Raw genomic sequence first — 72,089 nt, 5'->3', positions numbered from 1 at the left:
GAAGCTGTTCCACCACAGTGCCTCACGCTGACAGTTAAAGCACTCTTGGTGAGGATACACGCTGCAGACTCAAGAAGTATATTGTGGACACTTAAAAGCAATTTAATTACTGTGATAGCTGTATGTTGTCGTGACTTACGTCAACATAATTTGGTAGTGTAGACATACTCTTATTCACTTTAGGCCATTAGGTTTGCAACAAATAGAAGGAAGTTCTTCACACAGCGCACAATCAACCCGTGGAACTCCTTGCCCCAGGAGGTTGTGAAGGCTAGCACTATAACAGGGTTTAAAGGTGAACTAGATAAATTCATGGAGGTTAAGTCCATTAATGGCTATTGGGCAGCATAGGTAAGGAATGGTGTCCCTAGCCTCTGTTTGCCAGAAGCTGGGAATGGGCGACAGGTGAAGGATCACTTGATTATTACCTGTAAGGTTCACTCCCTCTGTAGCACCTGGCATTGGCCACTGTCGGAAGACAGGATACTGGGCTGGATGGACCTTTGGTTTGACCCAGTTCGGCCGTTCTTATGTTCTTACATTCTTAGTTAATTCAGCTTAACTTTCTTGTGTGTCCCTATGTAGACAAGAACTTGTTAGAAGGCCCACAAGCTATGCTTGCGCAATGGTTCTGCATCGCCTAACGTCTCACTTTTGTGATGTCTCAGCGTCCGTGTAATCTATTTTCACATCTGAAATGCTGACAGCTGGCCATAAAATCCAGACAGTGTATTTTATTAGGGCTTGATAAACCCGGTAGATGTGCATGACAGCAAGTATTTGACAAAGCAGCCTTAAGGGTCCTCCGTGCTCATTACAGGGTCGTTTTGTTGGGCTCTCTTTGAAATATGGCTGTTGCTAGCAACAAAAATGATCCGGAGGCTCAAAGAATTCATTTATTGGAAAAGTTAACAGAGATCAAAACACATAGCTCAGCTAATCCTCTATAATAGGGGACATAATGATCTACAAATATTTTAAGGCTGAAAATCCAAAGGGTGACATATTCTGCAGCTTTTAGTCATTACTGAGGAACATTTACTCACAGTAGCTATTTCTCTGAAGCCAATATTATTAATTGCTGGTGAAATTCATCCCATGTAGAGGACCACCATAGGTCCGGTGATACCATTTAATTCGCGTGTAAGCCCTCCATGACCACCAACCATTCCAGAGGTGGCACCCAGAGTCACCATGGAAAGAATGGGGGGGAGGCGAAATGAACAGAAGGTCCGAATTTTTAAACATTTTTTGAAACTATAAAACATTTTTATTTTTTTTTCCATTTTTTGTTTCAATTTGTTTTTTTAGACCAACAAAACAAATGGTCAAAAATGATTTTTTTTCACAGGAAATTTAGGGTTTTTTATTCAATTTTCTTTTTTCGATTGAAAAAATGTGTCGTGGAAGAAATGTCAGCTAGCTCTAGCATGGAGTTTGTGGTTAATTGATATTTGTTCATTGGCTGGTGTTTTCCCTGTGTTTCTTGCCTAACTTTCCCATCCTTTTGATTATTTTGGGCTCTCGTGTGGCTTTTAAGGACAGAACCAGGCTGCAGGGGAGGGGCAGGGACGGGGGTCCCTAACAGACAAGCTTCAGATGTACAGAGGCTGTATTACCCCACCATGTCCACTCCTCTTTAGGGGACAGCTACATAAAATAACATTTCATTCTACATATATTTCTTCTTCCATAAAATTCCCCAGCGGGAACCTCGGGCAGCTTTGGGTTCACTTTGCACCACATAAGTGTAAATGTGCAAAGTGAATTTGCTGGACCAGAGAATCCAACCCTTCTTGTTTTAAATACTTCAAGAGTGGGTTTGTATGTGTAGCTTTGTATGACAGTTTAAAAACCTCTGAAGACATCAGACGCAAAAGAAGAAAGTCTGAGTTGTATAGAATGTCAGTATTTCCTGGCACAAGAAACTGACTTGCTTTTCCTGGTGTAGAAAGAACTTCAGAATCACCTCCAATCTGTCTTGTCACAGGGTTTTTCGCATCACCTTAAGGCAAGTGGAAGTGTTTGTAAGATGACAGATGGGAGATGCAAACAGCCCAACGAAGCTAGAATGCTTGAAAGATTTTTCCCTGACTCGTCCTTCACTTCTTTCTCTGGAGGCTTGAGATGGGAAGAACGATGATTTTTCATTCTCGCAGGCATTTGCTTGGCCGTTTCCTGCTTTTCTTTCTCTGCAGCTGCTCGTTGGAGATAAGTCACTGGGCAGTGTGTCCTCAAAATAAATAAATTAATTAACTAATTCTGGTGAATAAAACCTAAGTGGAATGCAAAACAAAATAACTGTGAGCTAAAAGGCTGCTTTTTGCTTTGGCTCTGTTTGAAATCCCTGTGCAAACATCACCTTGGATGGATTTCACGGGCTTTGTTTGAACATGGTTATCAATCCCTATGGCTGGAAGTGTTTTCTCATAAGGAAATCCAGAAGAGGAATCAGTCAAACTGCCTGAAGAGTAGAATATGCAGGTGGCTACACAGCCAAAGAAACAATTCGAAGGGAAATATCAAAGTCCTCTGGTGCATACAGGAATTTCTTCTTATTATTATTGATTTTTCTACTCTTTGGAAGGAGAAAACATGATTTTTTGCTGGATTGGTCTCCAGGAATACTTGAGGCTGGCCTGAGGGATGCTCTAGGTAGGGTCCATAGCCTGCTAATGATCCCAAAGGGCTGAAGCAGCAGCTGGGGATTGGTGAGTATAAGGTAGCCCATTTCCCCTTTGCTCCCACCAGTGGTGTAGGCACTGCAACCCAACTATGCGTGCTGTTCAGTGATCACTTGATCCCAGATCCATGAAGATTGCTTGACAGATTGAACCATCAATTAAGTTCAATGGGACTTAAATGCCTAAAGACATTTGGGGATCTGGGTCTTGGTGCTTAAGGAGCTTACAAGAGATCTGTTTTATTCTGTGTCCAGCTCCAACCACCTGTGCATAACAACAAGAGCTCCACAGCACCCCAGACAGACTCCCTGGGAAACTCAGGCCTTGAGGGCACAATCCCAGATACCATGCTGTGCCTTTGGAAGACAGGGTGATCCTCCTGTAGCTGGTTAGACTGTTTTTTGGCCGGAATCTGCTGGCAGTGTGGTGCAAAGCAGCTGTCCTGCACCCTAGGATTTGGCCCTTAGAGATTCCTCCCTAAAATTTTGTATTTAAATTCCAATTAATGTGGAGGCTTCTCTCCTATTTCCTTCTAACGAGGACTCCTTCCCCCCCACCCCTCTTTTCAGTTGCAAAATGGAGAAAGAAGAAAATAGAGAAGGCAGGGAGGGAGAAATAAAAATAAGTCTTTAGATGCCGTCAAAAAACTGAATATTTTCAGTAAAGAAATTTCACAATATTTTTCAAACAATCATTCCCCTTCCAAAACCTGTGGAGTGAGAATTCATTGAAAATATTCAGAATGTTTTGCAAATATCATCAGCAGGATTTTCCCTGCCCTGTCTCTTGGACCGAGAGATACCAAGAAGTGAGGATAAACCACAGCGTTCCTGAGTCATGGAGTGACCTTAAGCAAATCAATTAATCTACACCATGTCTCAGTTCCCCACCTGCAAGGTGGAGATAACACTTTGCTGACTCCTATGAGTATTGTGAGGATAAAAGGCATTAATGATTGTGAGGTGCTCAGATCCAACAATACTGAGGGTCATATATGGACCCAGATAGAGTACGTGGGAAAACTGATAACATATTGTGTCCTGGCTCTTGAAAATAAATAAGGAGCCAATGCCTGAGAGCAGGTTAAATGCAAAGTCTAGGGGAAAATATGAAAGTTAATACACTGACTCACTCATCTTCTGAGCCCTAAGTAATAGAAAGTGGTTATTTATAAAAGTGACAGCACATGGTGTGTTTCAGCATCACAGCATGTTCTCAAATGAAGCTGGCAAAGATTATTGTCATAAAAGCAAAGTTGTCATGTTGTGGAAGCAAAATTACTACAGTAACTCCCCCATTATCACAGGGGCTGCAGATTGCATCTGCTGCTGCAGTATTCAAAAGAAGCTGATGACAAGAACTGTTGTTGCCTTGACTGTGTGAGAATCTTGTTTGGAAATCTGCATCATATTGTGTGTGTGTATGCAGAGTTGTTGGAGCTGTGTCCGTCCCAGGATATTAGAAAGATAGGGTGGGTGAGGTGACATCTTTGGCTGAGCTCTGCTTCAGGTCTGGGAATAGTACTTGTATGGGACATTTATTCTGACAGAAGAAAAAAATAAAGTTAAAAACGCAGGGAGATAAACACTGGGGAAATTACACACTTTGGACTGTTCAGCAATTACCACTGAACCAAAAAAACCCAAACCTTGGATGAAAGAAGACTATTTAGAGAGAGTTATGGACCTCAGAGTGCTTATATAGCATGTTATAGCTTCTGAGTGAACCTATTGGGAAATCCTCTCTGGCAAGCAACAGTCCTTTTCATAAAGAAAAAGTTCACTTTCCTACCCGGATTTCCAAACCAGGGGGAAGTTTCATTGGAGTAAATAAAGTTAAAGGCAAGAATAGGACAATAGTTTACCACAAAAAATAATGTGGGCCAGATTTGCAGATACTCTCCAACTGTTTTGTACACTCAAGTGACTTAAGGCCGCCATAAACCCACTATAACTGGGTCACCCGAGTGTCTGGAGCATACCAATGAGTTGGACTCAAAATCTTCATTATCCTAAGGATTTTAGCATGGATTGTCCTTTCAAGCCATTTTTATTAAAGTCAGTGGCATGTTCTGTAAATGCACTGGAATGTGGCGCACACACTCAGGGGAGCACATCTAGCACCCGGGCCTGTAATATTGTCCTCGTCACTTAGCCATGAAGCTCCCTCAGCATTCCCCCCATGTAAAGGGCATAGGAATTGGGACCCTGGGTCAGTACCCAAAGGCCCTCTATTTTAGTATTTCTGTCTCCTACATTGGCCATCACCAAGTGCTTCACAGGAAGGCATTAGAACCCTACAGTAGACAGATGTGGGATGATCTGCACCCAGCTTTAGGTCTCAGCCTCGTCTTTGAGGGTGTGTCTACACAGCCAGGAGCAGCAAGAAGCAGAAACCAGGTCTATAGACTCCGGCTCCTGCTATGGTGCTTAAAATAGTTGTGTAGGCATTTTAACTTGGGCCCTGAAGCCAAGGGGGAGGGCTAGGCTTCACAGTCCAAGCCCAAATGTCCACACAGCTATTTTTAGCACCGTAGTGTGAGCCTGATTCTGGTGACTAGGCTCTGAGATGCCCAGCTGCACGTTGCTGCTTGCTGTGCAGATGCACTCTACTAGCTCTAAATAGGGTTAAGGCCTGATGCACAAGGTTTAACATCCCTTGCAAAACATTAATTATGCTAAAGGTGGATATTCTTGCTATCCTTAGAAGTGACCAGTTCCTTTCTGAATCTTGCTAATTTCTTGGCCTCAATGACCTCCACATTACGCAAAAAAGTATTTCTGTTTATCAGGAAAAAAGGCAGACAATGTTCTAAATGTACTGATACAACTTCAGGACTTCATTCAGCTCCCATTGACTTCGGAAGGACCATGATTGGGCCCTAGCACGGTAACCATCCTGAGAGCCTGACTCACTATGAAAGCCAAAAATGCTGCCCTCCTCCCCTCCAAACACCCTACAAAGTCCAACACACTCTTCTATTGGGTTCCCTCCACCCCTTGTACATAACTGGAGATTCTAGGGAGACTATATTTTGGACAAGAATCAGTTGGTTCCACATGTTGAAAATATTCTGGTTTTTGCTGCCTGGGCAACCAAATTTCTCTGCTAACCATTGTCCACTGTGGGAGAAGAGAAGAATGATCATGAACTCTTAGAGATGTTCAGTATTACAGCTGGGGAAAAAAAATTCACACAAAAGCTCTTTTTTGGGTGAAAAATGCAGATTCAGTAACTCTGAAACATGTCACACATTTGTGTCAATTTCACCAAATTGTTCATTTGTTTTAGGGAAAAAAACTAAAAAAATTCTGAAAAATGAAAATGTTTCCTTTGGATTTTTCTTTTAAATCAAAACGACCTTTGATTTCAAAATTTCCTTTAATTTTATTTTATTTTTAATTCAAAAGCCTTTTAACATGCTTGAAATCAAAACAAAAGATTGTGTTTTGGGTCGAACTGAATACTTCATTTTGATTTTGGGGGAATATTTTATGTCTTTTGATCCAAAACAATTTTCCCAACTTCCCAATTCACTGAACAATTTGAAAATTTTCACTTCCAGTCCAATTCTTAACATTTTTTTTTAATTCTTGAAATTGCCAAGGAACTGAAAAATACATGTTTTACCAAGCTCTAGTCAGTACTATCAATGCTGGTTTCCTGCACGTAATATACACTGACACATCACATGAAATGTTCTATATGGCAGTGAGCTAATATGAGATCTTCATTGCACCAAAAAGCCTGGGACATATTAGGTGGATCAAATTAAGTGAAAGTTCTAAGCATCACATTTCATTGTCACTAATTCCACATGATCTTTGTTAGAAATCAGCAGTAAGCGTTTCTTTTATTTACTTTTCTGTACCCTTTTTCCCTCTACCCCTCAGGAAGCTGAAACACCATATTCCTCTTTGTCTGCAGTATTTTCTCCTTCAGTGCCTGATAGAAAGAGGTGTCGTTTCAGAGATTTATCCAGGGTTGTAGCCACCTGACTCAGTAGATGTTGCCTGGCTTAAAACCCAAGCAATTCACACAAGCGTACCCAGTAGCATCTGAGACACAATACAAACCCAACCCACAAAAGGAGCAAACCACTGTTCAAAATAGCATTGAGGTCTCACAGAAGTGTCAAGATGGGTAGCCGTCTGGCAATGGCTTGTTCATTCTTTGCCAGTGAAGCAACAATAGCGACACTCATGTTCGGAATTAGCTCATGCCTGAGGAATCTCTCTGTGAATGTTACCCCTCTAGTGCAGGTGCTTAGCTGATTTGGTTCCATGTCATGGCTTTTCATGTTTGTACTGTGACTCTCTCTTCAAGGCAAGGGCAATAGGAGTGATGGTTTACATTTGTATAATGGATTTCATAAACGAAGACCAATGCTCCATAAAACTCATACAAAAAAAAAAGGGTAGCGAAGAGATATATGCAGTGTTATCATTACAGTTAGCTAGTTAGATTAGATTATTCATTGCAAATGAGTTACCTAATGGTGTGGTTCTCAGTCAGAGGCATGTGTACCCCTGGGGGTACTCAGAGGTCTTCCAGGGGGTACTTAACTCATCTAGATCAGTGTTTCTCAATCTGGGGTTTGCAGCCCCCCAAAGGGGTCACAGGACAGGTTTGAGGGGGATGCAAGTGCAGGGCTGGCATTAGGGGGTGATGAGCAGGGCAATTGCCCGGGGCCCCATGCCACAGGGAGCCCTGCAAAGCTAAGTTACATACTTCAGCCCCACTGCCTGGGGCTCGGGCTTCAGACAAGGTTCACAAGTGAAAAACAGGCTCTAGTGTCACACTGAAATGTAAGTACAATATTTGTATTTCAATCAATGTATTTTATAATTCGATGGTAAAAATGAGAAAGTCAGCAATTGTTTTCAGTAATGGTGCTGTGACACTTTTGTATTTCTATGTATGATTTTGGAAGCAAGTTGTTTTTAAGTGAGGTGAAACTTGAGGTACAGAAGACAAATCAGACTCCTGAAAGGGGTACAGTAGTCTGGAAAGGTTGAGAACCGCTGATATAATGAACCATTCATGACCAAATCCAGCTAACACAATCCTAATTTGTATATATGTGGCAAAGGCAAATCATTTCGGTGAACAGCTCGCAGTAGCTCAGTTTATTGCAACTGTTTGGAATGGTGGTGTGCAACAGGTAGCCTGACAGATGTTGTGTGACAGATCACATGCTATTCTTTCTGCCTCCTGATTGGGGACCTGCTCCAAAGCCCATGGAAGCCAATGGGAGTCTTTCCATTGTCTTCAAAGAAACTTTGATTCATAGGTTCCATGGCCAGATGGGACCACGGTGGTCATCTAGCCTGACCTCCTGTATAACACAAGCCACAGAAGTTCCCTCAAATAATTCCTAGAGCAGAGTTTTCAGAAAAACATCAGATCTTGATTTTAAAATGGTTAGTGATGGAGAATCCACTGCGACCCTCGGCAAGCTGTTCCAACAATTAATTACTTCCAATGTTAAAAATGTAGCCTTATTTCCGGTCTGAATTTGTCTAATTTCAACTTCCAGCCACTGGATCCAGTTTTGGATCAGGCTCTGGATGAGTGCAGCATTTTAAGCATGAAAATAATGAAGAGCAGATGATGCATAGTGAGCAAAGGGGTGTGTGTGTGTGTGAGTGTGAGACAGAGAGAGCTGGTGGTGAGCAGAGACCACTACTTATCATACTGACCAATATTGTGTTACCATTTTCTTGTGCCTCTCCCATCTGTCTGTATCCATCTGTTGTCTCTTATCTTGTGCTCAGATTGGAAGCTCTTTGGGGCAAGGACCATCTCTTTGTTTGGTGTTTGTGCAGCATCTGGCACAATGGGGTCCTGGTCCAGGACTAGGTGTTACAATAATAATAATAATGGCTCTATCATATGCACTGGCTAGCACAGCTAGCTGGGGTGGTGCCAGCCCAGCTAACTGGCAGGGATACAGGGAGTAAGCTGCCTCCTTTTGCAGGCTGGGGCATCAGGGATATCAGTGCATACTTCTCAGGAGATCCTAGGATGAATTCTGGCTCAGTTAGTCCTTATTCCTCCTGAAGACTTCATCTCAGCCTGTCCTCTTGCCCACCCCCTTTAGAGCATCTGGTGGAACCAACAGAAAAATCTAGCCCTGAGTAGGTAAACCCTCCGGCAGTGCCAGAAGACTTTCATGAATACAACTGTACAGAGCTCTCCAGATCTGCCACAACACTGGGGAAATAAATATCCTTCACTTCCCCTGCTTGTTGCTTTGCAGCCGGAAGCCTAAAATCAGGGAGTCAGCCAGGAAATGGCTCAGCCTTTACAAATTAGGCCTTGTCTACACTTGAAACACGACCACGGCACAGCTACTGTGTCACTGTAGCGAGTCAGTGTAGCCCTACACCCACTTGAGGGGTTCTCCCATCTGTATAGTTAATCCACCTCTCCGAAAGGCAGGACCTTGGTCAATGGAAGAATTCTTCCATTGATGTAACACTGTCCACATGGGGCATTAGGTCAGCTTAAGTCTTCATGGGGTGTTAGGTCAGCATAATCTCCATGGGGTATTGGGCAGATTTTCCACACCCCTGAATGATGTCACTGAGTCAACCTAACTTTTTAGTGTAGACCGGCCCTGAGTCCCTGTGTAGACAGCACTAGGTCAGTGGCAGAATTCTTCATTCGACCTAGCTACCACCTCTTCGGGAGGTGGTGTAACAACGGCGATGGGAGAACCCCTCCCACCATGGCAGTCAGTCTCTTCACTGAAGCGCGACAGCAGCCCCCCTGAGCAGCTGTAGCATTTGAAGTGTAGACACAGCCTGAGAGTCAGGACTTTGGGAATAATTTGTTTGCTTTGCTCCTGATTCACCACGGCTACATCCACACAGGTCAGGCTCACAGAGCTCATGCTAAAAGTAGCTGAGAGATTTTAAGCTACAGTTGGTGCGGGAGCTCGAGCTCTGAAGCTCCCACCCATCCCGAGGTTTCACAGCCCGAGTGCTGGCTCCTGCCGCAACATCTGCATAATGTTTTTCATGCTGTGGTGTGAGTCCGACTCCATGCCCCTGAGCTCTGAGAGATGCTCCCAAGGGCTGTGTACAAGTACTGCCAGGATATACCTACACTGCAGTAAAAAAAACCCTGGCTAGTCCAGGTCAGCTAACTGAGCTAACTATAAGATTGCAGTATAAACTGGCTACACTGCAACCAAACAGCTTGGAGCCCAAGCCCCACAAGGCCGAGTCAGCTGATCTGGACATTTTATTACAGAGCGGACACACTCTAAGTGGCACTGGGTGAGTCGCATTCTTTATGCTTCAGTTTACCCATCTTTCAGAGAAGCATCATAAGCCTCAGTGACTTTAATTAATCCATATTGGTCAAGCCCTTTGAGATGCCTGGATGAAAGGTTTAAGTGCAAATCATCACAGTTGTCCAAAAAAAAAAATCATGAATTAAAAAGGAATAAAAGGTAAAACAACATGTTTAAAAACAATACGTCTGCTCTTCCCAAAGGAAGAAATATGAAATGCCAGTAATGATACAAGAAAATATATTCCACTGATTAGATAATCATTCTAGCTCTGAATAGATCACCTGCTAATGAGACAGGCTCACTCTAGTGTGCGAGCAAATTTGACTGTATGATTTCATAATGTTGCTATGATATTCCACAAACATCACAAGCATTTACGGTTTGCTTTTAAAATGTCATTTTTTGCATCTGCTTGTCATTAAATGCAAAGCTATAAAACTCCATGAGTTTGTCAGCTGCCTTAATTTTTAATAAGCACAGACACAGGGCAAAGTATTTCACATTAGCACATTGTTAACTGTCGATTAGTTAACGCCATGTAAAGGAATAAGTGTAGAAAATGCTACTCGCCTCCAGGGGTGGGAGCATCAGGAAGCACTCTCTGCAGGCACGTAAGAGAATAAGACCTAGATCCTCAAAGGTATTTAGACTCCTAAATCCCATGGATTTCAGTGGATGTTATGAGCCTAAATGCCCTTCATGATCTGTTTGCAGGGTGGTTGTAGCCATGTTGGTCCCCGGATATTAGAGAGATGAGGTGGGTGAGGTCATATCTTTTATTGGACCAACTTCTGTTGGTGAAAGAGACAAGCTTTTGAGCTCCACAAAGCTCTTCTTCTGGTCTTTTTATTTTTTATTTTTGGAGGATCTGGGCCTTTACGAGTCTACTACAGTTACTAGCTAATGGAGACACTTCTATAGCTCAAGCAGCTAAGTCTCATTCCTCTTGCTTTGTAGGTCTGGAGCTAAAGTCCCCCAGTGAGGTAGGTTATACTTCCTCACCATGTCCCCAGTCGGTACTGTGCACCTGAGTAAGGGCAAAGCAGAATCTAGCCCCATCTCAGAAGCATAGCATCTGAGGGGGGGAGAACAAGAGACCAGCCGCTGGCCCAATGAACTATGTTTTTCTAACATGTGAGAACTATGATGCCAGCACAAACCTGCCTTTCCTGCCACCTTTGAAAAATGAGATCAGGGTTTTCTCAGAGGAGCTCATCCTTAAAAATCAAACTGTCACACCAACAAAACAATCAGTTCAGATTTCTTATGCTGATCTCTGGGGAGCTGCGTACAGGCTAGGTGATGCCAGAAACACCTGCTCTGCTAGCACCTCAGCTGATCCCCATCCACTGTTGGAAGGGTTGTAATTATTATTATTGTTAATTGTTGAGCAGGGACTGTGTTCTTGACACTGCAAAAAGCATAAGAGTCTCTGACAACCTTATTTCGGCATTACAATACAGTCTGTCATTATATGAACACGTACTAGTTTCTTCACAAGACCCCTGCCTCATTCTGCCCAAATGGTTAAAGTGTGGCAAAGTTATAAGCAACTGAAAACAGGATCTTATAATGGGGTGCATGGGGCAATCTTAATAAAAGGTGGAGTTACCAGCCATGCCTATAATAATCTATATTTATAGTGCACTTTACACACGGATATGAAAATATCTAGAGGGAAAAATGGAGCAGCTTTTAAACAGCATGCAGCAATATCAGGTGGGCCAAGACACCAGGGTGAATTCTCTTGCTCATGCAAACAGGTCCTGGGACTTTTAATTATCACAAGTGGTCAGGATCTCACTTCTACATCTCATTCAAAACCAACAATGTCTCATAGAACCATGCTGGGGCACCGGCTCGGACTCTGATTCAGCAAAGTACTTAAGTACCTACTTAAGTCTCTCCCTATTCAGCAAAGCGGTTAAGTACGTGTTGACTAGCTTTAATGAACTGGGGCCTCAGTGAGGACCCAGAGAAAAGAGACAATCTCCTATTGAATCACTAGCACCTCTTCATTCAGCACCAGGGTTTCCCTACAAATCTCCCACCGAAGCACTGTCCCCAGTTACCTTATGAGAGCTGACAAGATCACAGCTTGTGTTGGTCTCCTTGTAGACATAATCATGTATTTTTAATTTAGTTCCATGTAGCATAGCAAAGTTCTCTAACACTATTCTGAGGCATAAAAGAATTTAAGGCAGCTTTCTATTTGCTTGGGATTTTGTAATTATTGTTGCATGCAGTGCTGTTACAGCTATGTTGGTCCCAGGACATGAGAGAGAGATATTAGATAGACCTGAAGAAAAGCTGTGTCTTGCTCAAAAGCTTGTCTTTCTCACCAACAGAAGTTGGTTCAATAAAAGCTATTACCTCATCCACCTTGTCCCTTGTAAATATCCTTGACAGCTACCAAGCTACTCTATGTCATTGTGACTAGCCTGTGACCTCTTTTCCTTTGAGATGTATTTATGATCTACTCAAGGCAGGAGTGGTGACATTTCCAAGAGTATGGAATTTCCCCTTGTGAAAAAAAAAGATCTGAAAACACCCTGAAAGGCAATCTCAGTTCTTTGCTTGGAATTATTTCTCTGGATTATGCATCATTTTTGAAGTCATTGATGAAACACCAGTTTAGTGTTTTCAAAAGTTAGGTTAAAAGTAGATCTAGATGCTGTGGTTTAGCTCAGATCTAAATCAAATGCTTCAAAGTTATCGAGTGTTTTGGCAAAATTCTGCTCCAGTCAATCGGGATTAAGTCCTTGCACTTCAGTGGATCTTTGCAGTGGACCCACATCTTGATTTAGGTAAGCATTATGGTGTGACACTCTGTACTTTGGGGGAACACCTGCACCCCCATGTTCATCCTTATAATATGATGGTGTGGTATCCAGTGCAAAGTTTGTCATGCCGGATGTCTTCGGAAGGCTCATGGTGCACTGAGCATTGTTATAGTAATGTTATAGGCTGTAATTTCATGTCTATAATTATGAAGCTGAAAATGTGTCCTCATGGCTTAAAACAAGCTCAGGCAAAACTTTCCAGGAGCAGAGGGGCAGTTCATACCTCATCAGGGCATTTACGGGACAAGCCCAGCCCAGCCTCACAGAAACAAAGGACACTGGCCTAGGCAGCAACAAAGGATCTGTTGGACTCTTGAGTGAGTCATCCGCCTTCCCTTGCTCAGTTTGGGACTGCGATGAGGTAATGCTCACCTGACTCTGAAGGGTGGGGCAAAGACAAGAGTGAAGAAGGAACATGATAAAAGGGAGGGACATTTGCCAAGCTCTCTCTCTTCCACCTCCATTTACAGACACCCCCATAAAGTGATTCAAGCACTGATCAAAGGAGAGAGCCTGGCGGAAGGGCAACCAGCCAGCTGTGGTGAGAAGCATCTAAGTTTGTAAGGGCACTGAAAGTGTTAAGATCAGCTTAGAATGCGTTTTGCCATTATTTCATTTGACCAAATCCGACTTGTTATGCTTTGACTTATAATCACTTAAAACCTATCTTTTGTAGTTAATAAATTTGTTTGTTTATTCTACCTGAAGCAGTGGTGCATTTGGTTTGAAGTGCGTCAGAGACTCCTCTTGAGATAACAAGCCTGGTACATATCAATTTCTTTGTTAGATTGACAAATTCATAAGCTTGCAGTGTCCAGCAGGCATAACTGGACTCTGCAAGACAGAGGTTCCTAGGGTTGTGTCTGGGATCAGAGATATTGGCTAGCGTCATTTGGTTGCACAAACCAACCAGCGTCTGGCCAAAAGTGCTCACTTGCATAGCTGGGAGCAGCTTACATGCTAGATGCTGAGCGTGAACAGCTCGGCAGTGGGGGTTCTCACAGCGGAGCAGGGTAAGACTGGTCCCCAGAGTCAAAGATTGGAGTGACCTAGCAGATCACCGGTCCAAATAACACCAGGGGAATGTCACATATGGGTTAGGGTTCGGATTAGGACCAAGAGTTTAAAAAGTGACTAATAATTTACAGTGCCTCTATTTTTGGATGCTTAGCTTGAGACATCGTCAAGAGCAAGATTTTTCAGGGTGTGAGTATTCATTACTTTCTAAAAACCAGGCTGCCGTGGGCAACCAAATATTGAGGTTCCCAAAATCATTAATCACTTAAAAATCATGGCCTTGGGCTTGATTCTTCTCACAGTTACACTAGTGTAAATCAGACATAAGTCCCATCAAGTTATCCATCCCCAGTTTCTGGCAAACAGAGGCTAGGAACACCATCCCTGCCCATCCTGGCTAATAGCCATTGATGGACCTATCCTCCATGAACTTATCTAGTTCTTTTTTGAACTCTGTTATGGTCTTGGCCTTCAAAATATCCTCTGGCAAGGAGTTCCACAGGTTGACTGTGCATTATGTGAAGAAATGCTTCCTTTTGTTTGTTTTAAACCTGCTGCCTATTAATTTCATTTGGTGACCCCTAGTTCTTGTGTTATGAGAAGTAGTAAACAACACTTCCTTATCTACTTGCTCTATACCAGACATGATTTTATAGACCTTAATCATATCTCCTCTTAGCTGTCTCTCTTCCAAGCTGAAAAGTCCCAGTTTTATTAATCTCTCCTCATACAGAAGCCATTCCATACCCCTAATTATTTTTGTTGCCCTTTTCTAAACCTTTTCCAATTCCAATATATCTTTTTTGAGATGGGGTGACCACATCTGCACACAGTATTCAGGATGTGGGCTTGCCATGGATTTATACAGAGTCAACATGATATTTTCTGTCCTATTTTCTATCCCTTTCCTAGTGATTCCCAACATTCTGTTGGCTTTTTTGACTGCTGCTGCACATTGAGTGGATGTTTTTAGAGAACTATCCACAATGACTCCAAGATCTTTTTTTTGAGTGGTAACAGTTAATTTAGACCCCATCATGTTATATGTATGGTTGGGATTATGCTTTCCAATGTACATTACTTTGCATTTATCAATATTAAATTTCATCTGCCATTCTGTTGCCCAGACACTCAGTTTTGAGAGATCCTTTTTTAGCTCTTTGCAGTCTGCCTGGGACTTAACTATCTCTAGCTAACAGAGTTACACTACTGAAGGACTGTCTGGATATGTGGACTCTCTACTCAGACCCTATGCCACCAGCACTCCCAGCTATCTCCATGACACCACTGATTTCCTGAGAAAACTACAGTGCATTGGTGATCTTCCAGAAAACATCAACCTAGCCACGATGGATGTGGAGGCTCTCTACACAAACATCCCACACACAGATGGAATACAAACTGTCAGGAACAGTATCCCTGATGATGCCACAGCTCAACTGGTTGCTAAGCTCTGTGACTTTATCCTCACACACAGTTATTTCAAATTTGGTGACAATATATACCTCCAGATCAGTGGCACTGCTATGGGTACCCGCATGCCCCCACAATATGCCAACATTTTTATGGCTGACCTGGAATACTTCCTCAGCTCTCATCCACTCATGCCCCTTCTCTACTTATGCTACATTGATGACATCTTCATCATCTGGACCCATGGGAAGGAGACTCTGGAAGAATTCCACCACGATTTCAACAGCTTCCACCCCACCATCAACCTCAGCCTGGACCAATCTACACAGGAGATCCACGTCCTAGATACCATACTACAAATAAGTGATGGTCACATTAACACCATCCTATACTGAAAACCCACCAAATGCTATTCCTACCTTCATGCCTCCAGCTTCCATCCTGGAGACATCACATGATCCATCGTCTACAGCCAAGTGCTGAGGTACAACCGCATTTGCTCCAACCCCTCAGACAGAGACCAGTACCTACAAGGTCTTCACCAAGCATTTTCAAAACTACGATACCCACACAAGGAAATAAGGAAACAAATCAACAGAGCCAGACGTGTACCCAGAAGCCTCCTGCTGCAAGATAATCCCAAGAAAGAAACCAGCAGGACTCCACTGGCCATCACCTACAGTCCTCTGCCAAAACCTCTCCAATGCAACAGTGATCTACAACCCATCCTGGACAATGGTCCCTCGCTTTCACACACCTTGGGAAGCAGGCCAGTCCTTGCCCACAGACAACCTGCCAACATTAAGCCTTAAGCATATTCTCACCAACAACCACACACAGCACCATAGTAACTCTAACTCAGGAACCAATCCATGCAACAAACCTCGATGCCAACTCTGCCCACATATTTACACCAGCGACACCATCACAGGACCTAACCAGATCAGCCACAACATCACTGATTCATTCACCTGCACGTCCACCAATGTAATATACACTGTCATGTGCCAGCAATGCCCCTCTGCTATGTACATTGGCCAAACTGGACAGTCCCTGCGTAAAAGGATAAATGGACACAAGTCAGATATTAGGAATGGCAATATACAAAAACCTGTAGGAGAACAGCTGGACACACAATAGCAGAAGACACACCAAATATAGTATCAGAGGGGTAGCCGTGTTAGTCTGGATCTGTAAAAGCAGCAAAGAATCCTGTGGCATCTTATAGACTAACAGACGTTTTGGAGCATGAGCTTTCGTGGGTGAATACCCACTTCTTCAGATGCATGTCATGCACCCACGAAAGCTCATGCTCCAAAACGTCTGTTAGTCTATAAGGTGCCACAGGATTCTTTGCTGCTTTTACACCAAATATAAACAGAATAATTAGTACAAAGTCTTGGTGACCTTCACCATAATTAAAAACTGGAAAAGCTGCTAGGAATGATTGGTGCAGGTGCTGTACATAACTGGGATCAGTATCATTGTATCCTGAAAAAACAAGAGGTACAAGATAGATAAAGAAAACAATGGTGTGTGCTAAGTGGAAAATTTTCCATTTTGTTGTAGCATGTGTGTGTGTGTGTGTGTGTGTGTGTCCTGAATATAGGAGCAGTGAAAATGTAAAGCTGCAGGCCTGGTCCCTGGATTGGGTAATGGTATTAACTCTTTCTGTATAGTGCTGATTTATCTTTGACTGATAAACACTGATTGAACTGAGCTATCGACATCTTATAAACAAAATAATCAAACCCATGGTTAACAAGTATGAACGTGAGTTAGATCTTTTTCAAGCCTATACCCTTTTGGAGCCATTGAGATGCCCAGTTCTGCACATTTCAGTGCCCTAATTAAAGAAACTAGATGAAATAACTCACAAGTGATTTAATATCACCACTGATGGTAACCACCAGGGGAGTTGGTTAAAAAGACTATATCATTTAACTCTGTCACGTGATGGCAGCTGTTGTGTTAAAGAAGTTAGTTATCTCAGTCTAGATCCTAACAGATGGATGTCCACATCCCATCCTGCAGGAACTGACACCTAATTGGGCTGAATGGCCAAGGACTGAGTGGATTAAAGAGAAGGAGTCTCAAGAAGGCAAACAGGGTAGTATTGTCCATTCACACATATGGGATCCAACAGCCTATTATATAAGCACCTGTGCTGGCATCTGCCCCACCTCTTGTGAGCACCCCCCTTCTGGTCAGGTGCATCTTTAGTCCTTCCATTTATGGTGACCCCTCTCAGTGGTTTCTCAGGTGTTTTTTCAGTGACTTGGCCCTCCTGCACATTCACACACACTGTCTGTATGTGAATCACAACAGATCCCTCCCTGGGTATACAGTCCACCAGGGACCTATCTCAGTACACCTCAGTTGGTGTCTCTCTAGCCTTCCCTGGACTCAGTCTTTAGGTAGTCCCAGCCCTGGTATGGGGGTCTACCACCCAGGCTTCCTGCCTGGAGACACTATCTTCCTGCAGCCCTCCCTGGGCTCAGTTCTTACCCTGTCTCAGAAAGCAGCCAGGAGCTCCTTCTTAGCTCCACCCACCCCCAGTGAGCTGTCCATGGTTCTGCTGCTCTGCCATCCAGTCAGCCAGCCAGCAACATACTACTATCTTCTCCAACTCCAGGCAGTAACTGACTGCTGCTCTGTTCTGCAGCATCTTTTATATGGCCCTGCTGGGCCCTGATTGGCTGCTCGGAGGACATCTCTTCTGCTCCTTCCTGGGACGGAGTGTGGCAGAACCCTGAGGCCTTCAACAGAGGGCCTCAGAGTCTAGTCCACCCTGTCATAGCACCTCACAAATATTAATGGATTTATCCTCTCTGTGAGATAGGGAAGTGCTATTAACACATTTTACACCTGGGCAACCAAGTCAAAGCCAGATGAATGACTTCCCTGTGTTCATACAGTGTGTCTGTGTCCAGACTAGGAATTAGATGAGATTAAAAAACCTGCTGAGTCACAGTCCAGCAACAGGAGCATACTTCCTTCTGTGAACAAAACAGTTTACACTAAAGAAAAATCTTTTCAAGGATGTCTTATATTCAATGGAGTAATATGATAGCCACCCAGTGTGTCTGGCTAACGCTTGTACAGGCCATTTGACCTCATAACTTTCCCAGTGGAGATAGCAGAACTTCTGCTACTAAATGATGCCTCCTTATTTTTCAAAACTCTTCATTTGATGCCAGTGTCCCTGACAATTCTGCTAAAAGGCTTCAAGTCTATAAATATTTGGCATCAGAGCTTTGAAACTTCCAATTTAATAAAGCCACTCTCTTCATTTAATACAGACTGTTCTGTTAAATGGTTTGCACGTGTTTACATGTGCATAATGAGGAATCTGGCAGAAAACCAACGAAGGCTGGAGACTGGGAATGCTAAACTGCTGCTCACATCAGTAGTTACAAAATGAACAATGAATCACTTCACTCCACTCAACTCAACTCCAGCAATTACAATGCAACAAAAAGTCACCCCAGGAGGTCTCAGAGAGGCTGTTGACAAGTCGTGGGCAATCTGCAACCTGTGGATGATATTCTCTCTCTGTGCAGTGAGCCTGCACAAGTAACATTAACCATTTAAATCCCTCTAAATCTTATTTGGGGGCTTATGTGACACATCTGCCACTTGCTAACCTTTTGCTCAGGAGTGAATTTTACCCTGTATGAGAATCTCAGAGGCACTCTGAAGCACCTGCTTCAGCTTTCTATAGAGTAATCTCAAAAGAGTTAAGCATTTCCCACCAACTCATTCATAATAGCTCTCTCTTCACTGTAGAGCTAACAGGGACGCACATATGATTCAGGGTTGTCTATACTACAGGTTAGGTCAGTATAACTTATGCCACTCTGGGGTGTGAATAAGCCACCTCCCCCAGAGCGTTATAAGTCACACTGACCTAGGCACCAGTCTGAACAGTGCTCTGTTGGCAAGAGAGTTACTGCTTTTTGCAGAAGTGGTTTTATTATGCAGCTCTGTCTAGTCTGCATGCACTTACTTGGTGTAGAACTATGGCTCAAGTCTGACACTATTGCCTGTAAATTCATAAAGTAACAGTACACCCATTTTACAGCTGAGCAAACTGAGCCACAGATAAGTCATGTGTTTTACCTGACATGACAGATTCAGTCAGTGGCCTGGACCAGGATTCCTGCCTCTTACTCCCTTGTGCTAACCAGCTGGAAATGCTGCCAATGAAAAATTATGTGATTCTGACAGTTTCATATAGCTATAGTACTATCCTGATGCAACTGTATAGTACTACCCCTCTGCAACAGCTAATTTTTAAAATATCAGCTCTCATACTTCCCCTATTAGTGGTAGTCACAAGGTTAGTCAGATAAAAGTACAGTGTGAAAACAATATACTGCTTGGAAGTTCTGTCTCAAAACCCAAAGACTTTTAATAACTGAAAATGCCGACAATTATATTGTATTATATCCTGTAAGAAGAAACCTAGTCAGCCATTTCTGAATGCAATGAAGGGAGGTATGTTGATTTGAAACAAGAGCAAAGTGATATATTAACATTCTGCCTAGTAAATATTCTGTAATTGACAATTGATCATCTCACACACATTCATTTCATCCCTTCAGGCTTGATCCAATGGAGTGTTAGTAATCTGCATGTCAATTTAGAGAACAAAGAGCTCTGTGTAAGCTAGAAAATTGGTCTCGCTCACCAACAGAAATTAGGCCAATAAAAGATATTATCTCCCCCACCTTGTCTCTCTAATATCCTAGGACCAACATGGCAGCAACTATACTGCAAAGAAGAAAATTCTGGGCTTCTCTCTTGATTTTACTAAGATGGTGAAATTCTCCATGACAGAGTTAGGAGTCTAGTCAATTGACTTCTATAAAATGCAAAATAGAAGTGAGAGAGAAGTAGGGGGTGGGAAATGAAAGAATTGTTTTCTTAAATGATAGTGGTGGACTTTTTTAAAAAACACACTGGATCACCAGGTATCACAGACTCTGCACTCAGTGGCTGCTACTGAGTTACCAGAAAGGGGGGAAGAAGGAGGAGGAAAGGGAAGAGGGAGGGAAATATGGAACTGTGTCTTCACCCTCTCCTTGTGCTGGTCATTTGTGTTGCTCTTGGAGCTGAAAGGAGCCTTAAGTGGCGGAAACCACTTGAATGTGAACAGCTAGTAACCAGTAGTTAAAGGAGGATGGAAGCTCACCAATGATGGTGGCTATTGACACAAGTAGAGCTGGTAAAAAACTCTTTTTTGATGGAAAACTTTCATCAAAAAACTCTGTGCCCCAAAATCAACATACTTCAGCTGAAGACAGAAGTATTGTAGCCAAACCCTAAAATATTTCACTTTTTCAATATTGCAACAGAAGATCAGAATTTTCCAGGGAAAATTTAGACAAAATTTGGTTTAAAAAAATTGTCCAAATTTTCCATCGAAGCAAAACTCTATTTTCTGACCAACTCCAGTCAAAGCACTGAAGGGCATGGATTGTCATGGATTGTGTCGTCTATGTTTGGAAAGTGGCTAGTGCATTTTGAACACAGTGGCAATTAAAGAATAGGAATAATACTGTACTCATTTACCAACAGAAAAACAAATCCCCAAGATTTATCTTGATACAGGACTACCTCAAGGGAAACAAATTTCTAACAAGAGGATGGGTGGGGAACTGCATATGCTTAGTCCCTTGACAGGCTAGGTACTGAACCTAATATTAGTAAAAGAGGTTTCTCTTCTCTATCCACTGAAGGCAGTTGATTTGAAACACTCTTTTTTGTTTCCACAGGATTTTCTTTTCAAGTCAATTGCTAATAACCCAACAACCTGCATCCAGGGTGGTATTGCATCATAAATCTAAGCAGCTGTTTGAACTCTGCATTATTATTATTCTTTTAAAGAGGGGTTTGAGCTCAGGGACCTCTATGGATCATTGAGCGCATTGAAACAGTGCATAGTAACTGGATACTAAGGTAATGAACAACTAAGCAGAACTTTAGACTCTTTTGCCATAGGCACTACTCAGCAGGTGATCCAGCAATTCAGCAACAGATGGGCCTATTAATGTTGATTGGAGGGGTCCCTAATGGACTAATTTGAAAGCCATTGATTTTTCTGCCCGCATCAGTAAAGCCACAAAGAAAATCCAAAAAGTATTCATGCATCCTGCTGCTCCACTCTTCACAGTACACTTCTTGAAAGCATTTCAACAAAGACAACCGGTCAATGTGGGAGTGGGATCAGATAAAATAATCACCCCGCTTTAAATTTTCACACAGAATATGAACTGAACCAGATCTTCTCTGAGGTTCAAAAAAGTTTAGTTAACTTCTTGTGAGTCATTATTTTTTAATTCCCGTCTGCCTCTGAATTTCCTGGTAGAAGCATGGGAAGGGGCCCAAACCAACTCCTGTTGACTACTTCAGCAGGTGTTGCATTGGGCTCTAGAACTGGAAGAGGTAGAAGATTCTTGAATTGTTAAAGCTAGTTTAATCTGATTTGCTGTATGATACAGAGCAAAAATTTACCCGCTAATTTCTACAGCAAAATCCAACAACATGTAGCTAAATCAGAGCATATATTTTAGAAAAAATAACATCCATTCTTCATTTAAAGGATACATCTACACTACAGCCAGAGGTGTAATTTGCAGCTCATGTAGATGTATCTGCACTAGCTGTAATCTAGTTAGCACTCTAAAAATAGCAGTGACAATGCAGTGGGGTGGGCTTTAGTGAAGGATGCACAAATGAATATGGACACAGGGGAGTCATAATTATTGGGCCTACAAATTTACCCTTGTTGAAAGTGGATAAAAGTTCCCCAAAGGTGCAAAAATGAGTCAGGAAAACTGAATTAGTCCAAACAAAAAACCTTCCTGATACAATTCAAGGTCTGTGTTAAAATCTTGTCTGGTAAACAAGAGAATTGTGGGATCAATGGACTGAAACTGGTGTGTCAGAAACTAGGCCTAATTGGGGAACAAAATTAGGAGCAGGTGAACTATCCCACCCATCACTCCTTTTGGGGGTTCTTGAAAAAGGAGAGACTTTAGTGGAAAATTAGCAGATTGGGATGCTGGTTGACTGAAAGACAGAATAACAGGAAGTAGTGTGCTATGCCATCATGGCTGCCATCCTCACCATCTCCTGGGACCCCACTGGGAAATCACTGGGCCTTTGTTGTCCTGATCCTGGGAGATGTCCTGACCAAATGGAGCTGATTGACCCAGATGACATTAACACCTCCACCAGCTCTGGCTGAATACCAAATTCCACCTGGGATGAGGGACTTTGTCCCAGACACTCATTCTCTCCCTTGTGTGTCCTTTTCCTTTCCCACCTTATTTCTTCTCTTTCTTATCCCATTCCTTTCCCCGCTCTATCTAATAAGAGTCAGGCTTAACTAGCCAAAACTATATTTTGCAACACTCCTGTAAGCCTGTGACTGGAAAGGCAGATAAAAGCAATGCCCTAAACAGCCTGAAGCTGGGACAAATTTGCCAGCTTTCCGAGCGGCTGCTCAGATTGTGGACCTGTGTTTCTCCAGCCATGAGGTTGCAAGTGAGTCAACACCAGAGACAGAAGCTGCACTTTCTAATGCTTTTGGGGTGTGTTCCTCTTGTTTGGTCCTCTTGGCAATGGGACTGGGCTTTAACAACAACAGTAATAACAGCAGCTTTGGCCCATCTCAGCTGACTTCTCCCCCTCACCCCCCTCCAAAAGGAACAACTGTCAAATGGGTGGGGGAGGGGGGAATGTTCCTCCTAAAAGTGCTCTCCAGCGAAAGGGACAGAGAATGCCACATGCTCTTCAGGTAAAAGTCTTAATACTTTACATTTTAAATGCCATCATTGTTTTTCCTTCCTTTGTTTATAGCTTTAATAAATGGTTAAAAGGCTGTTGGATGGTGGGTTTGCCATGGCTATAAACAACCTGAGGTCTCCGTATTCCAAACCCTGAACCTTGTTGAACCCTGTTTACTGTTGGACAGTTTCAGGGTCAAGTTAACGCTTTAACTCTTAGGGCCCATATGTCCCATCTGAATTAATACAGCAGGAGTCAGGCAAGCTTGTGCAGCCACAGACATGGTGTCCTTTCTTCCAGTTTTAGCTAGATTAACCCGAGTGTGAGTATGTCTACAGGAGCTGCCATTCCGCCCCAGTCAATGGCTCCAGCTGATGGAGAATTCATGATTGGGACTCTATCCCTGGCATTAATTGCCCTCAATGTTAAAAGTTGTGTCTGAGTTCAATTTTCATGATTTCTGACTCCATCTTCCATTTGTTGGATCTTGTTATACCTTTGTCTGCTAGACTAAAGAGTCTTCCGGTAGCAGACTTTTCGGTATCTACCCCTGAATAGAAATGTACAGACCATGATCAAGAAGCCCTCTAACCTTCTAGTCAACAAGCTGTCATGAAAAGTCTGTTCTGGACAGATTTCAAATGAATTGTACAGACCTAGAAAGTTGAGATTACTCAGACTAGGTTCAAATGAGCATCCAAACATTTCTTAGGTTTGTCAAGTATTTGTAGACAAAATCAAATATGTTTTGTCACATGGACATGTTTTCTCATTTCAGTGAGATGCTTTCTTGTTTTACAGTACTTAGCATTTTCTTCCCTCAGATATAAGGCAGGATTTGAACACACAGGAGGCTCACAGCTTCCACAGCCCCCAAGTATCAGATCTAATACTAGGAGCTTCAGACCAGTGGAGTTCGCCGTGTTTCAAGGCCAGAAGGTCTGGTACAACAAGGCAACATGGTTGAATGAATAAGGCCCTAGACTGGGAGTCAGGAGCCTGCCTTCATTTCCCAGCTCTGATTGGCTACATGATCTTGGGCAAGCCACTTACCCACCCTGTGCCTCAGGTTCCCATTTTTGTAAACGAATGCTGCTCACCCGCTTTTATGAAGCACTTTAAGAGCTATGGATTATGGCTCCCTTTCATCACATTCAGCATGTGTCTAATTTTAAGCAAATTATTAATTCCATTGACTTCAGTGACTGGCTCTATTGAGACTACTCATGTCCTTAAATAACAAAGTGAATTGTGGTTTAAAAGCACTAAATATTGTTCTCATGGTGGCTGTGGCGGCAACTGGCTCAGAGGGGCACAAATGTGTCCTGTGTTTCCTACTGGTCTGCACACCCCTCTGAGGTGTATTTGGGTCGAGCTAAACCCACTTAGCCGTTCTAATTACAGAGTCCCAGCCCCAAGCCCCTGATCACAACACTTCCAAAATGTATAAACTCAGGAGCTGGATCCGAATCAGAATCCCCAGCTTTAAAATAGGCTGAACCAAAACAAAAAACTTATCCTCATTATTCTGGAATAATATTTCTTTCCCATTCAAGCAGCCAGTCTTTGTTCTTTCCTCTGACGCTCATCAATTAATTCAACAGGGAAAAACAGCTGACACAGGTTTCCTGAGCATTTTTCTTTTAAAGCGATCCCAAAACAGCCTCTATTTTTCAGCTGCGTTTTGACAAGTCAATTTCTAAAGCACAAAAGGTGCTTCACCTGCAACCTGTTTTTATAGCTCCCTCATAGCAGCCACATTTACCCCCCACTACACTTAAATTTTATTGCTAACCAATATAATTATCACCACTGTCATCATCATTCAAGATTTTGGTAGGAAATGCATTGTTAACAGGCCATATCATGACACTACATTTCTGTGTGAGCAATGGCAAAATGAAAAGCAACACCTCTCAGAATTATGTCTCCTGGTGGGTAGTCACATTTAAAAAAAAAATCACAAAACTGCTATATGGTAGCCTGATCTTTATCAGCACAGCACTGAACAAAAACACACTAAAAAAACACTCTAGGTTATAACGATGTCAAATACCATAAATATTGTCGGCAAAAGAGATGAGCCCATTAGAGTAAAAAATCATGGTCATGAATATGAGACTTCTCTTATTTAAAAATGTGCTTGTTTTACTGGTACCCATCAACGCATACAGACACACACCAGCTACATCATCCATCCACCTGCTACATAATGTTCCACATTTGATAAGATCAGATGTTTTTTCGAAAGGGTGTGCTGTAGGCATAGGCACTAGAACTAGCAGTACCACACCCTCGGGCTAGAAGTGGTTTCCATTACATACAGGCTTCACAATTTGGTTCAAGGGTCAGCACCCCCACCATATAAATTGTTCCAGCATCCTTGGTGCTAGGAATTATTTTGGGGACATTCTCTGGCCTGTGTTATACAGGTCAGACTAGATGATCACCTTGGTCCTTTCTGGCCTTGGAATTTAGGAGACTTGATCCTTCAAGCTCCTTCTCATGGCCAGATGCCTGCATTCATAGACTGCCCTGTGGATTTCAGTGAGGTCCCTGGCACAAAATGGCTTGCAGAATTGGGCTAGTAGATGATAACTTTTGTGAGGCAGGAATAGTCTTTTTCCCCATTTATAACAGTCAGCCCCTGGTCTCTCACTGGCCTAACTCCACTCCCATTGGGAGTTTGACCATTGAAGTCAATGGGAGCAGAATTAGACCAATATTAGGTGCTTTTGAAAATCCCACATAGGTGCTGGAGCTGTGGGTGCAGCAGCTTGAAGTGGATTATACTATATCCAGGGTTTACAGTTTGGTTCAACGGCTCTCAGCACCGCCACTATACAAATTGTTCCAGCACCCCTGAAATCCCACCCAATAATAATAACAAGTATTTGCAAGATCTAACTCTTTATTCAGAATACATGTCATTAATGAATTCAGTGTATTTTCAGCAGCTCTCTTTTTTTTTAGAGTAAATTAGCCTATGAGAAAAGTTCACTTGAAATGAATCCTATTTTTATTCCTGTTGATATTCACAACGTGGCAAGTGTATCACATTTTAATTGACATGTTTTCAAAGAGGGCAATCAAAACCTCTGCTTCCTTTCTGGTTATCAACTCCACGCTATTGTTATCAAATGATTGCCCCCTTGTCATGGCCAGAGCGAGCTGGAGTCTTAGTTTAATTTAGCGATAACACGATCATAAATACATCAGTAGAATCCATTAGAAAGAGACATGCTGAAAACAGCCTTTTTCTCCTTTATGTTTTGCATTTATGCATCTGACTCAATGGCAGCTGTCTAATTGAAAAGCCGTGGCAGGGGATTAAGATCATATAAGTTGTTACGAAGAAGGACATTCCGTGCATGTTGATGAATAAGGGAGTGCCTGGAGGGGCCAGTCTAGCTCTGAACAGGGATAACAGCGCAGTGTTCTCCCGTATCACACAGGCTAATGCATGTCAACATTCTCAGCTTCCTCTCGGCACAAGGTCATATCTGCAGCATGCAGTGGCATCGTGAAGAGGGACGTGTGAGCAACGTGAATGCGCAGGACTGCAGCGGATGGGTGATTTCGGTATCTCAGTGGGCAAGGATGGTGTAGGACAGGGGTAGACCACAGACTGTGGGCCAAATCCGGACCCCCAGATATTTTTGAATGGATCATGACATCTTTTTATTTATTTCTTCTTATCAGTACAGTGGTTGCTTTATTATTATGTTCTCTGGGGCCTATCCTTGATTATACCTTGACCAAGAAATCTGGACCTCGACAAAAAATAATTGACTACCCCTGGTGTAGGGGCGGGACTGGTGTGGGGGAGAAGGGTGCAGGGAGGAAATGGGAGAGAAGACGTATGTGTCATATTTGTTCCCGTGCTGCACTCAAAGAGCCAAATACTTCAGTCACGTAATACCTACTGCAAACCCTGGGGAAGTCAATGGGATGGCAACAGGGGAACAAATCTGTGCAAAATATGGCTCTATAGTCTAATTTTTTTTAGATATTCTGTATTACTGGAGAGTGGGGAGAAGGGATAGCTCAGTGGTTTGAGCACTGGCCTATTAAACCCCCAGTTGTGAGTTCAGTCCTTGAGGCGGCACCTAGAGATCTGGGGCAAAACCAGTATTTGGTCCTGCTAGTGAAGGCAGAAGGCTGGACTTGATGACCTTTCAGGATCCCTTCCAGTTCTAGGAGACAGTTATAACTCCATATACATATTTTGTGGGGAGGGATAGCTCAGTGGTTTGAGCATTAGCCTGCTAAACCCAGAGTTGTGAGTTCAATCCTTGAGGGGGTCATTTAGGGATCTGGGGTAAAAATCTGTCTGGGGACTGGCCCTGCTTTGAGCAGGGGGTTGGACTAGATAACCATCTGAGGTCCCTCCCAACCCTGACATTCTATGATTAGGGGCCTGATCCACAACCCATTGAAGTCAGTAGAAAGACTCCTCAAGGAATCAATCCTTAGAGACTTTCCTGACCTTGTAGGGAGATGGACTCTGATTAGCTAATGGATTCTCTTCACCCAGGTCTTCAAAATGATCTGCTCGTTTATCCAGGAGGAAAAGAGAAAGATGCACTGGCTGAAGGCTATTAAGCTGTGACAGGTGCCATGGTGATGAATTGGGCTGGGGGGGTGTATGTGTGTGAAAGAAGGATCTCCTGGAAACAGACACAGCATCATGAAGGAGAGAGGGGGAATCTATTAAAAAGCCTCCCTTAAGATCCCTACACACTGAGCGACCCACCGGACTTGGGCTGGAGGTGCAAAGACCAGAGGCTGCTGCTCTCTCTGTATCTGCAGGAAGAGCTTTGCCTAGTTACCGAGAGGGCTGGGGAGAGCAGGGCTTGGAGAAGGGAGGAGAGATCCCCCTGTGGAGGGCTCTGAGAGAGGCGGCGGGGGGAGCATTTACCCTGACCAGCCTGCAAGCCCCAGAAGGAAACCAGAGAAAGGGAGGCATTTCTGAAGCAGCAGGCGCAGGACACCCGGCTGCCGTGGGGATCCCAGAAGCAGCCGCCAGCCCAGCCAACCCCTCTCCCCACCCCCAGATCTTTAAAAGCGGGGGTGGGAGGTTAAAGACAAAGAAGCAAAGGGATCCAGAGCAAAGGGAGTGCAGGTAAGAGCCGCTCCTTCACCCATTCCTCTGCTCCCCCGTGCCCGGGGGATCCCCGCCACTAAGCGAGCGAGCCCCCCTTACTCGGGAAGGAGCCGGGCTTTCCCGATCCCATACTGGGGGGGTTCGCTCTCTGCTCGGACAACTTTGCAGCCAGCTCCATCTCGCACCTGTAACTTCCTCCCCTTAGCACGGAGCACCCGGAGCCTGGGAGACTCCAGCTGATGGCTGGGGGCCGTGGACACTGGGCTGTCACCCCCTGCCCCCTTTTGCTGAGTATTCCTCTCCCGGGTGTTCCCAGCCCCCAAGCCCCCGGGAGGGACCAGGCGACCAGCGCTTTGCAGCGATCTCCCGTTCACACAGGACTTTTCCCACGCGGATCCTGGCACAGCTCAGAGTCGTCGTCGTCTTTTCTTTCTGTTTTTGCAGCGTGTTACCCACCTCCATCCCCGCCGCTCCAGCAGGTAGGCAGCTGCTCCCCCTGGCCTGCCCCCTGTCCCCTGGCCTGCCCCCTGTCTGCGTGGATTGCCGTGGGGCGGTAGGGGGCTAAGCTTCCAGCTGCTTCCCTTCCACACCCGTTTTAAAGCCTGTAAAAAGGGGTGGGGAGAAGGGAGGCGAAGATCTGGTCCCCGTTTAGCTGGCTTCGGAGGGAGAAGAGGCGGCTGGATCAGCTGGGAAGCGGGGCCGGTTTATTTCAGACCTGGATCTTACCAAGAAGAATCCACGGAAATGCAGGTAACCCTGCCCCCTTTGCTTTCCCTTTGCCCAAGGAAGCGGGGACTGGAAGAGAGGCACGTAGAGAGATGTATAGGGCTGGGGCTTGTGGCGGTGGCTAGTGTCTATTGCCAGGTCAGTCCTGGGGCACAAGGGCTGGGCACTGGAATGATCTTTCTTCTTTTGTTGTCCCTTTTCCTCTCCAGTTTGTCATAAGGGAGCCTGCCTTTGTCTCCTAAAAGAGTTAGGCACCTATTCCAGCTGAGCTGGGTGTCTAACTCCCTTAGGCTCCTTTGAAATCCTAGCAGATTCACGGCCAAATTTGCATAGACTTTCCCTCTGCTTCTCGCAACCTACTAGTAAGAGAAAAGACTTTAATAACTGATCAGGGAGGGGGTGGCAAAGTGCATCGGAACTGACTTTGCCTGAAGGGTAAAGGAAATAGGAGGCTGAGATCCCGGTGGTGTCAAGTTTGTATTAATAATGCAAATATTTGAACCATACCTAATCCGGAGTTCCCATTTCCTTAACACTTTCCTTTTTAGGGAAGATTTGAAATAAGGGAAGAATTGTTTGCAAAGCCAGGTGAAAAGGGCCTTCTTGGTGAAGGACAAATACAATGTTGCTTCTCTCTCTTTTTTTTTTTAATTTTCCAAAAGGGGATTTATGCATTTGTCTCTTTGTGGGGTCCTTGATCAGGGCTGTGATGATCATTTTTATAGGACATTTATATTAAAGGCATGGAAATTCAAGCAGACAATGTCACTAGCGTTCTTGAGTCCCCACTAGAGCTGCTGATCAAACCTACTGAGAGTGTATGTGCTTAAAATAGTTGGAAAGTTTATCTTCCCTAAAGGACAATGTGTAGTGTGTGTGTTCGTGTGTGATAAATAGCTATGAATGGCTAAAAGTTGCCCTCAAATACAGCAGTGACTGCAGAGGAGTTACATCAAGGAATCTGAGCCTATCTGGACATGTACATTGCATATGTGTTCACGCCCATATACATATACACGCATACATGCATATATAATACAGTGACAAGTGACCCATGCAGTCCTAAGCAATCACCTTGAAAACACCAAAAAATGGAGTGTTTGCCTAATAGAGGTTAGTTTTTAAAGGCAGCACAGAATTGTTTAGGGATGCTTTAAAATGGTCACTTAGAGGTGAGGAGAGTTGCCTGTAGAGGTGGTTGTTGAAGATGTGTATGTAGATCTTCTCATAGCAAACAAGCACTACCTTGTTTGGTCTTTGTCATGAGCAATGATCTGGAAAAGTTACAGCAACAGAAGCTGTACAAGTGGAGCATAATGCTAGAGTCACCAGTAGATAGGCAGGGATTGCATGAAGTGCATTTGTTTACTGGGAAACAAATGCATAGAATTTTGTTTAGTTAGGGTTACAATCCAGCCTGAAAATATTTACTCTCTGTATGTGAGATCTAGTCAAATATTATTCATACAGTGCCCGCAAGTATATGTGTGAATGCCAAACCATCACTGCTCATTCTAATGTGATTGTACCATTTAACATGAACCTTTTCATGGATATTTGCATGAAAGCACTTTCATTTGTATGAATTATTGAATCACTGAATCATAGAAATGTAGGGCTGCTGGAATGACTCTCACATGAACAAGTGTATTTGTGTACAGAGAAAAGTATTCACTGTTCATTCATCACTATTCTTCTGTTTAAAACATTTTAGATAACCAGTCAGGGAGCAGAAATAATGCCAGTGACTTATGTGGCCACTCACACACCATGAACCATTAGTCAAAAGGACTAATTTATGAACATGCCAAAGTCTGAAAATTTTTGTATGAATTATTCTGCAAAGACTTGCAAATTGCAAATATGCATTTAAGAACATTTTATAAACGGAAAAGGGCACCGTTCATGGGATAATTTATCACAATTAATTATTTGTCCTGCTTTAATATGTATATAAAAGAAATAATTGCTGGGCATGAGGGTAATAACAGTAAAATTGTCAGCAGAAAAATATAATTCCTAAAAATGTGATACATTACCCAAAGCCAAAATGGTAACACATTGTATATTTGCCCTCAGAGTCAGTCAGTATTTGTGTTATCAACAGATCAGGTGAAAAAAGCTCAATTTTTTTTTTTAAGAAGAAGAAGCAGAAGAAAAGGCTTTATTTTGTGAAAAATGTAGTATGGATCTATTTATGTTTCATTAAAACTTTTCACAATTTTTTCATTTTAAAAAAAATTTGTCAGAGTTTTACAAATGATGGTTTCATTTCCACTGAGGAAAAAATATTTCTCTTGTTTTTTAAAATGTTTTTTCCAATGGGAAAAAAGGGATTTTTAAAAAGTGAAAAAAAAAATTACTCTCTCTCATTTTTCCCCAACTTTTCCATCTTTTTTTCCCATGGGGGGGGGATAAGCAAAAACTGTGAAAATTGAATTTTAAAAAATTGAAATTTGCTAAAAATAATTTCAATTGAAAATTGAAAAATTTCCACAAAAATGGAAATTTCCATTTAGTTAAAAAAAAAAGGTTTTATTGCAAAACCTTTGACCAGCTCTGTTTATTAAGAGAGAGACAAGGTAGGGGTGGTATCGTCTTTTATTGGACCAACTCTGGCAGAATGTGGAATCTTTCGAGCTCCTCAGGTCTGGGAAGGAAGCAGAGTGTCTGAATTAAATACAAGGTGGGACAGATTGTTAAGCAGAAGGGGTAACATGTGGGGGGGTCACTTGAAATGCAGTGGGAGACTAGGGGTTAGATTGTTATGTATAAAGAGTTTGAAGGTTGCTGACAGTGCTCCGGGCTTGTCTACACTTAAAATGCTATAGTGTAGACTCTACCTCCGCCAAAAGAAGGGTTCACCCATTGCCCTAGGTAACCCACCTCCCAGGAAGCAGTAGCTAGGTCAACGGAAGAATTCTGCTGTCTACCTAGCACAGGCTCTGGGACTTAGATCAGTGTAGCTACATCTCTCAGGGGTTTTTCACATTCCTGAGAGACATAGGTATACAGATGTAAAATCAGGCAGCTAAAAACAAGCAACAATGGGCTTGAAATGTTAAAAGCTCAGTGATTTTTTGGGGCATGGCTTACCCCCTCATCCAGTGTGATGTGGTTTACTAAGCCCTCTCCCTGGCCAGGTAGTTGTAATGAACCAGTGTCCCTGTTAAGTCTCTGGCTTTTGGTGTCTGCAGAGTTACACATTCATTATATTGTTTTACCTCCCTGCCTACCTCAACACCCACTCCTCCTAAGGCCAGATCCTCAGTACTGTGTATTGGCACAGTTTCTTTGACTTCCATGGAGCCGGCTGAGGGTCCGCTCCTTCATTTCAAGCCCCTCCTCTTGCTTCACCTGTTAAATGAAGAGCTGGGTCTCCCTCTCTGCAGTCTTTGGTGGAGATGTAGTGTCCTCACCTGCCTCCCCATTCTCTTGTATGTGAGGAAGGGGGCAATATCCTTGCTTCACAAAATAACTAATCTTAGGAGGTGGTAGTGTAGCCATTTTTCTCCCCATCAAAACCTGTAGCTCCGCTGGCACATTGTAGGAAACTTTGAGAAACAATCAGAATTGAGGTACAATTCTACGATGTATCCTGGCTATTTGCCCATGTGGTTTTTCTATTACTATTACCATCATTTGCTTTAAAACAGGATCTATCTGGCAGGTTCATATTTCATCTGCTTTTGCTATTTTTTCTTCACTGCAAAGCCATAACCTAACTTTCTGTTATCTTAATTCTCTTCACACCAAGTAAATTTCATGCTGTACAGAGAAGATTATGATTCCAGTTGGCGAATAAGCCGTAGGAGTCAATGAAATCCTCACCCACAAAGATTCTGGTTTTTATGCAACTTCTTCCTGATCTCTGTTGTTGACAAGTTTATGTCCTGAAGTGTTAGGCATGTTAAGCCTTAGCTTTGCTATTGTCACTGTGGTACTGTATATAGCCCAATTTGGAGCAAGTACACCGAATTGCAAGCTTCATTTATGAATGAAGTTACCGACACTGCAAATTCAAACCGTGCCATTGAATCTGCAGATAGACTCATAGACTCTAGGACTGGAAGGGACCTCGAGAGGTCATCGAGTCCAGTCCCCTGCCCTCATGGCAGGACCAAATACTGTCTAGACCATCCCTAAAAGACATTTATCTAACCTACTCTTAAATATCTCCAGAGATGGAGATTCCACAACTTCCCTAGGCAATCTATTCCAGTGTTTAACTACCCTGACAGTTAGGAACTTTTTCCTAATATCCAACCTAAATCTCCCTTGCTGCAGTTTAAGCCCATTGCTTCTTGTTCTACCATTGGAGGCTAAGGTGAACAAGTTTTCTCCCTCCTCCTGATGACAACTTTTTAGATACCTGAAAAATGCTATCATGTCCCCTCTCAGTCTTCTCTTTTCCAAACTAAACAAACTCAATTCCTTCAGCTTTCCTTCATAGGTCATGTTCTCTAGACCTTTAATCATTCTTGTTGCTCTTCTCTGGGCCCTCTCCAATTTCTCCACATCTTTCTTGAAATGCGGTGCCCAGAACTGGACACAATACTTCAGTTGAGGCCTAACCAGCGCAGAGTAAAGCGAAAGAATGACTTCTCGTGTCTTGTTTACAACACACCTGTTAATGCATCTCAGAATCACGTTTGCTTTTTTTGCAACAGTATCACACTGTTGACTCATATTAAGCTGATGACCAATTATGTGTCTGAATGACCATTTGCACACACAAATATCTGATTTCATGCATGCAATAAAGGTAATTATACATCCAGATCATGTACACAATTGGACATGTAAAGTTTGGAGAATTGAGCCCTAGCTTATTAAAATTGAAAGAATTTTTAAAATCCTATTTACGGCTCTTCTCTTTAAGTTGTTTATTTACCTTCTACATTTCTCTCAGCTTGGAGTATGAAAAGCAATAAAACCAGTTTTGCCTTGCTTATAGTCATTTTCATCCTCAGGTCCTCAGGGCAGCAATGGTTGGGTTTAAAATACATATAACAACCCCACATATATTGTCTCAGATGTTGAAACCAAGATCTTCAGCACTGAAACCATAGGAGTCTAATGGTGCAGCTCCAGGTGTAACTCCATTAGCTGGCAGCAGTAGTAGGTTCTTAGTAATGGAAACATGTCTCTAAATCTGAAATGTGGGTTGTACCAGCCTATGGTCTGAGAGAAACCCTTGGAGGCAGCTTTCTTGAATCCTTAAAAAACATAGCCTGAAGATGGGTGGTGAAATGGAAGTGAGAGTACAGCAGAGAAGTAGCTGCTGCTGGCGAGGATGAGGTGTTTGTCTCACATGAGAGGAAGACCCAGGAGCAGGAGGAAGAGAAGAACCCTGTCTATGCAGGAAAGAAGGTGGGAGAGAAGATCCATCAATTCTGGAGTGTAGAGATGAGGGAAGAAAAATCAGTTAAACTATAACATTTACTCAAAATGTCAGAGTAAATATTGGGCCACATTCATCTTTGGTGTAACTCCACTGAAATCAATCCTCATGCTTTTATGTCTGTGCGTTTTAAGCACTGGACACATTTAGGTGAAATATCCCAGCATGATGTCAGAAATAGAGAAAGGCCAAGAAACTAAAGCAAAAACCAAAGTAATCTGGAAGAGAGACACTCCCCAGGAGCTGTGCATAATTTCCAGTGAACATGTTCCATTAATTTTGTTTAAAAGAAAACAACAACCAAAACACCCAAGTAAAAAACAAATCAGTCAGAATCCCTTAATTACCTATTGCCAGCCCATGCTCAAGCTTGATCAGTAATTAATTACTGCAGCAACAATATAAGAGAAGGGGCCTTAGCCCCTTCAGTACAATTTCATCAGCAAGATGTAGAGGAAAATGATCTGTGCTTGCCATACATCACTAGCTGGCCTCGCCAAAGCTGCCAAGTTTTTTTGTCATGCTGTTTGAAGCCCAAATTGTCAGTTGTTACATGGTGAGACAAAGTGATTCTTTATTTGGCTCCGTGGATAGGGTATTAGAGTGGGACACAGGAGACCTGGGTGTAATTCCTGCCTCTGCCATTGGCCTGCTGGGTTACTTTGGGCAAATCACGCCTGCCTCCTGTGCCTCAGTTTTCCCATCTTTAAAATGGGGATAATGATACTGATCTCCAGTCTAAGGTGCTTTGAGCTCTATGGGGGACAAGTGCTATATAATAGCTAAGTATTATTATTGTTGATTCATTAATGATGCTGAAATAGCAGATGGAAAGAGTGGAGCTACTGGAGTCTACAACAGCAAAACTCTTCTTTCTGTATAAAGGTATGCACTCAAGATCCATGCTTCCCTCCATGCTCCTGCTTTCTTCCCCAAAGAAGAAAACATCCTTCCCCGGTTCTCTACCCTATGCCCCACTGGGTTATGCCTGTCTCATAACAAACCGATAACCTCATGTTCCCTGCCCATTTCCTCATGGCTGCCAACTCAGCACATCTCTGTGTGGTGCCATTCTGGACTGCATGTCTATATTCCCCATCCCCAACTTGCATTCCTGATGTGTTTGATACCAAGCGGCGTGCCCCAAGTGTAGGTCCTGGGACCAGTTTTGTTCAATAGCTTCATTAATGATCTGGAGGATGGTGAGGACTGCACTCTCAGCAAGTCTGCAGATGACACTAAACTGGGAGGAGTGGTACATACACTGGAGGGTAGGGAAAGGATACAGAGGGACAAATTACAGGATTGGGCCAAAAGAAATCTGATGAGGTTTAAGAAGGACAAGTGCAGAGTCCTGCACTTAGGACGGAAGAATCCCATGCACTGCTAGAGAATAGGGAGTGAGTGGCTAGGCAGCAGTTCTGCAGAAAAGGACCTAGGGGTCACAGTGGACAAGAAGCTGGATATGAGTCAACAGTGTGCCAAGAAGGCTAACAACATTTTGGGCTGTATAAGTAGGAGCATTGCCAGCAGATTGAGGGATGTGATCATTCCTCTCTATTTGGCACTAGTGAGGCCTCATCTGCAATACTGTGTCCAGTTTTGGGCCCCACACTACAAGAAGGATGTGGAAAAATTGGAAAGAGTCCAGCGGAGGACAACAAAAATGATTAGGGGGCTGGAGCACATGACTTATAAGGAGAAGCCAAGGGAACTGGGATTATTTAGTCTTTAGAAGAGAAGAATGAGGGGGGATTTGATAGCTGCTTTCATCTGCCTGAAATGGGGTTCCAAAGATGATGGATCTAGACTGTTCTCAGTGGTACCAGGTGACAGAACAAGGAGCAATGGTCTCAAGTTGCAGGGGGGGAGGCCTAGGTTGGATATTAGGAAACACTATTTCACTAGGAGAGTGGTGAAGCACTGGAATGGGTTACCTAGGAAGTCTTTAGAGGTTCTTAAGGCCCAGCTTGACAAAGCCCTGGCTGGGATGATTTAGTTGGGGTTGGTTCTACTTTGGGTAGGGGGTTGGACTAGATCAGCGGTTCTCAAAGCTGTCCCGCTGCTTGTTCAGGGAAAGCCCCTGGTGGGCTGGGATGGTTTATTTACCTGCCGTGTCCACAGGCTCAGCCGATTGTGGCTCCCACTGGCTGTGATTCGCTGCTCCAGGCCAATGGGAGCTGCGGGAAGGGCGACCAGCACATCCCATGACCTGCGCTGCTTCCTGCAGCCCTCATTGGCCTGGAGCAGCCAGTGGGAGCCTCGATCTGCCAAATCTGCAGATGTGGCAGGTAAACAAACTGGCCTGGCCCGCCAGGGGCTTTCCCTGAACAAGTGGCAGACTGGCTTTGAGAACCACTGGACTAGATGACCTCCTGAGGTCCCTTCCAACCCTGATATTCTATGATTCTATGTGGCCTACTTCTTCCTCCCCTAGAAAGTTCTCAGACAGAGTGAGCAATTTGGATCCAATAAAGAAGGGAGGCTGGTCACATCAGAACAAGCCAGGGCAGGAGAACTGCTCCTGGCAAAGTGTAGATGTATCAGCTCAAGCCTTTCTCCACCCTTCTCTCTTGCCTTGATATCAGAAAGCAGAGAACCTCAGAACTTGTGCTAAGACCCGAGATAGCCTTCTTTGTACTGCTCCCCCAGTAAGGCATCCAGACCTGTGATTTTAGCCAGCGCTCAGGGTATCATGGATTGATGGAAATCTGTGAAAGATTTTGTGATTAAAAAGTGCAACATGATGAGTTTAGCAGTAGCATTTTATCATTTAAGCAATAGTTACGTGGTTTCCCTGGAACCAAAAATACAAAATGCATCAGATGGAATTTTATAAGAGTGCCAGGGCTAAAACTCCTGCTTTTACAAAATAAAATAAAATAAAAATCTGTTGAGGAATCTCTAAAGAAAAACGGTATTAGGACCTTGTTTTTTCCTCTCCACTGAGAGACCTTCCTTCCAGCAATACAAGTTCTTTTCCCAACCATGCTGGGACACAGTCAGAACTGGCATACTGCAGGGAAGAGTACCATTCACAGAAGCATCAACTCTACTTTCTGCAGAAGGTGGGTAATGTATTTGGAGGTTCCTCAGCTAAATATTAACCTATCCCACTCCTCTTTAGTTTGTGAGCTAAACAATCTCAGAAGCTACTTACCTACTGTATCTATCAAGGCTCTTCTATCAGGCCCATCCCTGCACTGTCAAAAACACATGGTAGTAGGGCAGTTCATCAGTTACAGAACCTGCAAATTCCCCTCCAATTTCTTTTCTCCCATATTTGCTATAGTTTCATAGAGTTTAATGGCAGATGGGACCATTAGATCATTTAGTCTGACCTGTAAATCATAGGCCCTTAAATTTCACCCATTTACTCCTGTATGGAGCCCAGTAACTTGTATTTGGCTAAAGTATATCTTCCTAAAAGAACATCCAGTCTTGACTGGAAGACATCAAAGGTTGAAGACAACTACAGCATGTGCTTATGCTCTTCAACCACAGTCTTCTTAGGTTTTCTGTCCTAATCTTTGTGCATTTTTTGTCTTCGCTGGCACATCTTCCCCAATTGCAAATTATAAAGCAGACTGTTTTCTTCAGACATTGACTCCCCACCTGCGAATTTCAAAATCAGAACAAACTATTTCCTACTATTACTGAGAGCAGAAGGAACTTACACTATGGCCCACTGTGAATGTAGTGGATGAAAGAGAAATAACCCGCTGAGTTGACCGCAAGGTTCGTAATGTAAATTCTTCTGCATTTCTACACTGTCTGCGTTGCACCTCATTACCCTTGTAGTGGCTGCTTCACAAACTAGCAAGAGATAGAGTAATAAAAAACATCAATATGAGTCAGGCACAGTGGAGGCAGAAGCTTGGAAAAGTTCCCCCTACTCATCTTGACTAATAAACCATAACTCCTACTCAAGTGTGTGTGGACTAGTAGATAGTGCATGGGACAGAGACACAGGAGACCTGGGTTTTGCTCCTAGCTCAACTGCTGGGTGACCTCGGGCAAGTGGTTTTACCTCTGGGCTGTGGTTTCCCCACCTGCAAAAGGTTTGATAATGATGCCGGACGGGCGGCGGGGGCGCAGTCAAGGGCAGGGGTTCTGGGGGCAATCAGGGGACAGGGAGAAGGGGTGGTTGAATGGGGCAGGAGTCCCGGGGGGCCAGTCAGGACTGAGGAGGGGTTGGATGGGACAGCAGGGGACAGTCAGGGGTGGGGCTTCCAGGGATGGTCAGGGGACAGGGAGCAGGGGGGGATGGTGGGTGGGACAGGGGTTCTGGGGATACTGTCAGGGAACGGGGGGAGGGAGAGTTCGATGGGGCAGGAGTCCCAAGGGGAGGCCCTAGGGGGTGAGAAATTGAAGGGGGCGGATAGGGGCTCGGGGCTGGGCCACGCCTAGCTGTTTGAGGTGGCACAGCTTCCCCTAACTGGCCCTCCATACAATTTCTGAGCCCCGATGCTGCTCTCAGGCCAAAAAGTTTGCCCATTCCTGCTATAAGAGCTGGGAATTATTACTACTGACTGTCAAGACATGCATAGAATTCAAGGCTCACGAAAGGCATTTCCTTGACACAAAGCTCAAATCATAATTTGGGGTCATGCAGAAAGGGCGTATGGGAAAAGTTAATGGACTTAGAATTTAGAGCTGGAAATGAGCTGATCTGTTCCTTTCTAATGCAGTTTTCTTTGCATTCGTGAGTGCTATATCTAGTGCTTTGTCTATTCTCAAATGTTCCAAAATGTAGGACTTTCCATCATAGATATCAGTGAATTTATACTCAGGCTTTGTTTGCTGTAATGGAAGGTTTTATTTTTCCACACCTACACAGATGTTGATGTTTCCCGTGGGTTTTCAATTGATTCAGCCAGACTGTAAGTGGCATCTGAATCTATTAGCTCAGATTGCTTCTATGTGAGCAGGCAGATCTGGGAAATATTGCAGGGGAATCAGCCTCGGTTGCAAATATGAGACGCAGGTTTTGGTCTGGATTTTAAAAACACCCTTCTCCCCTCAGGCATTTAGATTTGGAATTTTGGTTCACACCTGTTGCTACTCACAAGGATTACTGCAAAGCCATTGTGGACCAGATTATAGCAAAAGAGGGGTAGATTTTAAACCAATCAGCAGCTATAGCTGAGTCCAGATTTTCAGAAGGCCTCATCCCAGAAGTTTCTATTGTGACACTTTGGCTGCAAAAAACCCTTTGAAAATCTGGCCCTAAATTAATAGCTAATCTCTTTCCGTAGGAACTCAGGTGGTTTTTCCACACTGGAAAGCAGGATATTTCACCTTTTTGGGGGGCCCTGGAAAGAGATGAGGCATAAGGCAGATGAGTTGTAGAATCATTCAGATAACACATTGTCTTCGAGGTGTCATGATAAAATGAACAGAAATTAACAATTGTGATCGGTCGTGCTTTCTTGGGAAAAGATTGCTCATGCTACCCACCTGCCAGCACAATGTTATGACCAATGACGGGCAAAACAACAATATATAAAACTCACTTTTTGGTTTCAAAGTCATGATGGGCTTGACCTAAAACTCTGGATCCAAATGCCCCTGAACTTTGGAGTGTTCAAAATCTGCATCTGTATTTGAATGTTCCATCTCTGCTTTTCAGACGTATTCCTTTCCAAACAGCTCCTGAGGATGCAACCTATTATGATGAGCTATTGGTCTGTTCCAGGTTGGTGATTAATCATAGACTAGAATCATAGATTCTTATATTATTATTTATTGTGGATGCTGTATAGCAGAGCAACACCTGCTTGATACCGAAACGATTGTTGATTTCACTTGTAATTACATTTATGGTACACTGAGCAATGCCTACAACAGATGCTTAATGTGAAATCCAGTTCTGGAAGTTGCCCATCAAATGCATGGCTTTTAAAAATTCTTTTTTCTTCTCTTTCTTCTTTCCTTTTCTTATTTCAGGAACAAGATGTTTGTGAATGTTAATCTATCTCAACCTTAAAAAAATTGGAAAAGGAAAAATGGATCCTTTATATTTTTCCAGTGCTTTTGGCATGGAGGTCAGTGCCCAAGATGTAAATTCCTCCTCACTGATGAACATGACAAACAATGGGACTATGACAGGACTTCCTGTGTCCAAAGATGTTCACACAGTTCTTATCTCTATCATATACTTCCTTGTATGTGCAATCGGACTCAGTGGGAACACCTTGGTCATTTATGTGGTTTTGCGTCATGCCAAGATGAAAACAGTCACCAACATTTACATCTTGAATTTAGCCGTAGCCGATGTACTCTTCATGCTTGGCTTGCCATTCCTGGCTACTCAGAACACCATCTCTTACTGGCCCTTTGGCTTCTTTTGGTGTCGGCTTGTTATGACCTTAGACGGCATTAATCAATTCACCAGTATATTTTCCTTGACTGTCATGAGTATGGATCGCTACCTTGCAGTAGTTCATCCCATCAAGTCCACCAAATGGCGGCGTCCAAGGGTGGCCAAACTGATCAGTATAACAGTCTGGACTTTCTCATTCTTGATGGTTCTTCCAGTCATTATATTTGCAGATGTTCAGGAACACCTTCACACCTGCAACATGAACTGGCCAGAGCCAGTAAACATATGGTCAGCAGTCTTCATCATTTACACATCGGTCTTGGGATTTTTTGGACCCCTGCTGGTGATCTGCCTCTGCTACCTGCTGATCGTGATTAAGGTCAAGTCTTCTGGGGTCCGAGTTGGGTCCACAAGGCGCAGGCGGTCAGAGAGGAAAGTGACCAGGATGGTGGTCATCATTGTGGTGGTCTTTGTGTTTTGCTGGCTCCCGTTCTATATACTGAACATTGTCAATTTGATATCCACCTTGCCGGAAGAGCCTGGGTTACTCGGTGTTTACTTCTTTGTGGTGGTTCTGTCCTATGCAAACAGCTGTGCCAACCCCATACTTTATGGATTTCTCTCTGACAACTTCAAGCAGAGTTTTCAGAAAGTTTTATGTCTCCGGAAGGGGAATGGTGTTGAAGACGGAGATCCGACCAAGCACAGGCAGGAGAACAGCAGTCGCTTGCAAGAAGCAATGCTAACCCAGAGAAACATGGAATTCAATGGACATATGCAAACGAGTAAGGTGTGAGGTCCTGGCTTGAAAAACTGTAAATAAACTGCAGAGCTGAAAAACTGGTGGGGGATGTGTGTGTGCAAATCAGAGATAAAACTGAAATCCTGAGACCCACAAGCTCAAACAAATGTACATAGATTCCCTCTCCCCATGAATTAGGGATTATATTGAATTCTGTGGAATGCCTAAGGCACGTAGCTAAAGCAATCGGACACGTTATCACTTTCTCTTTCTATATGCAGGGGACAGATTTAGTGGTACATTCTGGCTGCTGGCTGCCATTCTGGTGATGCAAAGCAGCTGTGAATCTGTTTTAACCATCCTATTTGTTTTGCATTGCCGGATCAGCAAAAAGCAGAGAGTGTATTGGTTCATTTGCCCCAAAGTATTCTAAAAAGTTTGTTAAGTGAATGTTTTATATTAAAAAAGGAAAAAGCACTATTTCTTAAGTGGCAGTTTTCAAAGTAACATAGCTCACAGCACTAATTTACTGATCTTGGAAGTATGCATATGCCATAGTTTTGAAATGCTGCTTAACCATTTGCATTGTTTTACTGTAATTATCCCACATAAGAGACTCCAAATGCCCAGAAGTGTTTCAAGTCAATTGAACCTCCCCCACTACAAATAAAAATACCTTGAAAAAGAATTATTAAATGAATGTGAAATGGAAAATTCATTCATAGTGCGCATAACATTCTAATCCAAGCTGCTTATGAAATGTAACGCCGTCACTTTATTACTATGTAAATGACAGTGATTGTGAAGTCCTGAAAAGCTGTTCTGTGTCTATTTATTGGTTCTGAATGTAAGTATGGATCTGAATTTAAATTGTATTTTCAGAAATTAAAACAAGTTGAATTCCCTCTTGGCTAGCAGGCTCGTGTCTTTTCCTACCATTGTAAGTCACCGCATGCTGAAACTGACACAGCTTTGTCCTTGATGCTTAACTTATCATAGATCCAACTATTGTTATTATTTCTTGTTTGTATGACAGTAGGGCCTATGTGCTACAGCCAAGATCAGAGGCCCATTGTGCTAGGCACTGTACTAACACCTAATGAGAGACGTTATGCCTTGATGAGCTTATAGCTGAAGTAGACAAGACAGACAGGAAAAGAGAGGTCAGTGACAGATCCAGGAAGAGCACCTCCATCTCCTGAGTCCCAGCCCAGTACCCTATCCAATGGACCAATCTGCTCCTCAACCGAAAACGAGAAAGGAATACTGGTATGCTGTTTTCCTCTTTCCAAACTAGCACCTTGGTATTTTAATCCTGAAACAAGCTTTTTATTTTCCTTAGAGATTGCTTCTTGGCACTACTGCTGTTCAAATAACTGTAGCCCTCCCATAAGTATGTTTATTTGTATGAAATAAAGGACATGGAAGCATGGAAGTAAGAGATAGAAAAGACCTATTCCAGCAGGCCTTCTAAGCCAGCCCTTCAACCTTTACTGGATTGCTCCCTGCATTACATGGGCCTTTTACAGCTTATCTTGGGAAGCTTTGCTGAGCCCTAATACACCAAATAAATGTCAGCGTGATATTTGTACAAGCAACGAGACAGTCTATTCAAATAGCTGTAAACAGAACATGATGATAACTTGGTCATATTTATATTGCAAGGAAAAATATTAGAAGAGTTATTGTAGAGTAGGAGCACTTATTTGGTGGTTCTTGTTAAGTTTTACACACACTAAGTACGATTTTGAAAAAATACATTGGCAGCTTGAGATGCAAATGTTTTTCCTTACTAAAATGTAAACACCAGGTTGTTATTGTAGGATTTTCCAGGGTTTTAACCATTGGGAGAAAAACTAAGTCCATATGCAAAACTATGATTTTTTGTACCAAGCTAAGAGAGCTCTTGAGAAAAATGAGCCAATGGACCAGATTTCCTGCTGGCATAAAGAGGCATCGCTCCATTGACATGAAATGAACAATCTTGAGTCATGTCAGCTGAATGTGCATCCCACGATTATTTTCAGAGTCTTTCACTTTAGGATGCTAACCTTTTAATGGAGCGAAGACGATGCCGCTTTTATATGGAATGAATCGGTAGGTGTCAGTCCAGTTCCAAGTGGACCCATGTCCAGGGCCAGCTCCAGGGTTTTTGCTGCCCGAAGCAGTGGGGAAAAAAAAAGTTGCGATCCGAGAGGGACCGAGGGACCCGCCGCTGAATTGCCACTGAAGAGCCCGATGTGCTGCCCCTTCCCCTTGGCCGCCCCAAGCTTCTGCTTGCTGAGCTGGTGCCTGGAGCCGGCCCTGCCCGTGTCACTCAAAGATTGCCTGTTCTGTTAATTCCTTCTGAAGCATCTGGCATTGCCCGCTGTCAGAAGACAGGATATTAGGCTAGCTGGACCATTGGTTTGATCCAGTGTGGCCATTCTTATGTCCTTATATATTTAGGGCACATATAAAACCATGACCACATCTAACAGTAAAGATCTGATCCAACGCCACTGAAGTCAATTGATTTTAGGAGACTTTGGGTCAGGCCCTTATTGAAAAGCTTCTTATTTCAGCAGAGAGAAGCAAAGATTGAATGGGCTTGAAGCAGCATTATCCACTGATCCCTGGATGTACTGAGTAAAATCCAGGCTGCAGTGAAGTCAATGGGTGTTTTGCTATTGATTTCAATGGGGCCAGAATTTCATCTGTCTACACGTTGTTATCTGAACCCTACTGCTTATCCAAATTCATCTCACATGCTGTGTTCCATTCAGATATCCATATACTGTATTATTTGTATGGGATGTAAAACATACAGTGCTTTTTACTGTAGATCTCAAAGCACTTTACAGAGCAGGTCAGTATCATTATCCACATTTTACAGATGGGGAAACTGAGGCATAGAGCGGCAGAGTGACTTGCCCAAAGTCATCCAGGTGGCCATTGGCAGAGCTGGAAATGGAACGATGGCCTCCTACAGCCCAGTCCTCTAACCACTGGGCCACACTGCAGATTGGATGAGATCTACCCCTGTAATTTGACAATGGAACTATACCAGCTTAAGCGCTGGCCCACAAAAAATTAATAACAAGCAAGTTTGGTTTCCATCTGACATTATATCCAAGACACTGTGAGTGGATTTTGGGTCAAGCTGTGAGGAGCTCACCTTGATATGTTTCATATCAATCAGAGTAATGCATACTCTAGCCTCCCAGTGTAAATAAAACACAAATATTAATTATTAACTAAGCACAGAAAATGCTGGGTGATCAAAGCACTTATCCTGGGCACGCAGACGGCAGCTGGCCTGCCCCTGCAGTCCTGCGGCATGTCATATATCAACCTAGAGCACACTTGGCTTTTTTCACAAAAAAGCAAATGTTGTCAGTATATTATGGCGATATCTTCCAGAAATGCATTTGCAGCAATATACCAGGTCATTAAATCACATCAGAGCATGGTTCCACCACCACTTCAACAAAGACAGAGATACTAGGGGATGGGACTACCTGTGAGTTCAAAATTGAGAATGAAGTTGCTCTCCCCTTCCCCCTTCAGTATTCCCTGACAATATCATGCTCTACAAATATGGGGCAAAAATCTGCCGTGTAATATAAGTCTAACCCACCCAGATGGGTGTGTAAATGCACTGCAGATGCAGAATTATGTACGAACGTTTCCTCTATGTTAATCTCTGAAAAGCCACCTTTCCAGGGCATGACCTTTCCCTTTTAGAAGGCCCTGTAAGAAAAGGTGCATACACATATGTACATAAGCAGGGCTTGCGCCTACTGACTCTTTGGCTGCATCCTGTCAGCCATGGCTCCTCTGGAGCAGACTTGCTAGTGTGTTCAGGGGAGTCAGAATCAGGCGCTTTCATTCAAGGCCTGAGCATCAGCTAGGATTGTGTGTTACGTCTCTGGGATGTAATACACTGACCTAGCGTGAGTTCAGTCCTCGCTCATGGCCGTGGTGTGTACATAGCACAGTTTGGTTCTAAATGTCCTCTTAGACAGACGTGAACTCCTGGGACCTCTGACACTCAGAACTAGCTTATGGTACCAGGGAACTATGTAACACACTCACTTTGTGTAAGGGTGCATGTGCATGTGTGATTATGTATACCTCTAGTGGCTGGTCTTGGTAGTTATACGACTTGCTACTATACGTGACTTATAGAGGAGGTCAGTCTCCTTTAGTTCAAGTCGTACAGGTCTGTGGTTTTGGTGCTGAAAGTTCTGGGTTCAGACCCTCCCCCCACACCCCTGGTGTGTGTGTGTGCAAGCACCATTCATAACATGTATGTCTAAAGTAGGTAGTTCCTCTGGCCTAAGGAGCAAGCTGACTAACCAGAACGGCAGCGCCCTGCTGAGGAGGTGTATATAGGTATTTCCTGTGAATGTTATGACCCTGAAAGATGTCCGGTTCAGAGACTGAAGCCCTTTATTTAGCTATAGAATGGGCAGAGCAGAAACATCTTAGTGTCATCTTCCTGATCATGCGTCACCAGCCCAGAGCTTTCTAAGGGTGAGGGGACAGTTCAGCCTCCGTGCCCATCCAGTCTTTGGCCCCTCAGCAGGGGCTAACAGCGAGGCTGCCAGCAAATGCCAAATGGGCTGGTAGGTTTGTGGGTAGGGATAAATCTGTGTCCTGGAAACTGGATGGAAAGCAACAGCTCCCATTAATGGAAGTGCACCCTTTAAACTAGCCCCCAGTGTGTCGTATGGTGTGTGCATGGACGTGGTTTTCTACATACTTTCATGGCTGGATTAAGGCATTGGCAAACAAGGTCCAAATTCATGATCCCCGCCCCCCCAAAAAATCATAGGCCAGGGAGTGGGGCAGCCCCCAACCACAGGATAAAAAACCCAAGTGATGCTGTGACCCCATGTACAAGGATATTCACTCAATGTAGGCCTGGCTGTGCCTTTGTCATGATGGAGGGGCATCTGGGCCAAATCTGTGTGAGGGGCAACATGACCTTGCATGCACGGTGACAGCGCTGCTGAGGTTTGGCCTGGCTGCTAGGCTTACCACCTGGCTGTTTGTTAAGCCGCCTGGCCCTTTGTTCTGCTGGTTTGGCCCGCTGGCTGCCATGCAGCCATTGGAGTGTGGGTCACTTGGTGGCTGGGAGCATTCCTGGGACGGCACTCGGGTCCTGCTCTGGCACGCCGGGACCTCAGCGTGCTGACAAGGTGGCTGAGGCTCCTGCTCCCCTCAGTGCTGGGGGCTGGAAAGTGGGATGGACAGCCCTGAGGCTCACTGGCAGGGAAGGATAAGAAGTGAGGACTGGAATGGGGCAGGCCGGGGCTCCTGGGAAGGGCCAGTAGAGGGCTGAGGCTACTAGGAGGGAGGGAGGGAGTTTAGGGGCCCCCGGGCCAGAGTGCCGGTGTAGGGGTGCCTGAGTGGGTGAGGGGTGGGTCAGGCTGGGCTACAACCAGTGACTACTTTCTTCTGTGACTCAGAAGAGTGTTTGCACCTAGGGTCCAGTGATGGGCTTATCCAGCTCTGCATATGGGGCACTAGGGGAGTTGTGCCTAACCCTACATGCCTGTGTGTGTGCTGGGCCAGGCATGTTAAGGAGTCTTCCCCCATTCTTTGACCTCACAGAGAAGCCAGGCAGAGTCTTGTTCTCCCAATGCACAATGACTGGGGGACTCTCGGGGCAGCACTCTGGGAGCGGGAGGAGTGGACTGAAGGTAAGACCAGGGCCTTGTTTCCTGTGTGGAACAGAATATATTTCCCCCAGTAGCAGGATATATTGTGATGCAGATACCCCCCACCTCCCTGGGGGGCTCAGACACAAAACCTCCAGGAATTGCTACAATTGTGTAAACCTCCCTCACACCTCTCTTAGGCAGTAGCTTGAAAGCACAATGCAGCCCTGTGTAAACTGGTTGATTTATTCATGCAATGTATATCTGTTTCCTGAGTTATTGGGACATTGCAGGCACATGGCAACCCTCCCTTAGCTACATGGACCAATGAGTGCACACATTTTATTCCCATTCCACCCTTTCCATCTGCTGCCACCAGTTGATTAGCTGGATATTCCTGTTGTACTGAAACCCCATGTAAGTCTACAAATATGTGTGTAAGTGGCAGTATTAATGAATTACCCCACACAGGGATGGTGTGGGGCTGAGTGTCTGTCAAATGCTCTGCAAACACGCAGATCTAGGCAGTGCTATTCAATATGCAACATCAGCATCTACAGGGTAACAGCTGGGGCCACCATGACATGGAGGACAGAAACAGAGTTGGGTGCACAAGACTGATGCTAACTGGTTCTAGTGATCAGTGACTTGTCTCTGTGAAGTCAAATACTAAAATGGTCATTATAACTGGGCAGAGTATTGCTGGGTGCTATTCCCAGCTCTGCCATGGCCTGCTGAGTGACTCTGGAAAAAACATTTGGCTGGTCTGTGCCTCAATTTTCCCATTTTACAAATGACACTGCTCCTTGGTAAAGTGCTTTGAGATCTATGGATGAAAAGTGCTAAACAATCGGTAGGTATAATTTATTGAGTTCCACAAATATGCATGGTGCTGTACAGAACACAGAGAAGCCAAAGTCCCTGCCTTCAGGACCTTATAGTTTAGGAGGCCAAGACAACATCAAGTATCTCAGGTTACCAGGGAATGAAAGGTGTTGCCAATACAGTGTTGCCAACTCTTGTGATTTTCTCATGAGTCTTGCAAAGTTTTTCTTAAAACTCCAACTGCTGGAACCAAGAGATTGCTTGAGAATCTCAGCTTTCATTTAAAACAAAAGGTAAGTTTCTAGCCCTCATGGTTTTGAAGAAAAACTTGAAAATGTGAAGCAAATAAATCCTAAAGGTCAAGAAACCAGAAGGCAAATAAAATGAACCTCAACTTTCATTATCTTAAAAAATGTCCTGATTTTCAAGCCACTCATGATTTTTGAAGCCTGGGTCATCATTTTTAAATGCTTGGGGATGGCAGTTCAGGTTACATATGTGATTGTGCTACACAACTAGAAAAGTGAGCATTTAAAGTGTTATAGCTGTCCTTTTATAGCTTAAGAAAATATTTATAAATGGACAGGGCCATTATAAGGGTTGGAGTAATTACAAATGAGAAGATAGTTTGATACACAGGCCTATTTGGATTAGAGATGGGACCATTCTACAATTTTCAGATCCCAAACTGGATCCAGATTTCAAACTATCCCAAATTTGGCCCTGGGCTGGTTGGTTTGGCTCATTATAGAGAGAAAGGGGCCAGCCACACAATTCAGAATTAGATCTAGATTTAAAACCCAACTTCACAAAGTTCAGAGCTCTTCAGATCTGACCTCAATGTAATTGAGACGCATTTTCAGGTAGAAGCCTAGCATTTCCAGGAGCATTTTGGAAGTGATGTTTTAAAAGAAAAAAAAGAAACAACTAGAACTTTTTGCAGTTCAAATCAAGCGGTCGGTGAGACGCAGATCCTCAAAGGTATCGAAGCACCTAACCCATTGGAGTTAAGTGTCTCTGTACCTTTGAGGATCCGGGCCCTAATGACTGGGGACCTGTGAAGAAACATGGATACAATGTATGGAAGAACGAGTGAGTTGTGTGTCTGTGAGTGAGTGAAAGAGAGAGACATATCATGTGCAAAGCAGCGTTTCACCAGGAAAGCAGCCAAGAACTTTCATAAGGACCAGCAGCTGGGGAAGAATGGAACTATCACTCCATGGGGTGACAACAGTTGGGAAGTGCTGACTTCAAATGCCAACCTCTCTGTAGCAGTAAGGGCAATTTTTCTTTTCGTGAGAAGCCAAGGTCCAACATTTCAACAACTTTGAGCAGCGTAGAGGGCTAAAGAGGTGCTGTAAATGAAGAGCCAGAATTTTATTGCTTTGCACACACAGATATAGCACTGTACCCGGAGATAGCATGGTTACAATAGTGCCATGTGCTTAGGCATTATCTGCTTTTCTTTCCGTGATCATTTTATAGCACCCCGAAAAGAAAAGCGAGTGATGCTTGCTGCTAACATGCTTTACAAACGTTAATATTTTCCCTGTTCTAACACAACCACTGGCTTTTACCCTAGAGGAAATGAAAAACTTGGGTTTCTGATAAAGTGGGAGGTAGCCCACGAAATCTTATGCTCAAATAAATTTGTTAGTCTCTAAGGTGCTGCAAGTACTCCTGTTCTTTTTGCGGATACAAACTAACATGGCTGCTACTCTGAAACCTAACAGAACAAGGAATATGCTTACCGCGTATCAAGAATTTTTATTACAACATTCCATTCCTCTCTCTCAGACATAAAATTGGGCCAACATGTATTGCTAGACTATTATCTCAGGATAAATCTATAGCATGTGCTTTTTCTTCACACATATTTTAAAGGAATTCCTTTAGTCTCTCTGTTAAACACATGGTGGAAGAGTAGATTTTGTCAAGCAGTTTGCCCATCAGATGAAACAAGCCACCATTTTTTCATATACCTTTCGGATTCTAAATACCCTTTTTTAAATAATCAAACTATCACCATTGTTATTTGTGTTACAACAGCACTGAGATCAAGGCCCTAGGTGCCGAACAAACATATAATTAGAGATAGATTGTAAATTTTGTGGGGAAAGGATTAAGTCGACAATCCAGTCAAAAGGTGGAGAAAGGAAGTATTATTATCCTCATTTTATAGAGAGGGGAAATTGGATGAGATTTGCCCTTACTTTCATATTTCCTTTCTTTGTGTCATCAATGGATTTCCTACCCTTCAGCTTTGCTCAGAAGAGGTGTACGACTAGAAAGCCATCTGGCTTCTGATTTTAACACAAATCACTCTGAAAACATTAGAAGTAGAGCTGCCAAGTCTAAAATTAAAATAAAAAAATTAATCACGATTAATCGCACTGTTAATAGAATACCATTTATTTAAATATTTTTGGATGTTTTCTACATTTTCAAATATATTGATTTCAGTTACAACACAGAATACAAAGTGTCCTGTGCCCACTTTATTTTTGACAAATATGTGCTCTGTAAAAAAACAAAAGAAGTTGTATTTTTCAATTCACCTCATACAAGTGCTGTAGTGCAATCTCTTTATCATGAAAGTTGAACTTACAAATGGAGAATTATGTACAAAAAATAACTGCATTCAAAAATAAAACAATGTAAAACTTTAGACCCTACAAGTCCATTCAGTCCTACTTCTTGTTCAACTAATCATTCAGACAAACAAGTTTGTTTACCTTTGTAGGAGATAATGCTGCCTGCTTCTTGTTCACGTCACCCGAAAGTGAGAAGAGGCATTTGCATGGCACTGTTGTAGCCGGCGTTACAAAATATTTACATGCCAGATGTGCTAAATATTCATATGTCCCCTCATGCTTCAACCAACATTTCAGAGGACATGTGTCCATACTGGTGACGGGTTCTGCTCAATAACAATCCAAAGCAGTGCAGACTGATGTGTTTATTTTCATCGTCTGAGTCAAATGCCACCAGCAGACGGTTGATTTTCCTTTTTCGGTGATTTGGGTTCTGTAGATTCCATATCAGAGTGTTGCTTTTTTAAGACTTCTGAAATCATGCTCCACACTCCGTCCCAAACAGATTTTGGAATGCACTTCAGATTCTTAAATCTTGGGTCAAGTGCTGTGGCTATCTTTAGAAATCTCACATTGATATCTTCTTTGTGTTTTGTGAAATCTGCAGTGAAAGTGTTGTTCTTAAAATGCACAACATGTGCTGGGTCATCATCCAAGACTGCTATAATATGAAATATGTGGCAGAATGTGGGTAAAACAGAGCCGGAGCCATACAATTCTCTCCCAAGAAGTTCAGTCACAAATTTAATTAACACATTTTTTTTAATGAGTGTCATCAGCATGAAAGCATGTCCTCTGGAATGGTGGCCAAAGCATGAAGGGACATTTGACTGTTTAGCATATTTGGCATGTAAATAGCTTGCAACGCTGGCTACAAAAGTCCCATGTGAATTATGCTTACTTGCTGGTGACATTGTAAATAAGAAGTGGGCAGCAGTATCTCCCATAAACACATTTGTTTGTCTTAGTGATTGGCTGAACAAGAAGAAGGACTGAGTGGACTTGTAGGCACTAAAATTTTATATTGTTTTGTTTTTGAGTGCAGTTATGTAACAAAAAAAATCTACATTTGCAAGTTCAACTTTAATGATAAAGAGATTGCACTACAGTACTTGTATAAAATGAACTGAAAAATATTATTTCTTTCATTTATCTTTTTTCCAGTGCAAATGTTTGTAATGAAAAATAGTTTAAAATGAGTTGTATACACTTTATATTCTGTGTTGTAACTGAAATCAATGTATTTGAAAATGTAGAAAAAACATCCAAAATACTTAATAAATTTCAGTTGGTATTGTTTAACAGTGTGATTAAAACTGCAATTAATCAGGATTCATTTTTTTAATCACAATTAATTTTTTTTAGTTAATTGCATGAGTTAACTGCAATTAAAGGACAGCCCTAATTAGAAGCATTGCAAACCTGTTAGGTTTTTTTTAAACTGGGCGGGGGAATGAACCTTTTTTTTTCCATTGTCAGCACAGACTATAGATCCTCATTTTGTGACAAGTGTAAATACAATTCCTGCCGTTGGTGGTGCCCTCTGTGTTGTCACTGGAGTCTGTGCTAGAGGACTAAGATAACTCTTTGCACCAGCAGCTGAAGATTTTCAGTGGATGAGATATAAAACAGCATATGCTGGGTTATCTTCATGACTAATGTCAAAGCACAGCCAGTGAGACTGTTCTGCCAGTGCTTTATAACCAACCACTTCTTATCTAAATAGCGCTGAGTGATTTTATTGGCTGCCAGCTGCTAATGATTGGCAAATAAAGGACCACGCTTTGAAAATGCAGAAAGGATTATACAGTGGAAGTGTGATCTGTGTGACATAAGCTTCTTCTGTGTTGCTAAAATAAAAGAAAATAGCCAGGAGAATGTTTTTGCCAAATTCTTTTTATATATGTTTTAAAAAATATTCTCTTTTAGCACTGGGACAGAGTCTGTTGTAAATGAGATGAACAGAGCATGCATTAGGGTTTTCAGATAAACTGACTCCTTCGTATTAAAACGCATCCAGAACTAATTTGCATTCAGGGCCGGCGCTTCCGACCCTAGACAGTCGCCTAGGGCGCCAGGATTCGGGTGGTGGCATTTTGTGTGCTCCCCATGGGAGCTTCAGATTCCGTTCCCGTTGCACCGCCAAAGAAGGACCTTCTGCCAACATGCCGTGGAAAACAGCGGCAGGCAACTGAGCAGCTCAATGACTGCCGCAGTTGCCTGCGGCATTTCGGTGGAGGGTCCTTCTTCAGTGGCACAATGGGAGTGGAACTGGAAGCTCCCACACGCCCTGTGGGGAGGGCACAAAATGCCGCCCCGCAAATTCTGCCTAGGGTGCCAGAAACCCTGGTGCTGCTCCTGTTTGCAATCACTGTTAGGGAGAATTTTAAAATACTCGTCTTACGCTATTTTATACCTGGAACTTGATTGTCTTAGGCTAACAAAAGCTTAAGAGTTAAAATTCTGCTCCCAGTCACACCAGTTCAAATCCAGAGTAACTCCATTCAAGTCAGTGGCTACTTCCATGTAACCGAAAACAGATTGTGGCCTATTCACCAGCCAAAGCTTTTTGCGGCTTGGCTCTGCTTGAGGGATCATTATGAACCCTTCTAGTCTATTAGAAATGCAATCTGCCTTGCAGAAATTGTGCTTCTCTCTGATTTATTAGCAATTCAATGGATTAAAAAGGATAGCCAGCCGCCTATCTCAGAGCGCCAGATCTTGTCAAGATATTTCACGTATGGCTGTTGAGCCAGATCTTTAATTTGTGTAAATCGGTATAGCTCCACAAAAGTCAATTTACAACAGCTGAGGATTAGCGGGAAAGAAAGTCTGGCAAACCACTGCCTGCAGCCCAAGCTCCATACATCTGACAAATATTTATTTATAAAACATGTGCTACAGCATGTTGTATATAGGGTGACGGTCTCTATCTTGGCCAGCAGTGGGGCTCTCCAGAGTTATAAGCCTGAGATTCTACAGCTTGAACTAAACCCATGTATGCTGAAGCTAAAGGCAGTAACAGGCTCCTATCTGGTGTGGACTGGGCACAGAGGAGGGCATGTGGGTCACATGAGCGAGTGCTGAATAAATCCCTAATCCTATTGGTGTCACCATGAGTTGCCTTCCATCAATCCCTCACAACTGTTTTTGTACCCACAGACCCTCTTTTGCGTTATCTGTGAAATACTTTTGGAAGTGCCTTGTCTTTTTATCAGCATTGGGAGGCTCCTAGAACACTTGTGGGCACTGGAAAATAATAATGCTACGGCCAGACTGTGAAGGCCCTTACACAATCACAGAGGAAGGTGAGGAAAACTTCCTCTTGCTTGCATGACTGCTCAAAGGCCATTCACAAGAACAGTTCCAGTCTTCTATGAAGCGCAGGACTGCTTATTCTCCTTCTTCCCCATCCCCCATCCCACAAGGGAGAAGTCGTCAGAAGAGGGTCCTGGAGGATGATGCAGGAAGCTGGTGTCAGTCGTTCAAAGGGCAGATAAATAATAGCAATGTGAGAAGCTATAAAATGCAAAGGTTCCTCTTGGATAAGCACTGAACTTCCGAGCGTTTGGAAGCTTTTCTGAGCCTGAGGGAGCTGCAGGCTTAGCTGGAAATCTCACCACAACATGTTGTGTTGAAGGGTTCCAGGCTTCCACCTGGCTGGCTGAATAGATGGCACGATCAGTCATTTCTGTAGCCTTTCAGCACTTCTGTTTATAAATAAGACTACGAAGGTGGAGTGCAAATAATGTGTGTTAGAGAGAGCTTCCAAAACAGCAAAGATAGTCCAAGCTGTAGGTGAAGTTTCAGGTTCCTTTTTCTTTTTCATCTGGATGAGCTCATGGCACCTTTAGATTTTGAGTTTATGAAACCCAGGGGCTCGATTACTGGCTGAAATCAATGGAGGTTGAGGGTCCTCAATCAATGGTGTGGTCCCAGTGACATTTCAACAAATGCACAACTGGCCTATGGATCATCTAGTGATGATCTGATGAGTCTCGATCAAACTCAACCCGACTGTCAGGCTGGGAGAACATCGATTCAGTTTTGCACACGTGCTTTTGCAGAGATTTCTGTTGGATTGGCTTTTAACTTTCTCCAGCTCAGGACACAGATTAAGGGGAAAAGTGTTTTTGATGGAAAGGCCAGCTACTGCTCTGCGGTGTATTGAGGACTGTGATGGGATTGTAAAGCTATTGCTTTTGGGGGCGGGGGTGCAGTTCTTGGTCCTGCTTGCAGGCTAGGGGACTCTGTAAGCAAAGCACAGCATCAGAGACTACGTGTACACTTATGGTGGCCTGCAGAGTACAGGCCCTACACGTGCAGCAGTGAAAGACAAGCTGTGTCCAAACTTGTCATTGAGGTGTGTAGCTACACTCCACAACGAAAGGCTCCAGCAGTGGGCCTCTACATTGCTAAAACTGTAGACGTGGGAGGCACTGTTTAGCTATGTAGAGAGCCCCTGTAGGATATATGCCGAGGGAATTCAGGCTATTCATCTAAGTAGTGCTTCACTGTCTACACTATTACGTATACCCATACTAGCTGGGTGTGTAGTGTCTGTACTCTACGCATCACCGTAAATGCCAATGTACATACAGTCAGTCTGAATAGCCATTTTCAAGCATGGGATGAGTTGTGTCTCTCTGTCTTAAGGAGCAGCCTGTTTTCTCTCTCTGTGTATAACCATTCTGGATCCGAAGAAATGAAGTCACATTACATTGCAACCTTTCAGCTCGAGTTTTTCCTATGAGAGAAGGATTTTCCTTCAAAGCTCTTTCCTTCAGAGAGCTTCTTCAATTGCATGCCAACATTTGTCAAAGAGGGAGATCTACTCTATGTTGCCAGGCTTCCACACAGAGGATTATTTGTCTTGGGACAAGTTAAACACAGCATTTCTTATCTTTCAGAGGGGAAGAGAACAGGTGTGCATCTGAGGGAAAGATTGCCTGGGTCCAGTGCTCAGCTGTTGTCTTTTTTTTTTGTGGACTTTTGCTAGCTGCAAACTTGGCCCCACGTGTGATAGCTGAGATGAAATCAGGAAAATAGAAACTGACACCTAATTACTGTTTTTTACATGGCAACTGTGCAACTGAGCAAAAATATAAAGCAAGTCATACAGCAAAACAGAAGCCCTTTAATTATACTGCTGCTGGCATTATAGTGTAACACATGGATTTCAGCTGTCGGGGGGGGTGCTGACGGGGGGTACATGCTTCAGATATATCTTTATTATGTGATTTTCCTTGCAGCTTGTGACCTCTTCATACCTTTCTATCAGATTCTGTCTCTGCAAGGGACAAAGGCACTGAGCATGATTAATGACTCTCCTGTCTTTTCTGACGTAGTGGTGACAGTGAATAAGGCTAAGTGCAATTAGGAGATTTCATTATTAAATGAAACCATTAAGGAAATAATGGAGAGGGAGTCTTGGTTTGGGGAGAATAACCCACAAAGTTGGCTGAGATTGGGAAAGCTATTTAAATAGGGTAGGCTTCATCCAGCTGACACGTCTCATGGAAGCAATTAGGTGGTAGCTCTGTGGGGGATGAAGGAGCTGGTACAGCAGGGATGAGTGGGTATACATGGATGAACAAGATAACATTTCACTGGGACAAGGAGAAGGCTTGGGTAGAGATTTACAGCTCAGAGGAACTGGCATAGCTCCATTCAAATCGCCAGCAGAGGATTGAGCCATTGATTTCAGTGGGATTGTGCACATTTACTTTAGCTGAGAATGGACTCCTTGGATTAGAGATGCTGAAGACATCAAGCAGCTTGTCCACTCCTTCCAATCCTGCCCCGGCATCTAATTTTTCACTGCCATGTTGCTTCTGGGCGTCCTGTTATTGGCAGGGAGCAGAAGTGCCCGAATATTACAAAATAGGCTGTTCTCCTTGGATTCTGGCTTCACTCGGTACACTGTTCATGGGAGATAGCCAGCCCAGTTTTAAAAAGTCCAAGGGCTTGGGCAGTTCAGATCAGGCTTGGACAAACATTGAGGCTTTGAGGTCTTTTATCTGAAGCGAAGACTCTGAGATTTGCCCATCCAAACAGAACGATACAGGAGGAGTTGGGAAACTTTTGGGGGGTAAAATTAAGTTAACTAATTAGAATAAGAATAAAGAGACCCTAGCAGGAAAGAAGAGTTTTCCTTTTGTTAAATATTAACCATTTCAGTCTGAGTTGCTGTGGCCGGACTGGCCCATGGGGTTTGTGTCATGTATCCATAAGCACCATAGTCATTCCATTCAGCTCCGGGCTCCATGTGCAAGCAGAATTTACGTGCTGAAGGAGGAACCTGACGGAAAAGCTGCTAACGCCATTCTCGCCAATTCAGGAGGCATCCCTCAGACCTCTATGTACTCCTGCTTTGCTCTGTGTACCTTAAAGCAGTATTTGACCCTGTCATGTGCATGCAGAAGAAACTTAAACGTAAATAAATAAATAAATAAATAAATAAATTATGGGGGGATGGGAGGAGACAAAAAAGCCAAGCTTTAAGGAATTCTACAGTTTGCACACTTTTTATCTTTCACCTTTTCCTTCTCCCATCTCAATGCAGCTGTTGATTAATGTCAATGACTTACCACCAGCTCATTCCACACGTGCATAGTTTATGATGAGTTTGTCTTGTGCTTCCAGGCCACAAAATCAGGGCTCAATAAACTATCCATTCTGATCACAATATGCATGTATAAGAAAAGAACTGTTTCTTTTTAAGTGTAAATGGTCTCAGGGGGGAAAATTCAAACCTCTGATTTTTTCCCCTCGGTTGTATTTTATTTAATTATTCTGAAATTTAGGAATGGGAATAGCTTTGACCAACCTTATCATTGATTGTAAAATGAGGGTGAATACTGAAAGTGTGGCGCTGACATTTACCAAAAAAATATTAATCTCAAAAGTTCTAGTTTAGAAATTTCACCTAAATTTCAAATTTCCCAAAATGGCGAGCAGCTCTATTGTGAGGTTAGTAAAGATTCTCCGTGTGTTTTCAAAAGCAAATGTGCCATGATGAAATGTTAAAGGGAAACTCAAATGATTGTTTTATAGATATTAGGGCTTGACTGAAACTCAGAAGCATAGCTGGTAGTAAAGTGGTGGAGCTGTTTTGGGGATGCTGTGGATAAGTAGGTTGATTATAGGTTTCAACGCCTCCCTATCTTGACTTATGTTTTTACTAAACCAGCTGTAGTTGTCGCTACAACCTACCCAAGCCATATAAAAGATGACTATGACTAATCCAGCAGTACCAGTCACTGCCCAATAAGAAAAAAAATCCATCCTTCATAAGCTGAAAAGCAGAGAAGGAAACTGAAAAACAAAATGCCTTATTGTGTGCATAACTTCCCTAGCAATCACAGCAGTCAGGTGACCTTTAGAAAATATTAGCTAAAAAGCCTGCTCGTTAGAGAAAGGAATTGGAACTCTTCGGCTTTATTCTCAAGTCTGCCACTGTCTTATTCTAACCTCTTATTAAAGCGATGTGACCAATTAGATTTTTCAGCTCGCTGGCAAAGCCAACATAATAAATTAGAATAATTGGGGGTCATCCTGAGAATGAAATGTTTGTAAATTTTCAGTGAATCAAAAAATTGAAAACCTTTCATTTTCGATTTGGAGCATTTTTAATAAAGCTGAAGGGAATTTTGAAATAAAAACATTTGTGGATTCCATCCCTCTCGCCCCCAGTTAGCAAAACAGTCACAACTTCAGGAAATGTTTTGGTGTTGCTGAATCTGCATTTTTGCTGAAAAAAATATTTTGGCCAAAAAATTTCGCTCAGCTCTTCTTTTCATCTCCGATCATCTTTGCACACATAGAAGCCAGCAGAGTCACCATTCATTCCTGCCCATGGCTTGTTTCTCCACTAAGCCTCACCTGGTCATTTCTCTGCGTATGTCGTCCTTGCCTCCAGGTCAGTCTGATCTTGATAGTGTTTGCATTATTTTCTTTCACATCCCGTTATCTGTTTGCCTCATGCAGTGTTCCCATTAGCCTTACTTATTAATTATCTGTATCACAAGAACACTTAGCAGATTCATCTAAGATCTGGGCTCCAGTATGCTAGGCACTGCATGCAGAAGAAAGAAAGCACCATTGTCCTTATATTACAGATTGGGAGATGAAGTGGAGACAGAACTATGCCTGCACTGCCCCACAATCTGGACTATGGGAGTGTACTGTAGTCCTGTTTGAAGAGGACTATGTTAATGCAATCTAGGAACCTTTTAGTTCATGCCCAGTGTCCACACAGGGGGAGTTACAGATGTTCACACACCTTTAGTCCAAAATATGGGGCAGCATAGACAAGCCCTAAGTGAGTTTCCCAAGTTGACAGCGGAAATCTGTGGCAGAGTTGGGAATTGTCCAGACTGTCCCATAGTTTCTCACTCTGTTAAATTGAGCATAATAATAGTTGTTGCTTATCACACTAGGTGTTCTGATGCTTTGATTTTAATTGTTCTAATTATTTTAATATACTGTAAAAAAAATCAAGACTTGATAGTGCTGTATTAACAAGTGATTTGTACGGGTTTATTTTACTGGCAAGTAAACGAATCATTATGAACTCTGATTAATTGTTGTAAAATGCTCTGAGATGGTTGGATCAGAGGCATGACAGAAATGGAAAGTAGTGTTAGTAATGTGAATAAATATTGCTATATAGCTAGACAACAACAGTCTACTGATGCTGGAATTATGTTCAAGTAACACTGAAGCGCTATTATAACTAGAGAAAGGCAAATGGAAGAAGAAATTCAAACCTTGTTGGATTTGAATCCCCAGGTACAGATCTACTCCTACTGCTCTAGGTCCAAGCTGACCTGGCATTTTGGAAAACTGGATTTGGGTTAGCTAACATCTCCACCTGCTTTTTTAATCAACATTTGTAATTTCAATTAAAAGTTCGACTGAAGTTGCACATTTTGATTTTTCTTTTTAACCAGCTCTAGTTCTGTGTCCGATGCAAAACCTTTCCAGTTCTAGGTCCTTATTCACCACTGTGTTACTCCAATGGAATTACACAAGTGTAACATTGACATTTATGGTGCAAGAGTTCAGAGGCAGATGAAATCTTATGACAAAGGTTTTTCTCAGGAGATCCTGGCTCTGAATGGAGGTAATGTTAGAACAGCTGAACTGGTTAGCGTCTTCTCTAGTCCAGATGGCAGGCTTCACGATCAACTGTTCTGCTGAGGTTACAGCGATTTTGGGTTGAAATCTCACAAAACTTTTGCATCATCCAACCCAAGCCTGAAATCTACCCCTGCTTCAACCTTAAACCCGATTGTGGGAGGCAGCATTTAATGTACTAGCTTGGAACTTGGGAGACTTGGATTCAAGTCCCTGCTCTGCCATAAACTTTCTATGTGACTATGGGGCAAGTCACTTAACCTCTCCGTGCCTCAGTTTCCCATCTATACAATGGGGATAACAGCACTGCCCTGCCTCATTAGAGTGTTGTCAGGAGAAATACATGGAAGGATTTAGAAGTGCTCAGGAACTATGGTAATGGGGTCCATATATATGCTATAAATAGACAGAAACCCAAGTTAAAATAGATCCAGATTGGAATCATGCCATCCCTGGGTACAACCACTGACCTCAGTGTGCATCTGCCTCCCTTTAAATAGTTCTGATCCAAACACTTTGTGTCTGAACATTTACACGCATGCACACACTAACTGCAGATGAATTATGTAGGTGGCTATTTGCTGATTTCTGCAAAGTAGCAGTCACTGTAGATGGGTTTTCATTTTTAGAAAGGTCATTTCACCCACCTTCCCGTGGGAGTTAGTAAGCTCGCACCATTAAATGGTTCCTTTAAAAGCTCCTTCAATGCTCAGGAAAGAAAGAAAGAAAAAATAGCCCTGCTTAACAGACAGGTTGTACATTCAGAACTTTGGAGGGGACTGTGCTACCCAGACCTGAATATGGATGTCCTCCTGGTATACAGAAGCTACCTTCCGGTCATCCTTCTCTCTGGATCTCTTCATAGTGGGAATTCTCCCTTAAAAGGGATCCAGCCATCTCCAGGGGCGGCTTTGGTAACACTCCTTCGCCAGAGAGTCTCTCAATTTCTATAAGACGCAAGCTGCGAGTAGGTGCCTTTGCGCCTGATGCTCAGTTTGCAAGTGAGATGTGGGGAGAAATGATAGATTCGTTCTCAAAGACCTGCCAAGAGGCTGGCTTCAGGCTTTCTCTGAAGTACACTCCAAAGGCCTGAAGTGTTTGCAGAGGTTAAACCCACACTGCATTAGAGATGAGAGAGGTTCCATCTGCTCTCACGGAACAGGGGAAACTTTTATTGCCCCTTTTAATTTTCACCTTTTGAAAGATGCAAAAATGTATTTCTTTCCAGCACAGCACATTTCACTTCAGGATTGGATACAATAACAACTGTTTCAGAGAGTTTATTCTCCCATTATCTAAATGGTAGAAACCCTCTAGCCGTTTCTGATTCACTTTCAGATCCATTTCCTTTGGTCCCCACCTAACATTGATCCTAATTATGTCTCAGCTAATAAGCCTCTAAGCGTTTGTTAAACAGACTTTCGTGCTCCTTAATTGAAACTCAGCACAACGCTTCACAATATGTCTTCTGGAGTCTTGCAAGCAGCTTGACAAATTGCTACATGGGGTTGGTTGATTTATTTTATTTTTTGCAGCCTGCAGAAGCTGCATTGATCAAAGGAAGAAGCTGGAGAGATTCTCTGCAAGAAAAGAACTGCAGCTGTATCTCTCAAAGATCCTTGGAATCAGAGAAATGTCAGGCTGGAAGGAACCTCAAGAAGTCAGAGTCCAGCCCCCTGTGCTGAGAATGGTGGCATTCTCCAGACTGCCAGACAAACGAATGCTCAGCATGTGTGCACATATGTACAGACAGGACTGTGGCCAACTGGTTAGATCAGCAGGCTGGTAGTTAGGATCTCTAAGCTCTATTGTTAATGATCCACTATGGGTAAAATTCACTCTTGTGCAGAGGGCAAACAGAGGGGCTGTGCTCTACCTTTTGTTACACTTAAACCACCGGAAGAGTTTTGCTGGATCAGAACCTTAGGCTATGTCTACACTACCACTTATGTTGGCAAAATTTATGTCGCTCAGGGGGCTGAATATTCCACCCCTCTCAGCGACATACATTACTCCAGCATAAGTGCTAATGTGCACAGCGCTATGTCGGCAAAAGAGCTTCTCCTGGCGAGATAGCTACTGCCACTTGTTGGGGATGGATTAATGAGGCCAGCAGGAGAGCTCTCTCCCGTCGGCACAGAATGGCTACACAGGAGATCTTACAGTGGTACAGCTGCTGTAAGCCCTCTAGCGTACGCCTAGCCTGAGGGCTTGTCTACATTACCTGCTGGGTCGGCAGGCAGTGATCGATCCAGTGGGGGTCAATTTAGTATGTCTAGTCTAGAAACGCTAAATTGACCCCTGAGCACTCTCCCATTGACTCCTGTACTCCACCAGGGCTAGAGGCGCAGGCGGAATTGAGGGGAGAGTGTCAGCCGTCGACTGACTGCAGTGAAGCCACTGTGGTGAGTAGATCAAAGTACGTTGACTTCAGCTACGTTATTCACGTAGTTGAAGTTGTGTAACTTAGATTGACTCCCGCTCCTCCTATCCAGTGTCGACTAGGCCTTAGAGAATGCCTCTGTAAGGAAACTACACTTGATCTGGTCACTCCTCTCTGTAATAGTTTGAAGACAGCAATAATATCCCACAGAGAAAGGCATCCTTATGGGGTTAGGTACAAGTATTTAAACACTTGGCAGTTACATGGCAAGAAACGTCTACTTTAAATAGAATCATTACATCTTGCGTAGGCTACTGGGTAATTATATCCGATGTTACCAAGATAGTAGTTGAAAGATTAATTGTCAGTGTTTAGACTGGAATGGGAAACTCTAGTTTCGAAATTAGCAGGCTGGTGTCTTCACTTAAATGAAGTGTAACGATCAGTTGACTTTACAGAAAAGGTCGGAACGGGGTTTGCTCGTTTGAGCAAGATTGATGCATCTCCGCAGATAGGAACTGTTGGCTTGACTGTGAATTGCTCCTTTTAGTTCCCACCTGGCCTTCTTCTTCCTCAGATTCATAAGAACATAAGAACAGCCCTATTGCATCAGGCCAATGGTCCATCTAGCCCAGTATCCTGTCTTCCAACCATGCCCAATGCCAGATGCTTCAGAGAGAATGAACAGAACAGGCAATCATCGAGTGATCCATCCCCTATCGTCCAGTCCCAATCAGAAGCTAGGGACACCCAAAGCATGGCTTTTGTGACAACTACTTAAATAAAGATGGGAACTCAGTAGAGGAAGGAAGATTCTGGAGAGTTGAACAAGGGATTATCAGGCTGAGGCACCCGCAGAGCCCTCAGCACCCATAAAGATCAGGGAGATCCCCAGAGGTGAAGTGAAGCAGCAAGCAAATCCTGCTGGGGAAGAAGCAGTTCAAAAGGATCTCTGCTGGGTCTCGGAAGCAGAGGATTTCAGGTGAGCCCAGAGAGTCTGAAGAACTATACATTTGGACATTGTTTGTGAACTCTAAATTGGACCTTTAGTTAACCCAGGAACAGGGTGAACTATTGTGACTTGGCCAGAGGGCTGAGACCCAGAGAGGGAGTCAGGAGAAGATGCTGGCTGGGACTGGCCATTGCATGGCCAAGAAAGTGGCTGCCAGGAGGAAAGGGGAAGTCCCCTTTAACACCAGGTGCAGGCACAAGGAGATGACCTAAATGTGAGCACAGGCACTTACATTAAAACAGAAAATCTGGCTTCTATCCAGTGCTATTCCGAACTCATTTCCCCATTCTATCCTTCTCTCTTTCTTTGCTCCATGCCTTCTCTCCTCCTCTGCAACTTCTGCCTTCTCTTACCTCCTCCCACCTCCCGCTGCTTTAGCTTCCTCCCTCTGCTTTCCCTTCCTGGGAGTTATTAGTAATGCACCTTGAGCACAGGAAGAACCTAATGCCTTTCCATTCTGCCACTGGAGAATTGTTAGTTCCCACCATCAAGTCTGAGGATTTGCAAAGGACATCAGTAGAACAATCAGTGCCTTGGGGCCCAGTTCTGCTGCATATAAGGGCACCTGGCAAGACCGTCCCGTTTGGGCACAGCAGTCCAGCCACATGCTACCTGTTGCATGATCAGGGCTTTCGTTATCAGGAAATTAAGGCCGCATTTCAAGTTTCAGGCCTCTACATTAACATTTCAACCGTTATTATGGTAATGTATCATATTTAATTAGCTAGTTTAGGAAAGCTTTTAATGCATCAATTACCCGAGAAGACAGCAAAATGACCTTTTGAGCGAACAACTGTCTAGGGCATTTCATTTCAGAATAAATGGTTCTCCCTGGTAGGGAAACATAATGAAGGGGGTCTCTATTTACTCTACAGTAAACAAGAATACCACATACACTGCTAGCCTGGCTCTTCAGTCCTGGAAGGATTAAACACTACACTCAGAATCTGCTCAGGTTCTTTCTTCATGGCACCATTTACTGGTTGCACAATCTTTAGAAAATCCCAAAATAACATAAATCCAACAGTTCCCTGATGCAGCCTCCCATGCGCTGAGCTTTTCCCCAGTCCTCCAACACACCATCTGTCCCCCGCCACATGAGTCTACCTGTTTTAAATAGATCATCTTCTCGATCTGAGCACTCTCTGTCTTTATAGGAATCAGGTGCTCATCAGAAAATCACTGGGTCCTGATCCTCAAATCACCAGGGCGCAGATCAGTCCTCCCCATTGATTTGAATGGGAGTTGGGTGCCTAAATAACTTTGAGGCTCTGGTCCTTTCCCAGCTGGGTCTGATCATCATCTCCATTAGCCTCAAACTTCTCTTCTTAAAGGGAGAACAGGGCTGGCTATGAACAAACAGAATATGGAAATTCGGGACTGAAGACAAAACCACACCCATTTGGTTTATCTCTATACATTAAACCAGCTCTCTATATTGGTGCTATGTTGCCTTTTTGTAGTCCCGTATTTGCATATCCTTACTCCCATCAGAGTACTCCCCTGCACAGCTGAGCAGTCAATCAGCTGCTCACGCGAATGCTCTGGCGGATAAAAAACGGGAACATTTTTCATGAAAAATTCCTCCCTTCCTTCCCATCCAAACTCTTTCATCAAAATATTTTGACCAGAACTATATCTGATTAAACACCCTGTTATATTTTAAACAAAATGTTCACAAAATTCCACCTCTCTTTCCCCATCAAAATTGAACATAATGAATTCATTGAAAAAAGTGAATTTTGGAATACTTTGACACACTGTACTCTGAAAATGCCTTCAGGATACATGTTTATTGCCATCAACAACACTAATGACATAATTAGATCTGTTTCAAATTTGCACTGAAAAACTTTCAAATAGAAATTTAGCATTTTTGACCAACTCTAAACACAACATTTAGAAAAAACTTCAGCCAGACATTATTATTATTATACCATTTGTATTGCACTAGCACATAGGCGTCCCAATGATGGACCAGGACCACAATCTAAGGAGTTTGCAGTCTAAGAGACAACAGGTGGAAACAGACAGATGGGGGAGCACAATGAGAATACTGATCAGCATGATAAGAACATAAGAACGGCCATACTGGGTCAGACCAAAGGTCCATCTAGCCCGGTGTTCTGTCTTCCAACAGTGACCAATGCCAGGTGCCCCAGAGGGAATGAACAGAACAGGTAATGAATGATCCAGTGATACATTCCCTATTGCGCATTCCCAGCTTCTGGCAAACAGAGGCTAGGGACACCATCCCTGCCCAATGGGTGATGGTCAAGCGCACCATCAGCCCAACCATTGTCAATTTTTTGCTTTCCCATCAATGACAGAGGAAGGAAAAAAATCTTCAGGTCGCAAAGAACAGAAACCAACTATAACCTTTGTGTTGATCATGAGTTTTCCAGCCTTATCAGCGGAATCTTATTGGACATTTTCTCCAGGAACCTCTTGATGACGACTGGCAGAGAGCCCATAAAGTGCCTAGTTTTACAGGGATCACTTATATGCATAATAACTCACTAAAGGATGGGATGTGAGGTCTCTACTGAGAGCCACTACCACACTGGTCATCAAAGCCATTGCCAAATATCCAGGAGGGTAATATTCAAGGAGCTGGGTACCTAGAGTAGAAATTATATTCTTACGGTCTCGGAGTTAAAGCAGGTCACTAGGAGATGACAAAACTATTCCTTTGCAGTGTTGTTGTAGCCGTTTTGGTCTCAGGGTATGAGACCTGTTCCTTTCAGACAGGCAGGAGCAGCACCAGGGTTTTTGGCGCCCTAGGCGGGGGTCTTTCCATGCTCCCGGTCGGCGGCAATTCTGCGGTGGGGGGGTCCTTCTGTGCTCCTCGTCTTTGGGGCACTTCAGCAGCAGGTCCCAGAGCGAGTGAAGGACCCGCAGCAGAATTGCCACCGAAGACCCAGAGCTCCGAAGAACCCCTCCTCCGAATTGTCGCCGAGAGCGGCAAAATGCCGCCCCCCCAAATCCTGGTGCCCTAGATGACCACCTAGGTGCCTAAATGGAAGCGCCGGCCCTGCAGACAGGCAGGAGACACTGATCTCTGTCTGGTTTTATGCAAACGGACTATTGTATATGCCACAATGGATACCTATTTGATACTAAGTATCAGAGGGGTAGCCGTGTTAGTCTGTATCTGTAAAAGCCGCAAAGAATCCTGTGGCACCTTGTAGACTAACAGACATTTTGGAGCATGTGCTTTTGTGGGTGAATATCCACTTCATCAGATGCATGTAGTGGAAATTTCCAGGGGCAGGTATATATATGCAAGCAAGCTAGAGATAACGAGGTTAGTTCAATCAGGGAGGATGAGGCCATGTTCTAGCAGTTGAGATGTGAAAACCAAGGGAGAAGAAACTGGTTTTGTAGTTGGCAAGCCATTTACAGTCTCTGTTTAATCCTGAGCTGATGGTGTCAAATTTGCAGATGAACTGAAGCTCAGCAGTTTCTCTTTGAAGTCTGGTCCTGAAGGTTTTTTGCTGCAGGATGGCCACCTTAAGGTCTGCTATAGTGTGGACAGGGAGGTTGAAGTGTTCTCCTACAGGTTTTTGTATATTGCCATTCCTAATACCTGATTTGTGTCCATTTATCCTTTTCCGTAGAGACTGTCCAGTTTGGCCAATGTACATAGCAGAAGGGCATTGCTGGCATATATTACATTGGTGGACGTGCAGGTGAATGAACCGGTGTGGTGTGGCTGATCCGGTTAGGTCCTGTGATGGTGTTGCTGGTGTAGATATGTGGGCAGAGTTGGCATCGAGGTTTGTTGCATGGATTGGTTCCTGAGCTAGAGTTGTTATGGTGCAGTGTGCAGTTACTGGTGAGAATATGTTTCAGGTTGGCAGGTTGTCTGTGGGCAAGGACTGGCCTGCCACCCAAGGCCTGTGAAAGTGTGGGATCATTGTCCAGGATGGGTTGTAGATCCCTGATGATGCGTTGAAGGGGTTTTAGCTGGGGACTGTATGTGATGGCCAGTGGAGTCCTGTTGGTTTCTTTCTTGGGTTTGTCTGGCAGTAGGAGGCTTCTGGTTACATGTCTGGCTCTGTTGATCTGTTTCCTTATTTCCTCGTGCGGCTATTGTAGTTTTGAGAATGCTTGGTGGAGATTTTGTAGGTGTTGGTCTCTGTCTGAGGGGTTAGAGCAGATGCGGTTGTACCTCAGTGCTTGGCTGTAGACAATGGATCGTGTGATGTGTCAGGGATGGAAGCTGGAGGCATGAAGGTAGGCATAGCGGTCGGTCGGTTTTCGGTATAGGGTGGTGTTAATGTGACCATCACTTATTTGCACCGTGGTGTCTAGGAAGTGGACCTCCCATGTAGATTGGTCCAGGCTGAGGTTGATGGTGGGGTGGAAGCTGTTGAAATCGTGGTGGAATTTTTCCAGAGTCTCCTTCCCATGGGTCCAGATGATGAAGATGTCATCAATGTAGCGTAGGTAGAGAAGGGACATGAGTGGACGAGAGCTGAGGAAGCGTTGTTCCAGGTCGGCCATAAAAATATTGGCATATTGTGGGGCCATGCGGGTGCCCATAGCGGTGCCACTGATCTGGAGATATATATTGTCATCAAATTTGAAATAGTTGTGTGAGAGAATAAAGGCACATAGCTCAGCAGCCAGTTGTGCTGTGGCATCATCAGGGATAGTGTTCCTGACAGCTTGTATTCCATCTGTGTGTGGGATGTTTGTTTGTGTAGAGAGCCTCTACATCCATGGTGGCTAGGATGGTGTTTTCTGGAAGGTCACCAATGCATTGTAGTTTGATACATTGCATTGCATTTGATACTAAATCACCAGCTAATCAAGATGGAGAATTAACAAGAGATCACAAAATCTACAGGAAGGAACGCACAGGTGAAGGGTGCCTGATTTAAGCCCATGAAAGCTTAGGCTGAAATAAATTTGTTAGTCTCTAAGGTTCCACAAGTACTCCTGTTCTTTTTGCAGATACAGACTAACACGGCTGCTACTCTGAAACCTGATTTAAGAATAAAGACCAAAGGACTGTTTTGACATGTTCAGGTTTGCAAAGGAACACCAAGGAGGCCAGCTGACAGCAAACTTGGTGCATGAACAGAAGATCACTGCCAAGTCTGGCTATAATATTCAAGAAGTCTTTGGGGGTAATCTTTTGCCCTTATGACACAATAATGTCTTAGCTGTTAAGTTTAGGCTCGAGTATGCGTGTTATGATATTATTTTATATGTAATCCTTCATTTCCACTATTTCTGCTTGCTATCATTTGAATCTCTGGCCTTTGTTCAATAAATGTACATGTGTTTTCTCTATAAACAAATCTAAGTGTGGTATTTTGTGTGGATCTGTGTTTTATGGTGTAATGGGTGAGCTGTGGTGTTCTGTTCCTTCAGGAATGGACAATCTGGGAATTTTGTGTGTCCAGTGGATTGGGGGCTGGGCACTCCAGGGAGATGTGTGGAGGACTTGGGGGTTACAGTGTGCCTGTTGTTAACCTGTAATGAAAGATCAGGGCCTGTGGAGTGCTTGTGTTGCCACAGACTGGAGGTATTGGGGAGCTGATTGACAGGAGGCAGAGAAAAGACTTCCCCAAGCTAAGGGCAGGTGGTAGCAATGTGCCTCAACCACAGGAAGCATCACGGCTGCTAATGTGTGTTTCTCACACTTTTGGTTTATCTGTTTTATTAACGAGCCTTCTGTATAGCAAGGCTAACCCAGGGCCACCCACTTTGGAAGCACAGAGTGCAGGTGGCAGAGGCTGGAGAAGCTGCCAAGGGATCTGCTTTCCATCAAAACGTCTTCAAAATCAACACTTCCCCATGAAACTTTTCAGTTTCGAAGAACTGGCATGTTCTGATGAAAGATGTTGCATTGAAATTTTTCCAGCCCATTCTACTCGAAAGCCAGAAGACATGTAAAAGGAACCCAACATTTATTATCTTTAACTTTTTTTTGTGATTTAAGCCAATCTCAAGATTTCTGAGGGACTGGCTTATGATTTTTGAAATGCTTGGGGCCAGGCAGTGGTCTAACTAGACTTTCCACTCCATTTGCCTTCTCAGTTCTTTGCAATCCCTGTGCCTTGTGAAAGCAAAACAAATGCTAGCAAACCGGCTCTACTAGTGAAGACTAACCCACATATATGCAAACGAAGGTTGAAGGGTGAAAAGAGGCCACGTCCTGTGTCCCTCCAAACTTCATGAAATGTACAAAAAAAATATGGGCACAGTGCACTTTTCCTGTTTAACTTACGCATCATGAATATTCATCAATGCAGATCACTTGCTAAACAAAGAGACGTTTAGTAAGCCTGACATTACCCGGCAACTTAAGTATATATGAAAGGAGAAAATAAGAGATGAATTGAGACAAAGGACCAATTTCTTTTGCAAATGTAGCATTACTTTTCTTTGTGCAACCAAAAAAGGTGCATAGAATTTGATAGAGAAAAAAAATCACTCATGCAATATTTGTAGAATACAGTAATCATCTTTTGGCACCTTCCAACTGCCCACTGCAAAGTATTTTGTAACATTCCTGTGTCTTTTGCTCTTTACATAACAAAAACAATATGAGGAAAGCACACAGGTAGAGTTAGGTCTCAAATAACTGTATTTACAGTACTAGATATGCATGGACATACCAGGTGTGGCTACATAAATACTGCTGGTCCAACTGGTTTCTGGGGGCTCTTTCAAACCCGATGCCACGAGAGGACTCTCAGGCCACGTCCAGACTAGGAATTAAAATCGATTTTAGATACGCAACTTCAGCTACGAGAATAACGTAGCTGAAGTCGAATTTCTAAAATCGAGGTACTCACCAGTCTGGACGGCGCCGCATCGATGTCCACGGCTCTCCGTGTCGATTCTGGAACTCCGTTCGGATTGATGGAGTTCCGGAATCGATGTAAGCGCGCTCGGGGATCGATACACCGCGTCCAGACTAGACGCGATATATCGATCCCCGAGCAATCGATTCTAACCCGCCGATGCCGCGGGTTAGTCTGGACGAGGGCTCAAACTATGCTGATGGTCCTGGCTCAGTGGGATTATATTCGAAATTAGGCCCAGATTCCATACACACTTTGCACATGCTTAATTTTACCCATGTGAATGAAGCGTCCCATTCACTTAGATTGTCCTGGCTAGAGCATGTCGCCCCAGGAGTGGAAGAGCCGCAGATGCCTTTGTTATTTTATAGCCCTAAACATCAGATTGATCCACCTCTGAGCGAATGCAGTTTTCCAAAAGGCTACATATTTCCTGTGAATTCACAGTGCTTTGGGTTTGGGTCTAATTTCCAACTGACGATGCAGCAAAAATATCACTAAGAAGGCAGGCAACCTACCCAGTCATTTAGATCATCTTTTAAACCAGGCATTTTCCCTAACATGGTTATGTTGCCATTCCCTTTTGCCACCAGAGCTGTGCACAAAGTTGCACATTTAAAGCCCATTTGAAGAACGGAGTATCTGCATTCTCTAACTCAGACATCCGAAGTGTCTTGGTCAGTTATACCCATATGCACTTATTTCTCCCTGGATCTTTTCTGTAACATATGAATATCCCCATCTTAATCCATCCTTGTTGCTGTGAGATGGATAATGCTCTACAGTATCTGTGTTTTCGTTCTTTTTCCCTTTGTAATCTCATAACCCTTAATCCTCTCCATCTCTTCATCTTTCCCTGAAAAGTCACTACAGGTGAAAGCTCTCTCTCCTCGCTCTTACCAGATATTATTCTGAGCCTTTAAGCTTTTTGATCCAGGACTCTGAGGTCAGTGATTTATTTATGAGCCTTTCCAAACATCAGATGTAATCTCTTTCCTTGGACTCTCCTCTGCTGGAAAGATCTTTCAAAATTGCCACTATGTTTTTCTTTCAGACATGTTTAATTGAAGAGCATGGCCAATGCCCATTCAAATTAAGCAGGTGCAACAGAGAATGAATATTCCTGTATTCTGGGGCTAGGAGTCATCTGGAGGCTAGGTGATATAAGGTGAACAGTTTAGTTTTCAGGCTTAACTCACCTCTTAGGACATTGCAATGTATATCGAGCAAGGCCCAAACCGATCTTTGCAGTAAGTCTATTGACCTTGATAGAGATACCATAGGGATCAGATTGACCAGGTCTTTGCGCACATGAATATATCTGCAGCTGGAGCTGTATAGCCCATATATTAGAAACCATAGCTAAGGCTGCCAGTCTGTCACGAAGATCACGGATTCTGTGACCTTCCAGGACCTCTGCAACTTCTGCAGTGGCTGGTGCACCTGATCCCAGGGCTGCCCTGGAGCCAGCCGTCCTGGCCACCACTGGGGTGGTCCTGAACCACCACTCTCCCCCCACTGAGCAGCAGCGGTCCTGGGCTGCCCCTCCTCCCCCCAGCAGTAGCAGCAGTTCTGGGCCATGCCCTCCCCCTGAGCAGCAATGGCACACCCCGCACCCTGTAGCCCCCACCCCAGAGCACCAGCAGTGCTCCCAGAATCCCCAGAGCACCTAAGATTTATTCAGAGGTATTTATAGTACAAGTCATGGTCAGGTAACAAGGCTGTGAATTTTTAGTTACTACCCGTGATCTGCCCATGACTTTTACTAAAAATACCTGTGACTAAATCTTAGCCCTGACCATAGGTGCAGGAAGAATGTCTATAGTGGGGTTGCTGAAAGCTGTTGAATTAAACTGTAAATCTGGTTAATAATAGAAACCACTTCAAGCCAGGGTATGCCCCTAAGCTCCAGCTCCTATGCTACAAACAACCGCAAACTGCAAAATATGGATCTGGACATTATACTCCTCCCAGATTTCATGGCTGTTTGGATCTGAGGTTTTGGTTCTGCCTCATCTCTGATAAATAGCAGAGCAGTAGCTATGGCTGCTCTCATGCTTTCTCTGGCTTTGTCCACACTAGTCGTCTTTAGCTTAAAATTCCCTGCCGTGCTGTGGGCCATGTAGTTCCACGGAATTACTGATCCTAGGGGTAATGGTTTGCAAGATCTGGATTTTAACACTCTGAATGACTCCCAAGGAATGACCCAGATTTAAATCCTCCACCTGCAAGAGATGAGACCTACTGGATTCATGGTCAGCAGGGTTCACACAGCCCATCAGCAGAGCTCCTGAATTG

At 43.5% G+C, this 72,089-nt stretch overlaps 1 protein-coding gene across 5 annotated transcripts; it reads left to right on the top strand.

Moving 5' to 3' along the window:
- Positions 1–27,603: 27,603 nt before the first annotated feature.
- Positions 27,604–42,268, top strand: SSTR5 (somatostatin receptor 5). Of its 5 annotated transcripts, XM_030579034.1 has the most exons (6): positions 27,604–28,185; positions 28,612–28,917; positions 37,250–37,365; positions 37,884–38,035; positions 39,930–39,995; positions 40,247–42,268. In XM_030579034.1, exon 6 carries the CDS (start codon positions 40,264–40,266, stop codon positions 41,416–41,418), a length of 1,155 nt encoding a protein of 384 aa, XP_030434894.1. In that variant the 5' UTR covers positions 27,604–28,185; positions 28,612–28,917; positions 37,250–37,365; positions 37,884–38,035; positions 39,930–39,995; positions 40,247–40,263; the 3' UTR covers positions 41,419–42,268. The 5 variants fall into 5 exon arrangements, with proteins under 5 accessions (XP_030434894.1, XP_030434893.1, XP_030434897.1 ...); XM_030579033.1 differs by lacking the exon at positions 39,930–39,995; XM_030579037.1 differs by lacking the exons at positions 37,884–38,035; positions 39,930–39,995.
- The last annotated feature ends 29,821 nt before the right edge of the window (positions 42,269–72,089 follow it).

Source organism: Gopherus evgoodei, chromosome 10 (assembly GCF_007399415.2).
Source record: "Gopherus evgoodei ecotype Sinaloan lineage chromosome 10, rGopEvg1_v1.p, whole genome shotgun sequence".
Lineage (NCBI taxonomy): Eukaryota > Metazoa > Chordata > Testudines > Testudinidae > Gopherus > Gopherus evgoodei.
Note: the sequence above shows the minus strand (reverse complement) of the source record. Positions and strands in the feature narration are given on the sequence as shown.

Coding starts and splice junctions, on each gene's coding strand:
- SSTR5 (XM_030579036.1), top strand. CDS start 40,264: ATGTTAATCTATCTCAACCTTAAAAAAATTGGAAAAGGAAAAATGGAT.